The sequence below is a fragment of the Megascapheus bottae genome, chromosome 2 (genome assembly GCF_031878675.1).
Source record: "Megascapheus bottae isolate mThoBot1 chromosome 2, mThoBot2.hap1, whole genome shotgun sequence".
Classification (NCBI taxonomy): Eukaryota; Metazoa; Chordata; class Mammalia; order Rodentia; family Geomyidae; genus Megascapheus; species Megascapheus bottae.
In genome coordinates, this window is record NC_143510.1 from 18513325 (window position 1) to 18574272 (window position 60948).

Below are 60948 nucleotides of genomic sequence, written 5' to 3' on the forward strand. Positions count from 1 at the left end.
CATCAAAGGAAGATATCCTTTGATGGCCATTCCTTGTCCCACTGAACTTGGCCTTGGAAAGATGCTCTTAGAGGCTCTTTTTCATGCATTCTGTCACTCACCCTGTGGCTTATTATATAAACATGGTCGGGCTTTGTCTAGTACATGCTGAGTACATTAGCCAAATCATCACGAGTTCCCATTTCCTTCCATCTCTCTCTCCTTCATCATTATTTGATCATTTCTATTACCTTCCCTGCAATGCCTACTTTCCTTTGCCTGTATTATCAAGTGTCTGAACTAGCCTCAGCACTTGGCAACTTGTTTGAAATGTAAAGTCTTGAGCTCTACCCCCATCTACTTCATCTTTTAGATGAAAGACTCCGGCAGCCCTGCCATCTGTGCTTTAATAAGCCTGTCAGGTGAGTGTGATGCAAACCAGGGCTTGATACCCACTAGCCTAAGTTTTTCCAGACCAACAGCCCCTCAAGTTGCAGATCACCACGTTCAACTAAAGATGTGTTTTATAGAAACTCATGCCAGAGGCTGAAGTCACAGATGGATCTTACCCAAGCCCTGGTGCCACATAGTTGAAAGGTGATGACAGCTCAAAGTTGAAGAATCTAACTGTACAGGGTCTCAGTTGCCCCCATTGCTTTTAGGGCTGAGCTAATCTCTAAAGAGGATAGCACACACACACACACACACACACACACACACACACACACACACACCCCTTTATGCTGGTTCTCGGGCTTGAACTCAGGGCTTGGGCACTGCCTTTAAGCATTTTTGCTCAAGGCTGGTGTCCTAGCTCTACTTCTAGATTTTGGGTGTTTAGTTGGAGATAAGCATTTTGTGGACTTTCCTGTAGGGATGAGTTTGAACCTCAATCATCAGATCTCAACCTCTGGAGTAGCTAGTTACAGGTGTGAGCCACCAGAGCCCAGCTTAAAACAGTGCCTAGGCCATTTTCTCATGCTTGGAGCCAGGCTGGTGCAGCTTCTTGAATACTTGGATCATCAGGTTAAGGTTAAATTATTCCAAATAGCAGTGCTGAAGATTTTGGGCTGGGGGTGTGCGTGTATGTATGCATTAGTTTACTGAGGTTGCAGTAATAAAATACCACAGGTCAGTGGCTAAAACAATTGGATTTTATGTCATCATTCTGACTGGCTCCATTGTTTGGGGGCTATAGTAAGACAAGACATCCTGGCAGAAAGATGTGGTGGAGCAGAGCAGTTTGCCACATAGCAGCCAGTTAGTGGCAGGGGGCAGTAGTGTGGTCCTGTGCTTCCTCCTTCCACTTTTCCATATTAGCCTATCGGATGGTAGCATCCACGCTCCCGATGGGTCATTCCCTATCAGTTGCAGTCCTCCATTTCAGTTTTCTCTGGAAACACTCCCAAAGACATACCCAGAAGTGTGCTTTACTACTCTCTGAGGTGTTTTGCAGCCTAATCAAGTTGACCATCAAAGCCAACCCAAGAAGAAGACATTCAGAGAATCGGAAGGCCATAATATCTGGGTCTAAGTGGGCAAATTTGTCAAGTGGAGGCCAGTGGAACAGAGAAGGCAAGCACATTCTGATCCTTGAGGGTAAAATTAGAGACCCCTCTCATCCCTCCGCTAGAATCTGAATAATGTCTAGCCAAGGTCTCCTTTTGCAGTAAGAGTGCAAGTACTGGGTCCAGCCTGGATTGAGAAGGGCTGTAGCATCTCTCCTGTGGCTTCTTCTACCTGTGATATTTCCTTTAACTCATCTGCACACCAATCAATGGCAATTATGCTTGCAGACTGCTCATATATTTTAACTTTCATTGTCTGCAATGGCAAATACAATAAATCTACAACAGTGATAACTAAATATTGACTCTTCTGCAGAAATATTGGCACTTCAAGTCACAAAGCTGAGGATGTAAGGAGGTTTGCTTAGATCTGCTAGTGCAAACCAGGGATGGATGGGAAACTTAAGTTAGAGTTCCCACCTATGTGTGGTGGCCATAGAGAAACTCCAACCATGGTGGGTGGAAAACAGGAATAAGGTAGATAGTATTGGGTGGAAAGTTTTAGAATACATGCTTGAGGAAACAATTTTTTTTATCAACCTTTGGCTTTCCTGCAGTATTTCCAGGCCTGGGATGGAGTAACTCCATCTAGTTCACCACACTTGCCAGGAAGATGCTCTACCAGTTAAACCTTGCCCCTGGCCCTCAGAATTGCTCTGAGATCTCAGAATCCTCTACATTGACAACAGTTGATGGCTTTGGTCAGAAAAAAAAACATTGATCTGATTCTTCATGCCTTCCATCCAGATTATGGGCTGACTTAAGCGCCCCTCCCCTAGAAATCCATAGTTTGAAGTTCTAACCCCAGCACTTCTGAATAAATGTCTTTAAAGAGGTAATTAAAGGTAGTAAACTCCAATCCAATTTAACTAGTATCTTTGACACAGATATAGAGGAAGTGAAGACAGAGAGAAAACAGCCTTCAAAGTGAAAGGGAGAGATCTCATGAGAAAACCAATATGAGCACATTGCTGTCGTATGGGCCACCTTGTCTGCAATACTTTGTTGTGGGAATTCTAGATGATTAACAGGGGCCCACTAAAAACTAATCTCATCCCCTTTTCCATGAAACACCTAACCATATGTGCTAGGACACCCATCATAGCAGGCTGCTCTATTCTCTCTCCCACCCTGAGACTTTTGTCTCTTCTCTCACCAAAGCAGCCACGTAGGAGAGAAGCAGGACTTTTCATTTGCTCTGTGCAAGTTTTTCTTCCCCACCCCCCAAGACAATAATTACATCAGACATCCTGACCTTGACTGGTATTGTTGATAACAGACCTGATCTTACTGATTTTATTTTTCCAGAACATTCATATTTTAGCTCTTACAAATAAATAATAGTCAAATGTGATTCATTCTATTTTTGCCCAGAAAAGTTCACTAGGGTGGATTTATGTAAGTGTCTCCAAATAAAAAGAATTTTCCTTCTTCTGTTTGTGATTTGTGTGATGATCTCACTTTAGCAGGATGTTGCTTTTTCCTTCAAGAGCTGTGTATCAGTCAATATCTACTACAGTGGGCTATGTAACCAACTAAATATGTGTGTGTATACTTACATGCTATGCATTGAATCCAGGGATTCAGGCATGCTTAATAAGCACATGCTTTACCACTGAGCTATACCTCAGGCTTTAAACTGATCTTAATGCCTGGATTGCCCAAGGGAATTCTGTTTCAATATGGGGCAACCAAGTTCCTATCTGCTTCACATGTCTCATTCTAGACTTGAGTTCAGGGGCAGTGGTGAACTGGGCCTAGTCCTTTCACACTGGGGGCTAGAATTTTCCAAAGGTACAGGCAGAAATAAGATGCTTCTTTAGGCTCCAACTTGAATGAGCCCCTGTTTCCATCCAAGTAACTTGTCTGATGTGTGTTTAGTTGTGGTACAGCAGCTAAACACCGATGTGTGTGTGTGTGGAGGGGTGGGGTTGTTAACCTTCTTCCAGGGAGGCAGGGATGAGGGAAGAAGCATTTGTTCAACAGTAACCTTGTCCACAACAGGATTCCTGGGGATGGAGAACACTACACAGGGAGGATTTCATCCTGCTGGGGTGGAGACTCCGAGGAAGTGGATGGGAGCGGCCGGACACTGAGAACCAGGCAGTCTCTGAGCTTGGAGGAGGTACAGTGTCAGAGCCAGAGAATTCCACACAAGCGGTGAAGCCTAAAAAACCAATGGTGTAACCAAGATCAGGAGCCAGAAGAAAGATGCACAGATGCCCCCAGGAGCGTATCTGAGTGCTCTGGAAGGCGCATTCTACCTGGTGAGAGGGTGATGACCTGTTGGTATGTCCCAGGATGGAAAATGGTACAAAAAAAAAATACTCCCAAGATTCTTTCCTATCTCTCTTCCCATTGTAGCCCTTCCTCATTCTTGCTTTTTGTCCTTTTACCCTGGAACCACTCTCTCTCCCTCTTTGCCAGTTCTGCTTTTAGACCACATCACTTCTGTTACCTACCTTTCTCTTGAAAAGGCCCACAAGGTCTTCCTCAGTGATACATGGGCTTCCTTTGAAGACATTAGCCACTTGCAATTTGTGTGAGTGAAATAATGTGGCTGGATGATGTGTGACTCTATCTTGACTTGGCAGCTAAGGATACACAGTCCCCCTAAGGATCTAACTTGCAGCCGGCCCCAGAACCCCTGATGTCCACACAGGACTAACATGATTGACTTGGGGTCCATTCATGGTATTATTGAGCAACACATCATTTTTAAGCTCACTAGCTAGAAACAAGATATATTGCTGCTTATGGTATGAGTGCCATAAGCTGAGCATGAGTGAGCTAAACAGACAGGTACAGAGCCAGCCCAGCTTATTACACTGATCTCCAACATGACACTGGACACATTAGAGGATAAGATGACAGCTTCTAGGACAAGGGTAGAAAGGGATCGGAGGCTACTATTAACAAAAGACTCCATAGAGTTAGTCTCTAGTGGCTCGCACCTTTAATCCTAGCTACTCAGGAAGCTGAGATCTGAGTATTGCAGCTTAAAGCCAGCCCCCAGCAGTAAAATCCATTAATCAGCAAAAGGCTGGAAATGGACTGTGGCTCAGGTGGTAGAACACCAGCCTTAGTGAAAAAACTAAGGGAGAATATCTAGGCTCAGAGTTCAAACTCCAGTACAGAAAAGAAGGAGGAGAGAAAAAAGGAAGGAAGGGAGGGAGGGGGGGGTGGGAGGGAGGGAAGGAAGGAAAGAAGGAAGGAAGGAAGAAAGGAAGGAAGGAAGGAAGGGAAGGAGGGAGGAAGGGAGGAAGGAAGGAAAGGGAAGAGTAGGAGGAAGAGGAGGAGGATGAAGGTCTCAAAGACAGGGACAGAAAGAGAGACCAAGGCATCAATAGACAGGCATTCAAATAATGTGTGTGACAAAATGGCTTCCAACTAATTAAACATGGACAAACATCTTTTAGGAAAGACTATCCTATTGGATCAACTTGTGAGATTTTTTTTTCAGCCTCTTGGAGTTTCAGTTAAAAGCACTTTTAGCAGATGGTGAATTCTGAGTCAAAAACAGACTCTGGCAACCATATGTGCTTCTGGTTTCCTGGGGATCCTGACTCCATATGGCCCTGGAAGAGGTGTGAAGAGGTGTAAGGGCTCTTCCCCAGCACATGCTGGAGTGGTCCTGGCCCATCTGAGCACTCCCACCACACCTGAGCATACCCACACCCCCGAACACTCCCACTACACCGGAGGACTCCCATAACAAGCATTTCCAGATGACCATTGAGGTGACTGACAGGAGGAACTTCTAGGAAATTCAAAAGTTCAGGGGCCTTGACATCATAATGTAAGAGAGAACTTGAATGTCATCTTTTTATGGAAGGGGGAAACAGGCTCAGGGGATGCTTTGTATCTGTCTAAAGTTGCCTAGCAAGGGAGAAGCAGAATCAGGACAGACATTATGGAGGCATTTCTTGGCTTACTTCAGAGATTTAATTTATTGCCTGTTTCTATTCTTACTTTCATTGAGTCCTTAAGAGCTGTTCTACCAAAGACCTGACATAGCAGCCAGCAGAAGGCCTTGGAAGGGCACTTGTCTACATCCTGCTTCATTACAGGACAAAACCAGGACTCTGAATCCACTCTGCTCTTGAGCCTTTTACTAATATTGAAGTCATAGCTTCCCTTGGAGGAGCAATAAAGCCAGCCACTAAGGGTTAGAAAACATATTAAGTGAGTACTACTGTAATAGAGGAGAAATCGGAGGACCTCTGAGGTCTCCTCTGTTGAGATACAAGGTAAAAGAGGCAAGCTAAATGAAAATACTGAGAAACGTGGAGGGGACTATTGATATTGTGGTTGCCAACTGAAGCTGACTGAAGTTGGGCTCCTCATCTTCCTTGCAGACAAGGAGGCAGGAAGCTGAGCTTCTGGATGTGTACATTTCAAACTGATGGCTCCTAGGTCCTTGAGAAAGCCATTTCTCAGTTATAGACGATACATCAGAAAGGAACACAGAACAGATTTATAATTGCAATGCTATTTTATAGTTGTTGCTTTTTTTTTAAGTCAGTGCTTTTAAGCAGAAGGTCAAGGTCCCGTAGTCACAGTTTAGAACAAACAGTGAATTCTTTGGGCAGAAATCTGAAAAGCCCATGAGAGGCTAAGGGTTGCCATCAATAGGAATGTAGCCTTGAGCTGTTAAAAGCTGTGCTAGGGCCTGGGAATGTGGCTTAGTGGTAAAGTGCTTGCCTAGCAGGCAGGAAACGCTGGGTTTGACTTCTCAGTACTACGTAAACAGAAAAGGCTGGAAGTAGTGCTGCTGCAGCTCTAGTGACAGACTGCTAGCTTTGAGCACACAGAGGGCTGGGACCCAGCCCAGGCCCTGAGTCCATGTCTCAGAACCTGAACAACAACAAAAAAAGCTGTGCTAGTGTTAGTTCAAGGCTCTTGGTGTAGTGGGTGTGTGCTCAGAGGCTGCAATCTCAGTGATCAAGGTGGAGGCATAGTTGAAGGGAGGGCTCAAAGAAGCCAGACTCAAATTTGAGGAAGGGCAGTTGTTGTCAGCGCTGATGAGATGTCCAGAGCCCTGACCATTAGGAAGTGGATTCAAACATGTTCCTGTGTTTGTTCACAACAGTTTCAAAGCTTGTTTCTTCCCCTTATTTGCTGTGGCTGGAAGCTGGTTCATACTTGTTATAGCTCTCCATATACTTAGAATCAACATTTCCCAAACTGGATTTTAAGTTGTTGAAGGCCACACGTTGATTGCATCCTAACAAAACCCCAAATCTTCCATGGTACTTCAACAAATAGACAACTTGCTGATCAGTTGTTGACCAGAACTCCAGATTACATTCTGTTGCCAATTCAATTTTCCATGTCCTTGACTGGCAGAGTAGCTCAAGTGGTGGAGTGCCTGACTAGCAAGCATAAGGCCCTAATTCCATTTCCAGTGCTGCCAAAAAAGAAAACCCAACAACACTAATGTTCCATATCCTGTTTTTGTAGCCAACTCTGTGGCAGCTTCCTGAACCCTCTTCCAACACAAGAGGCCAAGATAATACTCATTCACCCTTCCCTGTATTTTATGAACATGCTCTTTTTTTTCCCCAAAGAGATCCCCAAAAATTCACTTCATCAGACTTTTTACAAAGCAAAACTTCTAGGTCCTGAGGTTACTGGTGGGGGGGGAGGAGAGCAATAGGCTAGAGTTCCTGTTCTTGTATAAACTAGTCAGGAAGGCCCCTCCTCCCCCTCCCTCGCCCTGTTTCTCCTTCTCCTCACTCTCCTTCTTCAGGAGAATCTCTATGATAGAGGCATGAACACTGAAGAGGGGCTCTAATTTAGTTTAGGTAGGAAATGGCCAGAGAAAGTCCCCAGAGATGGTATTGGCTTGGTTCCCTTCAAGCAAAATGAATGAGAAGAAATTGGGTATGAGTGACTTATCAAGAGGAGAATTCTCAGGTGAAACCAAAGAAGAAATGAGGCTGACAAGATATACAAGAAGAGAAGCTAGACGAATATGTGGGTTCAGCATCTGATCCCCAAGGGAACTATGGAATGAGAACTGTCTTGTGCAGTCAAGGTGGCCAGGTTTTGTTGCCAGCCACTGGCTGTAGACTGCCCCAGGGGTGATGCCTGTCTCCTACAGATTTCAGTGAGAGGAGGCCTCTCTGGGCTGAGGGTGGATCTCTGGAGAAGAATAGAGCTTGGAGCCCTTAGAAATGCAGCAGCTGAGGGTGTACCTGCCCAGCTAACAGAGCTCTCCAATGGGCACCATCAGCCTCTGCTACAAAGCCAAAGATGACACATGATATATGAGAGGGGGACCAGGGCCTTCTATGGTTCATGGGGAAGAGAGATTGTGGCTCATTCTAAAAGGGCATTGACTTGATGTAAGAGGCATACATAAAATACTTGGTGTAAGGGCCGGGAATTTGGCCTAGTGATAGAGTGCTTACCTAGCATGCACGAAGACCCAGAAGTGGTGCTGTGGCTTGAGTGGTAGAGCTCTAGCCTTGAGAAACCCCAAGGACAAAGCTCATGCCCTGAGCCCAAGTCCAGGACTGGCAAAAAAAAAAAAATACTTGGTGTAAGAAGGCACTGGAAGCTCACACCTGGAATCCCAGCTACTCAGGAGATTGAGATTGCAGTTTGAAGCCAGCCTGGGTAGGGAAGTCTTTGGGACTCTGACCTCCAATTAACCAGCAAAAAGCCAAAAGTAGAGCTATGGCTCAAGTGGCAGAGCTCTAGCTTAGAGCAAAGAAAGAAAGAAAGAAAGAAAGAAAGAAAGAAAGAAAGAAAGAAAGAAAGAAAAGGAAAGATCTAAGGGATATGTTCAGGCCCTGCAATCAAGCCCTAGAAGTACCAGAAACAAATACCCAATAACAACAAACCCCCAAAACAAAAATTCTCCAAAATTTGGTGTATGTGAACACCCATACATGTGCATTTGCATGCAATTATCAGTAGGTACCCCTCCCCCATACTGGATGATTAATGTTTACCCCCTCCCTCCCCACCACCAACTACCTGTTTGGGAGACTGATCCTAGAGTCACTAGAGAAACTGAATCAAGGATGGTAAAGAGCTATAATGGGAACATGTGGAGGTTCTATAATGTTATAGAGGTTCCAGTTCTCAAGTGTGTTAGGTCTCCTTCCAGTAGCCATAGGCATGTGTCGCATCTCAATCCCATTACTCCAAAAGGGTATTTGATTTGCTCACCTGCAACCAAACAGCCCCAAAGCCTCAATATAGCCATTTATTGTTCTGTAATTGTTTGCAGAGCCTGTCTCTCTTTCCAGAGGCCATTAGCTGGTCCTGGCCCCTGAATCAGTCCTCTCCTAGCCAAACTAGTTGCTCAGGACCTCAAGATCTATCTGGCATTCACCAAGTAAAACATTGGTATTCTGTTTTCTGTTTTTCTCTTATTTTGAGAAGTTTTCTTTGAAAAGATGGACACTGTGGTAACCTTTGCCCCCTCTGGGACCTCACTCTTTCACATGATCTCAAAAATAAAAGCAGAGTGTTTTGTAATAACTTCTGTCAGCTCCTTAAGTCTCTTCCTTTGGTGCTGTAAATATATTCAATCTCAAACAACTTTCTTTCTGGGGTTTGACACCCACCCTCCCACGGTGGAAGTTGATGGTTGTTTTGATATCTGATTATAGCTCAATTTTTTTTCCTGTGTGTATGCGTGCCAGACCCGGGGCTCGAGCTCAGGGCCTGCGTCCTGTCCCTTAGCTTTTTCACTCAAGGTTGGCTCTCCACCACTTGAACCCCCAGCTCTACTCTGGTGGTTGGTTGAAGATAAAAGTCTCACAGACTTTCCTGCCCATGCTGACTTTGAACCTCAATACTCAGATCTTAGCTTCCTGATTAAGCTAGGATTATAAGTGGTAGTCCCCCAAATCGCAGCAGGTTCTTTTCTAAATGCATTAAAGATGCGTGGACCATAAATCTTTTGGAATTCAGCTCCTCAGGTGTCAAAATATCTTAAGGGGCTTTTGTTCATATAGTGTTAGTGTGTGCCCAAAAGCAGTTTGGAGTCACCAAGCTAGCATGTGGAAGTCACCAACTATAAATAAAAGGTTGATGAATGCAAACCAAATTTAGGGCACCACCCCAACTCCACAGATGTCTTCCATAAATGGCATATCCTTTCTCATTTTCTAAAGAGAAAAATAACTTTTTATACCCTCAGAAACCATTCTGTGTTTTATCTTCACTTTGGGGGAATTCTCGCCAAAATTGTATGCATTTATTTATTCATTCATGCATTCTAGAAATGTAATCTAAAGCTCTTCCTGTGCTCCAGCCATGGCCATACAAAATAGGAAAGCACTCCCAGTCCTGGCTGTCATAGAGCTCACAGACACGGAGGAAATCATTTAAATAATGTTTCAATAATCACAGGCTGAAAAAACTTAAGAAACAAAAAAAAATTAGGAAGTAGAGGGTCAAGTGATAAAGCACCAGCTGTGAGTGAAAACAAAAATGAGAACGAGAGACCCTGAATTCAAGCCAAAGCAATGGCACCAATAAAAAAATACAGAGGAGAGGAAAGGAAGAGGAGGGAAAAGGAGGGGAGGGGAGAGGGCAGGAAGGGGAGGGGAAGGAATGGAAGGGAGTGGAGAGGGTAGAGGAAGGGAAGGGGTGGGGATGGAAGGAGAGGGAAGGAGAAGGGAGGGGACAAGGGAGGAGGAGGGGAGAGGAAGGGGAGGGAGGAGGGGAGGAATGGAAAGAGAGGAGAAGGGGGAGGGGAAGAGAATGGGAAAAGAAAGAAATGAAAAAATAGTACAGGTGTCACTTGTATCCACAGGTTCCATATATGTGAATTCAACCAAAGGTTAAAAACACTCTAGAAGTTGTGGCCACACTCAGTAAGTACACATCAGTTTGCACAGCTGCTATGTCTTCTTAGTTTATTTAAGGTAATCTGGAGACGCCTTTAAGTTAATCTAGGAGGATGCAGGATATGTGTGTCGGGGGGCGCATAATACAGAAACACAACACCAGCTTACACAAAGGACTGGAGCACCCAGGGGTTTGATATCCACGGAAGATTCCAGAACCAGTCCCCACTGATGCTGAGGACTGTTGTTCTGATCTTCTGTTCCTCTGTAGCAATTTACCCCCGAAACAGTCTTAAAACAATTCAATAGGAGGGTGTGATAATAATAAGTACTCATCAACAAGAACAGCTTCCCATGCCCCACGTGGCACTGGCCAGCGTGGCAGCACGCTAGGCACTGCAGTCATTTGAAGGAAAACACATTTACCTGTCTGCAGCTGGTGATGGCTGTCTGAGGGACCCCAGCTGGAGCTGTAGGTAAGACACAGACCAGACACGTGACCACTCTACCTGCCTGAATTCCCACAGTGTGGTCGTTAAGTTCCCAGGATGTGGGTACTGAGAAGCAAGGGGTAGAAGCCCAAGCCACAGAGGCACTTCTGTCCACCGTCATACAACAAGAAAACGGACTCCACCCCTTTCTTTTTTTATTTATTTTTATTAAAAAACATCTTTCTTTTAACTGACAATACAAAAATTGTATGTATAATATAGATCTGTATAAGTATATATTCACATAACTGCTCATCCACACACATATATCCACAAAACTTATCAGAATCAAACTATATTATCCTAAATTTTAAAAAAGGAAAGGATACTTAAGTTTTCCTAACATTGAAATTTCTGTGCATAAAGCTGTCAGATACTCTGGAAAACTGAAGACAGTAGAGACACTGCTCTACTAAGCAAAAAAACGCAAAATACAAAAAACAAAAACACAGTTTGCCTTGGCAGAAGGAGAACACATTGGGCAAAGTCAAGGAACAGAGTTGCTACCATTAAGCCAGGGAGCAGAGCGGACAGAGCAGGCTGCTGAAACCAACTAGGAAGCACAGCTACATAGAGAGTGTGACCTAGATTAATTCTGAGAAACAAATCATCTCAGAATAAACAAAATATGTGGTAATGTGGAGGAGGGGTCCAAAGGATAAGGCACAAGGATTAGAGATGATGCACTAATTAAGTTCTTTTTTTCCATATTTTTATTGTAATTAATAGAAGGGTTACATGATATTTGCCAGGTAGATGGTGCATTAATTCACATACATTGATACCCTTCCACCTGTCTTGGTCCCCATTTTCCCTCCCCCCACCCCCACCCCTAATCTTGTTTTCCCCCCTTCCCTATCCAATTTCAAATAACCAAATGCAAATATATCCGATATATCAGGTAACAATGTGAGATAACCAAGGGACAACAAAAGAGATAAGAGATAACATAGTACATTAAGGACAACATTCATTATATAGCTTTTGTTTCTATATCCTAGAGGTCCTTTCATTTAGCGTCATACTATATGGCCTTATGTATCAAGGTTTTGCTCTATTGCAAATCTCTGCTAGGAGAGCCCAAGGTTTCTACTGATTATGACAAATGAGGGAAACCATTGAGCCTAAGTTCCTTTGAGTCTGGCTTACTTCACTTAATATGATTTTTTCTGTCTTTCCATGTCCTAACAAATGGAGCGATGTCGTTCTTTCTGACAGCAGCATAGAATTCCATTGTGTACAAATACCACAACTTGTTGATCCACTCATCAACTGAGGGACATCTGGGTTGGTTCCATATCTTTGCTATGGTAAATAGTGCTGCAGTGAACATTGTTGTGCTAGTGGATTTAGTATGTCCTTGTTTCTGGATGATTACTAATTAAGTTCTAATGCCTGGGAAAGCCTCAGTGAGAGAAGGACAATGGGACCACAGAAGCAGGTCCACCCCTTTCTTATTTCTCCCTCTCCCTCTTTCTTCTCTCTCTCTCTCTCTCTCTCTCTCTCTCTCTCTCTCTCTCTCTCTCTCTCTCTCTCTCTCTCTCTCTCTCTCTCTCTTTCTTTCTTTTCTATTTCCTGCTGGTCCCTGGGGTTTGAACTCAGGGACTGGGCACTATCCATTATTTAGCCTTTTCCCTCAAGGCTCTCCCACTTAAATCACACTTTCTCTTCTGGATTTTTGCTGTTTATTTGGAGATAAGAATCCCATGCAGTCCTTTTGGCCAGAACCGTCATCTTCCAGTAATTTGCCAAAATGACGAACACAAAGGGAAAGAGGAGAGGTACCCAGTACATGTTCTCTAGGCCCTTCAGAAAGCATGGAGTTGTTCCTTTGGCCACATACACGAAAATCTACAAGAAGGGTGATATTGTAGACATCAAGGGAATGAGTACAGTTGAAAAAGGAATGCCCCATAAATGTTATCATGGCAAAACTGGAAGGGTCTACAGTGTTACCCAGCATGCTATTGGCATTGTTTTGAACAAAGAAGTTAAGGGCAAGATATTTGCCAAGAGGATTAATGTGCATATTGAGCATATTAAGCACTCTAAGAGCCGAGATAGCTTCCTGAAACGGGTGAAGGAAAATGACCAGAAAAAGAAGGAAGCCAAAGAGAAAGGAACCTGGGTTCAACTGAAGGGCCAGCCTGCTCCACCCAGAGAAGCACACTGTGAGAACCAATGGGAAGGAACCTGAGCTATTGGAACCTATCCCCTATGAATTCATGGCCTAAGAGATGTAAAAAAAAAATAAAGAGGGGCCGGGAGTTTGGCCTAGTGGTTAAAGTGCTTGCCTAGCATGCATAAAGACCCAGGTTTGATTCCTCGGTACCACATACATAGAAAAAAGCCAGAAGTGGTGCTGAGGCTCAAGTGGCAGAGCTCTAGACTTGAGAAAGTCCAAGGACAGTGCTCAGGCCCTGAGCTCAAGCCAAGGACTGGCAAAAAAATAAATAAAAATAAAGACCTCTGGAATATATATATATATATGTATGTATGTATGTATATATGTATATATAAGAGTCCCATGCACTTTTCTGCCCCAGTTAGCTTTGAACCATGATCCTCAGATCTCAACCTCCTGGGTAGCTAGGACTATAGGTATAAGCCACCATCCTCTTGACAAGAAAATGGTGAGGTTTGGGAGTAGCATATAGAATCAAGAGAATGCTTGCAGTAATTTTTAGAAGATATAGTCTCTTACAGAGTCTATGAGACTACTAAGACCTTTTTCAAAGGAATTGAAAGCTAATTTTCAAGCCAGAACCTGGAAAATGAGTGAGAGCCAGATAAAGGGGGAAAGTATTTTAAGGGAAAGGAACAATCCAGACAGTGGGTCCAGGGTCAGGAGCAGCTATGAAACAGTGACTTGGTGGCTCATACCTATACTACTACCTACTGAAGGGGCTGAGATCTGAAGATCTCAGTGTATAAGGCAGTCAGGCAGGAGAGTTCCTTAGACTTTTATCTCTAATTAACCAGAAGAGCTGGGATGGAGCTGTGTCTCAAGTAATAGATTACCAGCCTTGAGTGAAAAAGCTCAGGGACAGTGCCCAGGCTCTGAATTGGAGCCCCAGTGTCCCACTCCTCATACACACAAAAAGAGTGCCAATGGGTCCCTTTACATGCCATTGGCCTATGATGTCTAATTTCTACTCAGCCTCTTGTTATCGATGGCTGTCAAAGATTCGCTCAAGCTGGCTGGCATATAAGAGCACCACCACATGTAATTATTTTCTCTCTCTGTTCTAAGGCATGACTGCTTAGCTGGCAGTCTTCACTTGGGTCCCTTTTGGGGCTACAGTCAGATAGTGGCTGCAGCTGGCATCACCTCAGAGCCTGCTTCTCTCACATATTCGGAATTCAGGCTGTGGCATCTCCCATTTCTGTGGTTTGAACTCAGGGCCTTGTGCTTGCTAGGCAGGTACTCTTCCACTTGAGATATGCCCCTACCCCCCTCCTTTTTTTTTTTTTTTTTTTTTTTTGCTTTAGCCATTTTTCTAACAGATTCTTGAATTTATTTCCAGGCCAATCTACACTGAAATCTTCTTATGTATTCTTCTGGAATAGCTGCAATAATGGATGTTCACCACTGTACCCAGTTTATGGTTGAGAGAAAGGTCTTTTCAAGTTTTTGCCTAGTAGGGCCTCAAACTATCATCCTCCTTCTATCTCTGCCTCTGGAGGTTCTGGAATTAAAAAAAAAAAAGATCACGAATGTTATATTGAGGTTGCGTTGTCATAATGATTCTTGTCTCAAAATATGTCCTGTGAACTCAGACAGTAGCAGGCTTTGTGGATGTCGTGGCTACTTTGCCTCCTCCCTCAAGCCAAGAAATGGACGAATCTGCCTCAAGAAATTCTTTCTTAAATCTTTTTGGTTAAGTGGTTAAGAAACACAGTGATGACTCATCCGTTGAAATCAAATCCTTCGTCCTTAAAAAAAACGTTTTTATAAGAAAAAAGTGGGGGTGTTTTTTCTTGCCCCCCCAAAGACAGCCTGCAGAATATTTGGTACATGTCTTTTCTGAGTAATATATTCCATCTCGGTGGAAAGTAACAGTTTCAGACTTGAGCCAGTCTCATTTTAATTTAGAGACATGCACAGGGCTTCCTTCTCCAAGGATTCACAGCCTCTCTTTTCCCTATCCCCTCGGTTGGTTATCCATGTGTTTTCTGCAGACCCCACCTCTGAGGGAATGCCTGGAGAGACATTTGAAATGCATCCAGGAAGAAAGAAGCATGGCAGGTTTAGCAGCCTTCAACAACCCAACTTTTCTCTTGTCATCCTGGTTCTCCAGGCATGTGTGAATCCTTGTTCTCACCACCTCAAAACATTTCCATTCTGTTGTCCCCTGCCCCCACCAAGATTCTATAATTCTGAAAGAAAGTGTTGTGATTCATTTCAGACCCATGAAAGCAAACATCCCATTCTGCTCCATTTGTCTCCTGGAAGCTTCAACAGATATCTTCTTCTTCTTCTTTTTTTTTTTTTTTGCCAGTCCTGGGCTTGAGCTCAGGGCCTGAGCACTGTCCTTGGACTTTCTCGAGGCTAGAGCTCTACCACTTGAGCCTCAGCACCACTTCCAGCTTTTTTCTATGTATGTGGCATCAAGGAATCGAACCCAGGTCTTCGTGCATGCTAGGCAAGCACTTTAACCACTAAGCCAAACTCCCGGCCCAACAAATATCTTTTTGATAGAAGATAAACATGCTAAAATTCTGCTCATTTTTGTGACAGATGGAAACACAGTGGGAAAAAAAATTAAAATGAAGACAGGGAACATAATGACATAACCAGAAGCATGGCCTAGTGGTAGATGCTTGCCTAGTATACATGAAGCCCTGGGTTCGATTCCTCAGTACCACATATAAGGAAAGAGCCAGAAGTGGTTGCTGTGGCTCAAATGGCAGAGCACTAACCTTGAGGAAGCCCAAGGACAGTGCTCGAGCCCTGAGTTCATGCCCCAGAACTGGCAAAAAGGAGGAGGAGGAGGAGGAAGAGGAGGAGGAGAAGGAGGAGGAGGAGGAGGAGGAGGGGGAATGGAAATGGCTCTGAACAGTGGCACAGGATAAAAGCAGGTTGGATTTAGTGACCAGTTGCTAAATGGCACTGGCCTAGTGTACATTGTCAATTATAGCAAAATGTGGTTACAAAGTGGTCCTGCAGTAAAGAATATGGTACTCTTTACAGCTGTAAAGAGTGATTGCAAAGACTATGCAAAATGCTCACGCTAAAATAAAAGCAACCATCTACTAGGACCTAGGAACCTATCTGGAAGGAGGGACTAGTAAGAAGCTTACATGTTTAATGTGTTTTTACCTTTTCAATGAAAACTCTGTGAAACAAAGTTTACAACACGGGGAAGCAGGCTTGAAGACAATGTGGCATTGATATTTCAATCAACATGGTCCTGAGGCATTGCTTGGGAGCTTTCACTGGAAAACTTCTCACATCTCCCATTGTCCCCTCCACTCTGAAAACATGGACGGCCCAAGGTCACCTCCTGCTCACTCACACTGTATAGACACCTGTAAAAAGGACCAATTCCTTGTGACATTGGACACTAAGTTGGGGTGGGGCCGAGGGTCTTGCTGGGGGTACAGGCTTTTGAAGGTTTGTAAGAACATGATAACCCCAAGTCTCAAGCCCAGGGCCAGGATATTAGAAGCTCTTCCTATGACACCTGGGCAGGCTCTCAGGTTCCCTAGGGGGTAGGGGGACTGTCAATTTCCAACCTAGCATCCCTGACCTTTTTGGCATTGTTTTTGTTTTCAGAGCCAAGTGTTCTACCTATTTAGCAAAATCCACCTTGGGCTGGACACTGGTAGCTTATGCCTACAATCCTAGCAACTCAGGAGACTGAGATCTGAGGACTGAGGTTTGAAAGGAATCTACAATTAAGTAGAAAATAGAAGTAGAGATAAAGCTCATGTCGTAGAGTGGTAACCTTGAGCAAAACCACTTAAAGACAGCACCAGGCCCTAATTCAAGCTCCAGGAATGGCACCAAAAAGGAACAACAACAACAAAAAATGGATCTTGGGCTGTATATAGAGGTACCAGATCCCAAGCTAGGACCCAGGCCCTGCCCCTTTGCTCACTCTGCCTTCTCTCCATCTGGGACTCCCCTGCTTGGCTTTAGAGAGACCTGCCAGCCATGAGTTTGGTGTGTAGATGTCCTGAGGACAGACTTTCCCTTCCCGGTCTTCTTGGAGAAAACCACAAAAACAAAGCAAGAGCCAGCTTTGCTCCGAGGGGAGTGTTTTTGCCTTGTTCCCAAGGTGAGGAGTTCCTTGGCCCAGAACCCAAACAATGAAATATTTGCAAGGCTTCCGGGAGGTGCCAGGCAGCAGACCATCCTGGAACTTGCCAGCCCTGACCTCACTGGGGCCTCTTTCCTTTGTCTGGCAGCTGATTTTTCAAGCCAGCTCATCTTCTAAGTGTGAGTGTTTACCAACAGCCCTTACCCTGAAAAGCTTCCCAAACTCCGTCCCTGCTCAGTGAATCATCTTTTGTTTTGTATATGACACCTTCTTAGCTGTTTTCCAAGCACAGGACCAGGCACATGTTCCAGTGAGCAGGGATCTAGTTTACATTTCTTTCTAGCCAGCATTAAACATAGAATAGATGGCTTTGGGGGCAAACCAAAAACAACCCAAATGTTCAGCCAGAGAAGAAGGTATAAACAAATGCTAGTTTATTTGTGCAACACTGCTTTTTAATGAAAAGGGGAAAGCCACTGACATAATATATGTGTAACAATAGGATGAATCTCAAAATATTACAAAGAACTAGAGGAACTGAGACCAAAGAACGTATGCTGCATAATTCTGCTTACAGGAAGTTCTAGAACCAACAACACTCTTTTTTTTTACTGCCAGAGGACTGCAGTGAATTTTGTGTTCCCCACAAAATTCTAATGTTGAAATCCTATCCCCAAACCTCAAGGTCTGGAGACAAAACCTTCAAGGGGCACTCAGGATTAAATGAGATAATTGAGACCCTAATAATCAGGATTAAATAAGATTATATAAGTGGGTTATTATGAGAAATACCTGAGAGCTCAAGCTTTCTGCTAATGCACTGAGGAAAGAGGACAAAGGGAGAAGACATTGTCTTCAAGCCAGGAAGGATCTTGAACTTTAGCCTTAGGGACTGTGATGTTTTTGACAAAATAAGCAGAGTGAGACAAAGTTGAGTACTAGTGTTTTAGTTGGTTTAGGTTGCTATGGCAAAAAACCGCAGACTGAATGTCTTAATAAATATTCCTTGTGCTTCTGGAGGTTGATAGCAATTTTCTTGTATCTTCAGATGGGGAGGGGTAGAAAGAGCAGGAAGGAGATAGAGGAAGGGGGGGCCTCTGGTCTCTTCTGCCTCCTCCTCCTCCTCTTCCTCCTTCTTTTTGCCAGTTCCTAGGCTTGAGCTTGAGGCTGATACTCCACCACTTCAGCCCCAGCTCCATTTCTGGCTTTTTGGTAGTAATTGGAGATAAGAAGCCTGGGCTGGCTTTGAACAATTCATTTCAGATCTCATCCTCCTGAGCAGCTAGGATTACAGGTGTGAGCACTCAGCCTCTTCCTCCTCTTATGAAAACATGAATCCTTACAATAGTGCCTCCTCCAAATACCACTGCACTGGGGAGTGGGGTGTCAATCCATGAATTTTGTAGGGACACAGAAGGGAGATGCTGAGACCTGAAAGGGAACTTCTAGAGTGAAGGATATGTTTTAGGTCTTGTTAAGGTGATGGTTCCATGGGTTTTTACATTAGAAGTGTTGAGCTGCACACTGAAGATGTGTGCATTTTATGCTATGTCAATGATACCTCAATAAAGAACTGAAAAAAAAATGTCCATAGATGGAATGATCTTTTCCTTTCAAGTCTCATCCAATTCTAATCAATTGACTTGGGCAGATTTATGAAGCAATCCCTGTGTGTGTTTCTTGCATCACAGATATTCCCACATACCTGGGTCTAAAAGAGGCTTTCTCAGCTCCAAAATTTCTCAAGTCATAACCACTGAGCCAGACTGCAGCAAATGCTCGTTAAGAGACTTTTGGAGGGGCCAGGAGTTTGGCCTAGTGGTTAAAGTGCTTGCCTAGCATGCATGAAGACCCGGGTTCGATTCCTCGGTACCACATACATAGAAAAAAAGCCGGATGTGGGGCTGAGGTTCAAGTGGTAGAGCTCTAGCCTTGAGAAGATCCAAGGACAATGCTCAGGCCCTGAGCTCAAGCCCAGGACTGGCAAAAAAAAAAAAAAAAAGAGAGAGACTTTTGGACACTTGGGAAGCGATATTAACTCCTCCCTTCGTGTTTGCACCAAGGCAGCTGTTGCCTGGTTTCTTTTGAGAACCAGTCAGCCCCCAGATCTGCTCAGCTGCCAGCAAATGCTACCAGGAAAAATGAAAAGGAACTGTGAAAGCCAGGGCAAAAGGTCTTGTTGATATTTCAAACTGAGCGACTCTGACCTTAATGATAAACTACTTACCCCTGTATTTCAGCAGATGACTTTTCTGTACTGTGTGGGATTTGTGGAGTTGAGAACACCTTGGGATAAAAATAAGGACTTTTTTGTAGGTGGCTCCTGCTCTTTTTTCCCCAGGATTGTTGGCAATGCTGATGAGAGGCAGTCAGACACCCAAGTTCCTTCCCAGGGAGAAATGTGCCATTCTCTGTGAGGATGCCAAGCTGTTTGCCATGGAAAAACTCAAGGCTGTTGTCATAAAAGCAGACATTCTAGAAAAGGTAAAATATGGGATACTTGTCTCTGATCTCTTCTCCTGTGTCCTTTTCAGACATTGTTAATTGATCACAGCACTTAGCTTGGTTTCAGACTCATTGGTGGACTGGAACTTGCTCATAAAAGGCAATTGCATATTTCTTTTAGTCCGCTGTTAAACTCATTCGTATTAAAAACCAAATGATAAGCCCAATGCTGGTAACTCCACCTGTTATACTAGCTACTCAGGAGGCTGAGATCCTAAGATCCACAATGAGAAGCCAACTTGGGCAGGAAAGTCTGTAAGACTCTTAATCTCCATTTAACTACCCAAAAAAGCCAGAACTAGATTTGAGCAAAAAAAGAAATAAGGAAGGAAGGGAGGAAAGAAGGAAGGAAGAAAGCAAGGAAGGAAGGAAGGAAGGAAGGAAGGGAGAAGAAAGGAAAGAAGGAGAGAAGGAGGAAGGACAACAATAAAAAATCTTTCAGGGACAGAGCCCAGCCCCTGGGTCCAAGCCCCAGGACCAGCCCCAAAATAAAAGTCAAATCATACAAGATTATACTTAATATTTTTATCAAAAGCAAAGGTATTACATCCTCAAAATTCATTTCTCTCACTAGGCACTGGTGACATGCCTTTAATCCTGGCTACTCAGGAAGCTGAGACCTTGACGATCATGGTTCAAAGCCAGAAACTCCTATCTTGAACTAACCACCAAAATCCTGTAAGTGGATCTTCAGTGATAAAGGTAAGGGTCGTGCCTCAGGCCCCAAGTTAAAGCCAGAACACACACACACACACACACACACACACACACACATACACACACACACACACACACACACACACACACACGTGTGTGCGCACGCGCGCGCACAATTGCTCCTTTGTTATTTTATAATTTTAAAATGATCTCTGGTGCTGATGTTATGTATATAGATGGTATCTGGAAAGTATGTGAAATGGTATGCTATTATGCCCACCTCTTTGTTCTGTGCTGGCACAGCAGGAAATAGGTCACAATGCTAGAGAAAAATTGCCAAATGCTGCAACCTAGGACATCCCTTTCCTCTCCCCCACAAGCTCCAGTTATGAAATATTTGCAGCACATTGTTGCATGTGATAAGAGATGCCAGAGAAAGCAAAACCTGCTAGCCAGAATCCTGCTGCTGGTGATACAGGTGAAGGTTTGGATTACCATGCCTTCCCTGGTATGGAGAGATGCAACTCTGAGCACTGGATTCAGCTATGCCTGAAGCCAGTGTTGCTGTACTTTTTGCCAATGTGACACTTACAGTATTTTCTTTTTTTGCTAGTCCTGGGCTTACGCTCAGGGCCTGAGCACTGTCCTTGGATTTTTCTCAAGGCTAGAGCTCTACCACTTGAGCCTCAGCACCACTTCTGGCTTTTTCTAAGTTTGTGGTACCAAGGAATCAAACCCAGGTCTTCATGCATGCTAGGCAAGCACTCTACCACTAGGCCAAACTACTGGCCCTACAGTATCATTTTCTAACTCTCCCAAAGACACTACTAAATGAACTTAACAGTCAGGTCTCAGAGCACACAGTTCTGGTTTTCTCCAGGTGTTCTAGAAGATTCCTGAGAAAGCCAGTCAAGAACACTGGGCCAAAGGCAGTTGAAATCAGAAGCAAACATAGAGGACTTAAAGCAGGAGGGACTGAAGAGGAAGTGGGCACTGGAGAGGCCATTGGCCCTAAGAGGAAGGTGGGCAGAATGGAAGACCCCAGAGCCCATGTGGGCTCTTCCCCAGCAGCGTGGCCTGGCAATCAGGAGGAGAAGGTTCAAACACCCCAATTCCAGGAACTGTAGACAAGTTACTTTCTTCTCACTTTTTTTGTTTGTTAGTCTTAGGGCTTAAAGTTGGAGCCTTGATGCTGTCTCTGAGCAATTTTTGCTCAAGGCTCATAGAGCTCTCACACTTTGAGCCACACCTATACTTCCAGGTTTCTAGTGGTTCATTGGAGATGAGATCCTCATGGACTTTCCTACTGGGCTGGCTTTGCACCTTGATTCCCCCAGCTTCCTGAGTAGGTAAGATTTCAGTTGTGAGTCACCAGTGCCCAGCTCTTTTCTCTCACTTTCTAGTTGGGAAGGACAACTTGGAAGCATTCTCTCCATCCTGTGCCAAACAGGGGAGGTATGAGCAGAACACAGTGGCTTTAAGGTCTACCACCAAATTGGTCCTACTTCTCAAGTTCTCCCTCTCTCCCTCTTCTCTCTTTCCCTCTCCTCTTCCTCTCCTCCCTTTCTCTCTCTCTCTCCCTCCCTCCCTATCCTTCCTTCCTTCTATTTTCTTTTTTCTTTTCCTCTGACTTAAAATCAACTTCAGCTTTGAAATGCTGGCACTTATTGCTATGTATCAGACCCATCCCTGCCCCTAGAATCTGTTCAACAGTACATGTTTGGGGCCACGTGCCTTGGACATTTAATTGAGAGGCTCCACAACTGAGCCTGGTCTGTGGTTCAGTCCCTAAGGTGAAATCTGCACATTTTGTTATCCTTCCAGGAGGCTGCTTTTCTGGGATAGAAGGAAGGCTGAAAGGCCACGCCACCTGAGGAACTGGGTTGGCATGACAGTTTTGAGACGAGGGCTGGGTAGTGCAAAATGAAAATGTGGGCCCTGGTTGGAATGCAGCAAAGGATTTCAAGACAGTGTCAGAGTGTGGAATGCAGCCTGGGCCCCAGGACACCCGTGTGACCACAGTCAGAGTGCAGGAGGCTGGCCTGGGGCAGGCTGCTGCTGCCACTGGGGTTTTGCATCGCCACTGAATATTTTCAACCTGGCTCCCACCCTCCTGATATTCAGGGACTGTGAATCCAAGCAGATGGCATGGAGTGTTGGCAGGCCCTGGCCCTACTTTGAAGAACAGATTCAGTCCTGCAGGGCCCTACCCAGGGCACATCTGAGTATGACCAAGTCCCTGAGCCCCAAGGATTCACAGCACTGTCTCCACCCCCTCCACTGCCTTGGGGACATAAGTGCAGGGAGAGGGTGACAGCTGAGCTGCAGGACAACAAGCAGGCCCCTAGAGGCCTATAACCTGGTGTCTCACAACAACCCATCTGAGGTACCTCAGGCCTGACAAAGCTACTTTGTTCTACCCGCTGATGCTGGCCTGAGAAGAAACTGACCAGATAGTGTGACCAACTCATGCCCTTCCACCTGTCATCAGGTAAAACTAGAAAACCAGGATGCTGGCTTCCCTACAAGCAGTCATGGCACATGTCCATAGGGGGCCCCATTCTGAAAGGGCTCAAGTCATTCCTGTGAGTGATGTCCCCAGGATGTCTCAGCTAAGATCTAATTGCCATGTCATTCAAACCACCCTACTAACTGTGGTCGTGGCCAGTGGTGGAAGCAGCTGCTTTGCGTTTTCCTTTTAAATCCTCCTCCCCCATACCCTGGGCAGTGGTCCTTATCCAGGGCTGCACATTCAAGTCCCCTGGCGGTGGGGGTCAGCTCTATTGTGGTTCAAAACATCTAGATCATTCTGAGCACACCCAGGATGAGGCCCCCCACTCTAGGGCATCGAACATAGGTACTTAATTACCTCTGTCTGAAGTAGTGACCCTGACCAGGGTCCCAGCAGCACTGAGCAGCAGGGGAGAGTGACAAAGACACACATATGGATCCTCCCTCATTGAAGCAACTTTGTTTAAAGCCAAAATGCCACTGGGTGCCAGGGGCTCATGTCTGTAATCCTAGCTGGGAATTGAGAACTGTCATCTGAAGCCAGCCCAAGCAGGAAAGCCTGTGTGACTCCTATCTTCAAATAACCAGTAATAAGCTGGAAGTGGAGCTGTGGCTCAAGTGGTAGAGTGCTAGCTTTGAGAAAAAAAAAATCTAGAACTCAGAGACAGCACCCAGGCCTCAATTTCAAGCCCCAGGATCAAGCGCGCGCGCGCGCACACACACACACACACACACACACACACACACACACACACACACAGAGCCATCCATTTTTTTTTGATTGTCACAGATTTTGGCACTGTCCTGCTAATCTATTCCATATTTTTTCTATTTGAAGACAAAAGCTCTGATAACTCCAGGTTTTTTTAACAGTGGCCCAGAGGATCTATTACTGTGTGTTTGGAGAGGTCCCATTCAGAGCCCTGATAACTAGTCACACTCCTTTCTTTGTATTGACTGCTAGGAGGCTCAGAGTCGATTCATAGAAAATATAGCAACTGCACAGGCTTGATGATATGTGTGTATGTGTGTGTGTGTGTGTGTGTACACACACACATATATATTCTATGTGCTTGGTGTTCCTCTTGCTTTCTCACCTTACTTTCTACCTATGTTTCTTAATGATTTATGTCATTTTGTTGAATTGACCATACATACAAGCCGCCACAAATTTTTTTCAGAACTGAAGTCAAAAGATATTGCTACTCCTAGCTATAATCCTAGCTACTCAGAAGATTGAGATCTGAGAATTTCAGCTCAAAGTCAGTCCAGACAGACAAATTCAAGAGACTCTTATCTCCAATAAATCAACAAAAGAACTAGAAGTAGAGATGTGCCCTCAGGTAGTAGAAACTCAACTTAGAGTAAAAAGCGAAACAAGAGCACAAAGCCATGAGTTCAAGCCCCAACAGTGGTACACACACACACACACACACACACACACACACACACAGATATGAGCAAACAGAATGCAGATGGTAATTGTTATGACACATAAAAGAAGAAAACAAAATATGAAGCATACTCTGAAAGCAGATCACCCAAACATTATGATGCATGGCTTCCCATTCGTGTATGTATGCCAGTGCTGGGGCTTGAACTCAGGCCCTGAGTGCTGTCTCTTAGTTTTTTCACTCAAGGCTGAAGCTCTACCACTTGAACCACACCTCTGCTTCCTACATTTTTGCTAGTTAATTGGAGATAAGGATCTCTAGAATTTATCTGCCCTGGCTGGCTTCAAAGCAAGATCCTCAGGTCTCAGTTTCTTGGGTAGCTAGGATTATGAGTCATGAGGTCCCAGCTAAGATACATAAAAGAATAGGCTTCTGGGGCCGGGAGTTTGGCCTAGTGGTAGAATGCTTACCTAGCATGCACTAAGACCTGGGTTCGATTCCTCAGTATCACATATATAGAAAAAAAACCTAGAAGTGGTGCTGTGGCTCAAGTGGTAGAGCTCTAGCCTTGAGAAAGCCCAAGGACAGTGCTCAGGCCCTGAGTTCAAGGCCCAGGATTGGAAAAAAATATAGGCTTCCAATTTTGGGTGTGCAGCTACCACACCAGGAGGCAATAGTTGTCTCCCAGAAAAAAATGCTAATGCTTCATTTCCCAGCCCTGAGGGGATCTTCAGTTTCCCACCTGGGCTGCCTTATGGTCTCCACAGAGTTGAGGGACAGACAACTGCTTCCAGAAGCAAGCTCTCTTCCCAATCAAGGCCCCAATTATCCTGACTGCCTTACAAGCTCAATCCCAAGCTCCTGGAGAGAGATCACCCAGTGCTTGGAGTACCGCCACTGTTAGTTGCCCTAATTAATTAATTTGATTTATATGCAGGGCTAGGAGAGAGGTTTTTCAAATCAATATGCAAATGTAATTTAAAATTTAAATTGCTATTTGGGGGCCTGAGGTGTTTTGGGTTTTTTTTTGCCAGTACTGAGGCTTAAACTCAGGTCCTAGGCACTGCCCCTGTGTCTTTTCCCTCAAGCCACAGCTCCACTTCCAATTGTAGTGATTAATTTCCTGCAGTGCTGGCTTCGAATTTCAATCCTCAAATCTCAGTCTCCTGAAGTATTAGGGTTACAGGTGTAAGCTACTGGCACCCAGCTCAGCCTGGACATTTTTTTTTTTATTGTAATTAGTAAAAGGGTTACATGATATTTGCCAGATAGAAGGTGCATTAATTCACATACATTGATACCCTTTCACATGTCTTGGTACCCATTACCCTCCCCCCCACACCTGGGCATTTTTTTTTAAAATGGAGATGTGTGAAGGCTCCAAGACCTGATATCATGGCTCTCTGTAGACCCCTGAACTCTTGTCCCGCAAGCAGGCTGCCCAAGGCCCCTCCCCTGTTTCCAGCTTCAGGACTGTCTGCAGGGGTCCTGTACAAACATTCAGACAAAAAGCCCCACATGCAAGCAACATTTACAGCTCATCCTGCGTCCATATTCACTATGGAATCAGGGATGCCAAATGTCTAGGCAAGCCTCTAATGCAGCCCCTCATTTTGTGAATAAGAAGGGTGAAGGTGCTTGCTCAGGATCACACAGAGAAATGGCAGAAGTTGAACTGGGATCCAATCCCCATGGCAACTCTGACCAAGCTAGAATGGTTATAGAATCCTCTCCTCTTGCCTCCTAAGTCAACTTCTTAAAGACTTCCTCCAGCCCAGCTAGACTTCCAAGTTATTGATATGTTCAAGAAGCTAAGCACTGGGGGCTTAAGTCTATAATCCAAGCTACTCAGGAGGCTGAGATCTGAGGATCACAGTCCAAAGCCAATCCAGGCACAAAGTCTATGAAACTCATCTCCAATTAACTGCCAAAAAAAAAGCCAGAAGTGGAGCTGTGGCTCAAGTGGTAAAGTACTAGTCCTGAATGAAAAAGCTAAAGGACAGACCCAGGCCCTGAGTTCAAGCCCTGGTATCTAGTAGTACCTAGTATAATATATAAACATATATTATATATATATATATATATATGGTACCTAGTAGTACCTAGTATACTATATATATGTGTGTATATTATATATATTTACATTATATGTGCATATATGTATCTTTACATATATGTATATGCTTAAGATATGCCACGATGCCTTAAACATTGGGTCTACCTGGAGGCTCCCATAAGCAAGAGAGTTTTCTATATGGGAATCTGGTGCTGCCTCTTTTTATAAATTAAAGGCCTCCAGATGCCTTCTCTGCTCCTTGCTTATTAGTAAGCCACTAAGAATCATGTGCTAATTTGGCCTAGTGGTAGAGTGCTTGCCTAGCATGCATGAAGACCTGGGTTCCACATACATGGAAAAAAGCTGGAAGTGGTGCTGAGGCTCAAGTGGTAGAGCTCTAGCCTTGAGAAAGTCCAAGGACAGTACTCAGGCCCTGAGCTCAAGCCCATGATTGATTAAAAAAAAAGAATGGACTGGAAGTTTGGTCTAGTGGTAGAGTGCTTGCCTAGCATGCATGAAGACCCAGGTTCGATTCCTCGGTACCACATACATAGAAAAAAGCCAGAAGTGGTGCTGAGGCTCAGGTGGTAGAGCTCTAGCTTTGAGAAAGTCCAAGGACAGTGCTCAGGCCCTGAGCTCAAGCCCAGGACTGGCAAAAAAAAAAAATCTAATAAATAATCATGTCCTGCCTTGTACGCTGTTCCTCAGGGATCAGCTCATGATTTCAAGGTGATTGCACAAGGTTTTCAAAATCCTCCTTTAGGGACCGTCTCACTGTTGTGAATGGCGTAACAGTATAAAGAACACCCACGGACCAACGCCCAGCCCAGACTCATCTACAGGCTGGCTGTCCTGTCTACCAAAGCCCCCCTTTCATCACCTTCCCCTTCCAGGTGGGAACATGTGTACAGGAAGCCAAATGTTGATCCTATCAGCTCTCCAAATGACTGACTACATGTGCTTTCTAGAATTTCCCAAGGCTAGTATCTGAGTGTTCACAACCTCATGCCTGTCCACACATCCTGGGATTTTATGCCCGGGGTCTCTCCATCTCCAATGGCAGCTGAAAGTCATGAGCAGTGAGCTGGGACCCATTGTTTGGGTGTTCAGGATTCTAGTAATCCTGGCTGGACTTCCTTTCACACATCCACCCTGCTGTCCTGGGCTCTGATCCAGCCTACAGAAGGGAGGCAGAAGCTTTTCAAAAATGATGGTAAACAATGAGGTCACAGCCCAGAGCAGCCCAGTCCCCCAGGATGCAGCCAAGAGAAAATAATCTCAGTGGTTACAACAGCCCTGAGGGGGCCATCCCTAGTCGAGGAGGCTAGAGAGGCGAGGCCCACCACCCACCAGGCTGGGATTCTCAGATTAGCAGAGAACTTAAAAGCAATGGTTTAAACTTGGGGGAGAGGAGGGAGTGTCTCATAGCTATAATTGTAGCTACTCAGGAGGCTGAGATCTGAGGATGGAGATTTGAAACCAGCCTGGTCAGGAAGCTCCATAAGGCCCTTAACTACACAATTCAGCAAAAAGTGGGACTGTGGCTCAAGTGATAGAACACCAGCCCTGAGCATTAAAAACGAAGGGGCAGAGCCCAAGCCCTGAGTTCAAGCCTCTGACTGGCACACATACACACACGTACAAGCACATACATGCACATATACATGCATACACATACAACACACAAATTTATATAAATGATCTCACTGTCTTTTACAACTTTTTACTCAACATTTTGCTTTAGAAATGTGTATTGGTTCACATAGATTTATTTGTTCTAATTGCTGAGCCTGTTGTACATTGTTATATGGTCATTTTGTTTATTTCCAATTTTTACTATTAATTGCTCTCATGCACCAAAGCTTCTCCTACAAGAGGAAGTGCCACGCGATAGCATGGCATACAATAGTAAGGGGTGCTGTTAAAATTGTTCCTCAAAGAACAAAGGTTACATTCATCACAACAGGAAATGAGAAGTTCCTTTTGCTCATATTTCAGACTGCATTGGTATTATCAGACTTTGAAATACTGTAGTCCATGTGCATCTCAACTCTACGCTATTATTTTTTCCTTATATGTATCAATACTATATACTGCTTCAGTTATTGAAGTTTGAAGGGTCTAGGTGCACTGGTTTTTTTTTTTTTTTTTTTTTTTTTTTTTTTTTTTGCCAGTCCTGGGCTTGAGCTCAGGGCCTGAGCACTGTCCTTGGACTTTCTCAAGGCTAGAGCTCTACCACTTGAGCCTCAGCACCACTTCCGGCTTTTTTCTATATATGGTACCGAGGAATCGAACCCGGGTCTTCATGCATGCTAGGCAAGCACTTTAACCACTAGGCCAAACTCCCAGCCCTAGGTGCACTGGTTTGAATTGTAAATATCTCCTAATAGCCTATGTGTTAAAAGCTGGGACTCTCTCTCTCTCTCCCTCTCTCCCTCTCTCTCTCTCTCTCTCTCTCTCTCTCTCTCTCTCTCTCTCTCTGCTTGCTCTCTCACTTCCCACTTTGGGGAAGTGGTAGAAATGGTTTAGAGATAAGGCCTATTGGGAGATTAGGACCGGAGGATGAGCCCCACCCTAGAAGCAGATGTGCCAAGCTCTTTCTCTCTTCAAGCCCTGGCTGGGGGGTGGTGGCTTTTCTCAGCCAAATGCTCCTCACCAGGAGGTGCTGCCCCACCACAGGCCCAAAACTAACAAGGCCAAATGGTCAAGGCGTTAACGCTCTGAAATTACCCTTTTCTTTTATAAATGGGTTGTCTCAGGTGTTTGATACAGTAACAGGCAGCTGACTAACCCTAGGTGTCTGGTGAGAGGGATTTATCTTTTTCTTTCTCTTCATAATTACCTCATCTTTTCTTAGTCCTTTGTTCTATTGTAAGACTAGTAGAAGAACTTACCAGAATCTATGGGAAAGTTGGGTGCCCGAGGCTCATACCAGTAATCCTAGCTATTCAAGAGGCTACAATGTGAGGATCGCAATTTGAAGTCATTCTGGGCAGGAAAGTCCATGGGACTTTTATCTGCAATTAATCACCAAAAAATGGAGCTGTGGAAAAGTGGAAGTGGAGCTGTGGCTCAAGTGGTACAGTGTCAGCATTGAGCAAAACAAGATCAAGGACAGCATCCAGGCTCCAAGTTCTATGGAAAAATGAGCTCAAATGTAATGGAAGTGATTTTATCAGTTAACTTAAGGAAGATTGAGTCTTTCCATCCATCTAGAATTAAATCTTGCTATAGCTCTCCGGGTTTACTTTTATTCCTTTAATAAAACTGTGTGCTTCCTATGCATTCTATAAAATGTATTTCCAGGTACCTGAATGTTTTTGTTGCTGAGTTACCATTTTTCACCTAGTAGATTGGCAAAGATTAAAAAGGTTAATGACACTTTCTATTGGTAAGATTATAGGGCAATTGGCACTATAAATTAATGGAAACTCTTTGAAGTAAATTTACCAAAGCTCCATTTTGTTAATGTGCATCTGATTTAATTCAAAAATTCAATTTATAAGAAATATTTGCGGGCTGGAATGTGGCTTAGTGGTTGAGTGCTTGCCTAACATGCATAAAGCCCTGGGTTTCATTCCTTGGTACCACAGAAACAGAGAAAGCCAGAAGTGGTACTGTGTGGCTCAAGTGACAGAGTGCTAGCCTTGAGCAAGAGAAGCTCAAGGACAGTGTCCAAGCCTTAAATCCAAGCCTCAGGACTGGCAAATAAATATTTGTAACTATATGCATACATGTAAAATTGTGTGTAATGTGAAGATATTTCAGGAAATATTATTATGGGGCTGGGAACTACTAGTAGAGTGTTTGCCTAGCATGTATGAAGCCCTGGGCTCCATTCCTCAGTGCCACATACACAGAAAAAGGCAGATGTGGTGTTGTGGCTCAAGTGGTAGAGCACTAGCCTTGAGAAAGCCCAAGTACAGTGCCTAGGCCCTGAGTTTAAGGCCCAGTACTGGTAAAAAAAAAATATATTACTATAAAATTGGCAACAGTCCAAATGTGCATTAGTAGAGTACTGGTTAAATCAGTCATGGGCTACTTCATTCAGTCAATGATGCAGTATACAGCGACTAAATAGAATGAAAGGTTCTAAGTACTTATATGGAAAATGTGCAAGATTTAAACTTTTTTCTTCTTATTTGTCTTAGCTTTAGTTTTCTTTTCTTTTCTTTTTGGTTGGTCATGGGGCTTGAACTTTTTTTTTTTTTTTTGCTGTTGGTTATGGGGCCTGGGCACTGACTCCGAGCTCTTTTGTTCGAGTACTGCTCCATCACTTGAGCCACAGCCTCACTTCTGATTTTCTGGTGGTTAATTGGAGATAAGAGTCCCATGTTAGCTGGGCGTTCCGTGATTCATGCCTGTAATCCTAGCTACTCTAGAGGCTGAGATCTAAGGATCAAAGGTTCAAAGCCAGCCTAGGCACAAAAAGATCTGAGACTCTTATCTCCAATTAACCTCTAGAATATGGGAAGTGGGGTTTTGCTCAAGGGCAGGGCAGTAGCCTTGAGCTGAAGAGCTCAGGGACAGTGTCCAGGCCAAGTTCAAGCTCCATGACCCACACACAAAATAAAGTCTCATGGACTTTCCTGCCCAGGCTGGCTTCAAACTGCAATCCTCAAATCTCAGCCTCCTGAGTAGTTTAGGATTACAGGAGTGAGCCACCAGTGCCCAGCTTCAGCTTTTTTTTTTTTTCCAGTATCTTAAGGTGGTAGCTTAGGTTGTTAATTAGAACTGTGCATTCTTTTAAAAAAATATGTGTATAGCTTTGAAGTAGCTTCTCATTAGATTTCCTAGGCTGACCTCTGCCTCATTCTCCCAAATGCTAGAATTAGAGGCATGTGCCATGTTTGTTTGAGAGTTTGAGGTTAGAGCCTTGTACTTGCAAGGCAGATCTCTACCTGATATTTATTTCAAAGTATTGCTAAATCTTTTTTTTCCTCTGACACTAGGGTTAATTTAGGGTCTTAGGCTCGACTGGCTCACTGCTGGTGCTTTACCATTTGAATCATTCCTCTAGTTCCAATATTGCTATATTCTGGTATGATTTCTCCTTTAATTGACATATATATATATGCTATTTAATTCTCACATATTTGTAACATTTTTATTATTTTTTTCTGTCATTGGTTTCCACTTTATTTCAGTTGGTCAAAAGAACCTACTTGGTGTGATTTCAATCCCTTTAAATTTATTGTACATAGTAGGAGCTTATTACCTATGCAAGGGTGGGATGGACTTAAGACCAAAGGAGCAGGCCACATCCTTTCCAGAGTGACTCTGATTGGTTAGCACACAGTAGGGATTCAGGTGCTCTTGAATCCAGTTGCTACCAGGAGCATCCTCCAGCCCCTCACTTTCATACAAGCCAGAGCAGTGGTCCCGTCTGGGTGGAGACTCTAAGCCAGCTTGGCAGGTCCCCCAAGGCAAGGACACGGATAGACAGCTGGCTCCAGGCACCTGTGTCTTATGTACAGCTTGTCTAAATCCGGAGGGGATAGGCTTTCCTCTCCCGGGGGATTTCTCCTACAAACAAGATTCCCGTCAGAACTCCTGGGATGTTCTTGTTTTGATCTGGCTCTAGCCTGATGCCCTGGGGTTGTGCAAAAGCTCTGGAACAGTGAGGGCATTAGGTTCAGGGGGGAGGCGTACACTTGGCTCAGCCTGTGTCTGGCATGGAGCTCCGGGCTGAGCAGAGCTATGTGTGAAAGGAAATCAGGCTCTGCGTGCAACTTCACATCTGTTGATCTGACCTGACTTGAAGCCATCCAGAGAAGGACGGCTGTCAGCGCAGCTTGACTGAGACCCCACCAGCTGGCCCTGCCATCTCATTACAGCCCAGCCACTTAGACAGAGGGAGAGAAACACGTGGGACCAAACACCTGAGAGCAATGGACTCCTTACTTTTTTTCTCAAGGAGAAAATCAGGGAGACAGGGCGCCGATGATTCAGTCTGAAGTCCTTGGGAATGGGCTTGCAGAAGGCAATTAAAGAAATTGACTCAGAGAGGACCCAAGGTGATACCCAGGTCCTGTGGCTTTCTGATCATGAGTGGAAGCAGGTCTTAACACACGTGGCTGGCATATGTCAGGATGGAAAGGAGCTGGTTAAGCCACTAGCCAGACAAATTGCAGGTGAACTGAGCAAGCCAGGTTGTACCGGGAGGAACGTGGAACGGAGTAAGAAAAACAAACTGGAATACAACCTGTTGCATCTGGCAGCTGTAGCAGCATGCTCCTAAGGAAGCGACAGCGGCCGTGCAGACTTCCCTTGCGGCTGCTGATTGTGATGCTGGGATGTATCCTGATGCTGGTCATCGTGCTGCAGCCATCCCCACCTACCCTGCGCCAGGCTGCCACAACCCGCACCAGCAAGCGCAGCTCTGATGCTGGCTACCGCTTGGATTTTGGAGACTCCCAAGAATGGGTCCTGGAATCTGAGGAGGGCGAGGACTACAGCTTCATAGACGCCGTGCCGCCCTTCGTCTCACTGCGGGAAGATCAGCTGCTGATGGCTGTGGCATCACCCAGAGCCAGGAGGAATCAGAGCCAGAGCAAGAGAGGGGGTGGTTATCGGTTCATCAGAGAGCTAAGCAGCAAGCAGGAGGAGGAAGCTTCAGAGAGAGACTGGGGGGCTGAGGAGGAGGAGGATGGGGAGGTAGCAGAAGAAAAGGTACCCACTCTGCACAGCCTGGACCCACAAGGCAAGGGGCACAGTTCCCGCCTCCCCCTACAGAGGGCCCTGCCTGAGGCTCGGCATCCACTGTAAGTAAGACTTCTGCTTCTTCCCTTTGCTGATCTGCAACCCCCACCCCCACCCCACTCCCAGCCCTGTCTCCAGTCAGGTGGCAGCAAAGTGGAGATGCAAAGTGTGCTAGACCTCTTCCCTGCCCTGGACTCTAGTTCTGACCTGAAAGGCCAGGCAGGACAGCTGTGTATAGTAGCAGGCCGGCGGGGTGGTGGGGGTGGGGGTGGTGGTGGTGGTGGTGGTGGTGGTGGTGGTGGTGGTGGTGGTGGTGGGGGTGGTGGTGGTGGTGGTGGGGGTGGTGGTGGTGGTGGTGGTGGTGGTGTGTGCTGCTCAGCTTTCTCAAGACACCTTCTCCCATTCACTCCAAGCCAGTGTTGATATTCTGCCTGCTTCCTTCTTAGGGTTTGGTTTTTTATGTTGGGTCAACACAGCGATTGCATGCACGTTTAGGCAGCTCTTGCCATGTGCCTGGTTTTAATCTAAGAGCTTTCCATGTACAACTCATTAAGTCAGATGAAGTCCTTGCAGCTCTGTGAATGGGTGTAACTATTCGCTTCATCCTGTTTTGTAGGCATGAACAATAAGGCACAGAGGCCAAGTGGCTCTCCCGAGTCACACACAGCTAGCCAGTGCCAACGCAGGAATTCAGATTCAGGCATTTAAGCCCCCGCCTGCCTGAATCACAGCACTGATCACCATCCTTAGTCTGCTAGAGTAGTTTCGGTGCCTGACAGCTGGAATACTGTCTTCACTAAAGCTTTGCCTGGCAATGGCTCCAACTACAGGAGCTTAGCTGGTTGGTGTACACAAAGGCAGATTGGTGTCCAGGGAGATGGTGGGCTCTCCCTCCTCATCCCCTCCATCTTTGCCATGGCTGGCCATGCTTCTCCAGAAGCACAGGACCTGGTTAGTGTGGATGATCACAGACCCATCCCAGGAAGTTCTGGTTCCTCCAAGTCCAGATGTTTCCTGGAAAGCAAATGTATCCTTTACCCCTCAAGGCAAGGGACGTGGAAAAGCTCCTGAGATGCCTGATTTGGGCTGGGACTGGAGTCCTTTCCACTGACTTCAAAGCCTTGCCATAAAAAGCTCTTCACAGGAAGCTTCCACCCCAGGCTAGCTTTGAGCTTTCTCTGGACTCCAGGCACTTACTACAACTGAAGCTAAAAGGCCCTTGATGCATTGACTTGCTCAGTGTTGCTCCCCCTCCTTGCTGAGCCCACAGGTCAGGACTGCATGAGGACTGTGCAGCCAGTGCCCAGCACACAGAAGCAATGCGTGCAGATGCAAGAATGCTTTCAAATCCCTTTGATATGGTTTTCCCTTGCACCAGAGCAAGAATGATTGTCATCATTTTGTGAATAAGAAGAATGACCAGAAACAAGTCTTTGCATTCCAAAAGGGGTGTGTGTGTGTGTGTGTGTGTGTGTGTGTGTGTGTGTGTGTGACTATGACTGTGTGAGTCCTCAATTTTGTGCCTGTGAGTTGTGCATATTACACATTGTACCATATCTCACACAATATAGAATTGTATATTGCACATTGCACTGTGTGGTGCCTGTGTATGTTGTATATGTGGTGCGATGTTATCTATGTGGTGGGGGCCATGGTGTCATATTCATGTTCATGTTGTGAATGTGTCTGTGCATGGTATACACATGTATTGTATATGCTAGGCATTGGGGTGTTACGTGCATGCATGTGTACATGGGTGCACATGTGTCATGATATTGTATCTTGTGTATGCTTATGTAGCTCAAATGTGCCATGTGTGTTGTGATATATTGTTTGTGTCTGATGTGCTTTTGCACATATTGTGTCTGTGTGTATTTGATGTGTATTGCACATGTATTGTGTGTGAGAGGTAAATTTGTGCATATACAAATGTATTTATGTTAGCTCATGTGTGTGTGGTATGAGTGAGTAAATTCTGTAGCATGTTTGTTGTACCCAGGTATGCATATACTAGGTGAGGTGTACAGGAGTGCAATGTGCATCTATAATGAATGTTGTAATTTGGTGTGGTGTGCGTGTGTATGCTGCATGTTACAGGTGTGTTGTGGATCATATAAGTGGGAGTGTGCGTATGTTCAAGCATGTTTCGTGTGTTGTGTGTGATGTACTTATATGCATGTGTGTGCTGAAGGCAGGTGTATTTTGTGTTAGGTGTGTTTAATGTAAATATGTGTGTGTATGCATGTGTATGTGCACATGCTTCTTCACACCAGCTTAACCAACTTGCCTCAGTTTGCCTGGAATTTCACCCCTTTTAGCACTAAAAACTTCTGCCACTCAGGAAACCCTTAACCCCAGGTGAAGGCAGTTGGACTGTCCATCCAGCTTGCCAGACTTCTCATGACTGCCAGCTCTGTGCAGAGGTGGGATGCGCCCTCTGCTGGACTCCACCAGTGGGTGCAGCCTGTGGCTGCAGACTTATCTGTAGGTCAGGTTCTGGACACTGGATATATAAGTGTTCCCGTGAAGCCTGGCATAACTCCACCCTCCCTCCAAGATGACAGTGCTTTCCTCCTCATCCTTGAAACTAGGTTGAAATACAAGACATGAAAGAAAAAGCCAGCTATTAAGGACTAGATGTGGGCTTGCATTATAGCTTTCCGGCCAGGGCTGGAAATACAAGACTTCCAGGGCCATGTACCCCATACTTCCTCCTGCCCCCAGGTTTCCTGCAAGCCCACCTTTAACCCTAGTTCAGACAAGCTCCAGCCACAATCTTCCCCCCTCCCCCAGTTGCCCTGACCTTTGTTTGCTCCTCTTGCTCAGACCCTGGGTTTTGTCTGAACACTATTATGTCCATTTGTTTAATTTGCATAGCAGAATTAGTAAGTGGGTTTTATTTTTATGGATGTGAAGTGAAGGTTCAGAAAGGTGGATGGATTTGTGCCATGTCATCTGTCCACATGTCCAACACCAAAGTCACCCTAGGGTTTGAATTCAGGGTCTCTTGCTTGCTAGGCAGGTGTTATACTTCCAGCCACTTTTTTGGTTATTTTCATGATGGAAATCTCATTCTTTTTTTGTCAGGCGTGGAACTTGAACTGTGGGCGCAGGTGCTGTCTCTGAGTTCTTCAGCTCAAGGCTAGCACTCCACCACTTGAGCCAGAGCATCACTTTGGGTTTTTGGGTGGTTAATTGGAGATGAGTCTCACAGACTTTAGTACCCAGGCTGGTTTTGAACTGTAAGCCTTGGATCTCAGCCTCCTGAGTAAGTAGGATTACAGGCATGAGCCACTGGCTAGAAATCTCACTTTTTTCCAGGTGGGCTTGAGCTGAGATTTTCTTACTTAGGCTTCCCCTGTAACTGAGAGAGCAGGCATGTGGCAATACGCCTATCCATTGATTGTGATAGAGTCTTTCTTACAAACTTTTTTACACAGTCTGCTCTTGAACCACAGTCCCCTAATACCTGCCTCCCAAGTAGCTAGGATTACAGGCTTGCGCCATCATGCCATCTTAAAGTCATGCTCTTAACCATCATGTTAGACTTTCTAAGTCTGCCACTTCCTAGGCCAGACAATGGGCAAGTCACATGGGTTGGGTATATTTCAGGCTTTTCTTTTCAGGGGTGTTGGAGTGAGGGTGTAGTCTATATCCCCAATCCCTTTTGCTTTAGTAATTTTTCTGGTAGGGTCTTGAAGAATTTTGTTGTTTTATTTTGTGTTACTGGGATTTGAATTCATAGTCTCATGTTTGCTAGGCAGACATTCTACCACCTAAGCCAAAGGCCCAGGTCCCAGGCTTTGCCTCTGCAGATCAGGTTCTAGGCACTGGGTATATGAGTTCCTGTGAATCCCCTCTCCTACCAGGGTTTCAGGGTCTTTGCCCCAGGCTGGCTGCAGACCCAGATCCTCCTACCTGATTTTCACCCAGCCTGATTTTCCCTTCTTAATCAGGAAGCATACACGGTCTATAGGGAGACAATAGAAGATGTTCACTATGGAATTCTCAGGGGTACTGGGAGTAGAAGCCGCCTGGTGTCACATCCCAGCAGAGAGGAGCTGGGTGTGCCCCATGTAATGCTCAGTGGGAGCTAGGAGTCTGAGACTCTCAGCATCTGCTCAACAAGGAAGCAAGACCTTGAGGATCCTTTCTGAGAAGAAGTGAGACAGAAAGGCCTAAGGCTAGTTCCTTCCTGGCTACGGAAGCCAGACACGCCATCAGTCTGTTCCTCACAGGACAGCTCAAAGGCATTAGGATGCTGGTACTATGAACCACATAGCAGCTTATGTGTGGTCCTGGGAAAGCCACGAACCAAAACATAGGATTGATTCAGCTCTGCAAAGCTCCTGTCAAGGAAGGAAGTGGGAGGTGGGGGTGGGGATACTCTTTCCCATCCATTACCCCCACTGTAGCACTAACAGCCTCAAAGCTTGGATGAATCCACTCTCATCTCTCCTTGACCATTCAGGCATCAGGTATAAAGCAGTAGGATCTAAGAGGCTCTGGTGAGCTAGTGCTTTAGTTCTCCAAGTCTAGCGGTTTGCATTTTGGAGTGACATCAGAGCCTCCAGGTAGCTGGTTAAATAGAATCCTGATCCAGGTGCTAGTGGATCATGCCTATAATCGTAGCTACTAGGGAAGCTGAGATCTGAGGATCCCAGTCCAAAGCTAACGAGAAGAAAAGTCTGAGACTCTTTATCTCCAAAAAACTACCAGAAAGCTGGAAGTGAAACGATGGCTCAAGTGGTAGAATACCAGCCTTGAACAACAAAAACAAAAGCTAAGGGACAGCACCTCGACCCTGAATTCAAGCCTCAGAATGAACACCAAAGAAAACAGATTCCTGCCTTCTTGTTGCCCTTCTCGGCCTCACCCCACCCTATAGCTTCCTACTCAGCAGAGATAGGCTGTCTCTGCAGCATTGGTAGCTACAGTTTGCCAGCTTCTACTGCCCTGCAGAGACCCAAGGATCCTGCTCTCATTCACACTGCTGCCTGTGTGCCAGCCAGTCTGGCCAGAGCAGGGTATCTCAGTCTCCCTGTGTTGTGGGCCAACCACAGAGGCAGCTTGTGAACATGCAAAGCCTTTCAGAAGGTCCATAGTATAGCCTAAGATGCTATGTTTCCAAGATACTAGCACTGCTTTTTGTAGCTCCAAGATGCCAGCATGGTTTTTGCACAGTAAAGGGCTACCCTACAGGATCTCCAAGTCTGTGCATATGTAATTGCTATTGCTACACACACACACACACACACACACACACACACACACACACACACACACACACACACACACACACACTGGAGGCTCCATAGTTCCAAATCAGAGCTCAGTCACCTACATCTTGAAAAGCAGAGTGAGGGAGGAAAAGTAGGAGAGCTCAGGTTCTTCCTGAAAGGAAATGGAACCAGATTTTTAGACCCCAGGTTCAACGTCCAGGAGTCCCAAGTTCAGTCAAGGCACTCACTCCCATATGCCAATTATAGAGACGTGGGGAAGGTAGAGAAAAGAGCTTCTTTACATGACAGCCATGGGAAGCCAGCTCTCAGAACATCCTCAGCCATTCTCAGAGTTCCAGCATGGCCTTCAGGTTGCCTAGGGAGCACTGGGGACTGGGAGTGAGAACGGTGGGCAGAGTTACACAGCCCCAGCTCACAGCTGCAGCCTGGTGACCATTAGCACAGTTTCTTTCATTTTTTTCCTCTTGGAGGAGTTTAGAAGTTATTTTATTACAGGAACAAGATAGTCTCCTGTTCTGGGCTGTTTGCTGTAAGGTAATAAGGAGATTGCTTGTGGGCAGGGCCGTTTGTCTGCCATACAAGCTGGTTATCTGAATTCTACAAAGGAAGCATTGAGGTAGGAAGGGACACAACAGAGAATCGCTCAGATCAAAGTGCATAGTTACTGAGTTGGGGAGCTTTTAGTGAATCTGTAGGATCCAGCAAGAATATTTAAGTTGCCTTTTACAGTAGTCCTAGAACTAGGAGATAAAGAAGGCAGAGGCTCGCAGTCTCCCTGTTACCTGCAGGGCTTGAGCTTGAATCTAAGTGTTAGCTCAGCTCCAACTTCACTAAACCATGTCCTGACTTAGGTATGCACAAGTATACTCATGTACTCACAGATCCATACACGCGGGGTCAAATCAAGGCACCATCTCTCACTGTGTGACCTTGGACAATCTGCTCAACTTCTCTGAGCCTCAGTGTCCTCAACTGTAAGATGGGGTGAGAGTAACATTTTTATAGAGGATGATAGAGAAAATGAGACAAAGTGTGTGATGGTTTTGCCCAGGATTAAAGTCCAAAGCGATGCTGATTTGTTGTGTTCTTCAGCAAAGAGGCTAGAGTGAGTCAGACAGGAGGAAAGATGTAGAGTAGATGGAGCGTTCCTACTCTGGGGGAGGGAGGAATGAGGGAGAGGAGAGAGCGGGAAGAGAGGGGGAGGGGAGAGGATCTGAAGTGAGGCCAGGTCATGGAGAGTTGTATGCACCTGCATGTGGTCCTAGATGCAGAATAGGCCCCAGAGCCAGGGCTGTAGTGGCCCCACAGCTAGTAGGGGAGTAGCAAAAGAATCTCTTCTGCTTGCTTTCCCCCCCCCACCCTGGGACCACCTGGGCATGGCAGGAAACATGGAGTGGCTGGGACAGGGAAGGGCAGAGTGGGTTATTGGGCTATCACTGTGTTGTCAAGCAGAACGTGGTGTTGCAAACAATCAGAGAGTCCTTCAATTCTTTGTAGTCTCTGTCTGGCTGGGCAGTGAGTCACCAGGATGACTCCTGGCCTGAGACAGAGAGGACAGAGTGGACTGGTGAATGGTGCGTCAATGAATCTAAGCGGCTTGGCCAGCTGTGTGAGAAGGTGGATCTCATCTCAGCACCCCCCTCCATTCCACTCCACCCCTTCTGCTAATAACAAGTCAACATGGTCATTTCAGCTGACTGGCCATGTCGTGAAGGGACACACCAACATCACACTTTTGGCCTTGGAGGGTGAAGAGCTTTCTGCCTCTTCCCCCAGATATTGTAGAGGGAATCAGGATGAAAATAACCTGAGGATGTAATGCTAGCTGGCTCTGAGCTTCCTGTTCACACCTAGGTGGCCTTGGTCATCAGATTAGAGGTGGCTAACCTGTACCTGCCCTTCCCCCATCTCTCACTCTGTATGAGTCTCTGTGTCTCGTCTCTGTCTGTTTCTTTTTAGTGCTGATACTAGGACTTGAACTCAGGGCCTATGCTCCCCTTTGGCTTCTTCACTTAAGGCTGGTGCTCTACTATCCGATCTCAACCTCTTGAGTAGCTAGGATTACAGGTGTGAGCCACCATTGTCTGGCTATATAATCTTTGTCTTTTATAATCTCCCGCTGCCCCCACTCAAGGGAAGGGATATCGGTGGGCACTACCACTCACAGAGTGGGCACACTTTTCAGAGGAGGATCTGGAAGTTTCATCTGGCCACTCTGAAGGGGAGGCTGGCTTTGGCACTGCTGCTTCAAGACACTCCATAGGCCCCTGGTCAGTGTTCAAACCTGCAACTCCCAGTCAGTGTCCACCCCTTGTCCAGGGTTAGAGGGCCAGGATCAGAGCAAGTCAGGGATGTCCTGGAGCCCCTCAGAAGGGAATTATGGGATACTGGAGGACCATCACAAAGAGAGGGAGACTATATACCTTTTGTTTCCTGTGTCCCCTAATAGAGAATGACAGCCTGGCAGAATCAGCCTTCACTGAAGACTCTAAGGTTTTCATGCTCTGTTTCATAAGCAAGCACCCTTATCCATTCCTTGAAGGGTTTTTTTTTCCCAGCTGTGCTCCAGCCATAGTAAAAATTATTGTCCAGCTGTACTTAACAGTTAAATATCCCCAGGCAAAGTGCTTTAGCTCACACTGGTAATCCTAGCTGTTTCAGAGGTGGAGACTGGGTGGCTCACATACAACTGGAGGCCAGCTAAGCAAAAAGTTAGTGAGGTCCCATCTCAACAAACATCCTAGGCATGGGGGTACACCTGTAATCCCAACTACCTAGGAGGTATAGGTAGGAATATCACTATCAGATCAGCCCAGGTGAAAATGAGAGAGTTTATTGACAAACAAACAAAAACCGTGGTGAAGTGCTAAAGTACCTGCCTAGCGAGCATGGGGCCCTGAATTCAAATCTCAGTTCTACTCATCAAAGAGGATGAGGAGGAAGGGGAGGAGGCGGGAGGAAGAAGGAAGGAGGAGGGGGAAGCTAGTAGAAACTTTTCTATTGTGGTCAGCCAAGAAGGCTGTTGGTTCATGTGTGACAGCCAGGCCATCTGGTACAACACTATGACTCATTGTCTTTGAAATCCTCATCCAAATGCATTTTCTAAATTCCTAGGAGATCCTGGGGCAGCAGACGAGAGGGCGGGCTAGAGAGCAGAGAGGGTGCTCGTATGTGTATGCTTCAGACTCCTCTTCTCCCTTCGGATGCTGGCTACCACCCTGGGTGAGGGAAGGTGTCAGCCAATTGGCCAGTTAGGAATGTAAATAGCAAAGCCAGGATTCCAGCTTGGGTTGGCTCAGTTCCACAGCCCTTGGTCTTTCCTCTTCCTCCTGCTCTGCTCAAATTCAAGGTGAACAAATGAGGCTAAGGGTGGGCTTTTGGACCTTTGCACATTATATAAACAGACAGTAGAGTCTTCTCCAGCAAAAGCAGCCCCATTATTCAATGGCAATGCCATGCATTTCTTTGGTAACCCTCTACTTGAGCAGCTGGTCACCTTTGCTTACAAAATCCCAATGACGACGTTGCTACGCACAACCTCACTGATTTGCTGGGCTTTGCTCTGGCTAGGATGGGGCCTCAGGATGGCTGACAGCCCACTCAACAAGTAGAATCAGAGGCTGGTGCTCTGAGTGATTACTTACACAAGGCCTCTTGCATGGCCCGCCAACCTGTTGCTCATGTCTCTAAAGGATTTGAAGAAAAATTACAAAATTGCCATTCACATTTTGTTAAGAAAAGGTAAAGGGGAATATATTTGTTAAATTAATTTATTCTTTTGTGCTAGTCCTGGGGCCTGAGTGCTGTCCCTGAACTTTATTTCCCCTCAAAGATAAGTTCATAGCTCCACTTCAATCCTTTTGGTAGCTCTTTGGAGATAAGAGTCTCATGGACTTTCCTGTCTGGGTTGGCTTTGAGCCTCCATCCTCAGATCGCAACCTCCTGATTAGCTAGGATTATGGGCATGAGCCACTGGCACCTGGCTGAAAAGGTATTTTAGAATGTCTTTCTGATGCATGAGACATGAGTATCGTGTATTCTTGTTCTCCAACTATCTAGATATAAATATCAGGGACTAGGAAGGACAATTTTAAAGAGTTTATTTAGTAAAAAAGTGAAGGCCACTCAGAAGAATGAATTATGGGGCTGGAAGCTAGTTGATCCTTCATGGTCCTGAGCTATTGCTTTTATGTTGCCTGTATCCTCCCTCCTCCCTCCCCCGCAACCCTCTCTTTCCTCCCTTCAGGCAATCTGCCAGGTTATGACTTGTATGTTTGAAGTAGGCCAGACCTTTTCCAGAGCTGTGGCCACAGGATGTCGAATTGGCCTGGGCTCCTGATTGGTTTGTTTGAGATAGGCCAGACCTTTACTGGGTGGTGGTCCTAGGAAGGTGGGTTTGGCCTGAGACATGGCAAAAACCAATGCCCTCTCCTGGGTGGATGCTTGTAGACCCTCCCTTCTCTGGTGGGAGAGGGGCAAGCTGGCCGAAACTGTTTGCTGGTGTCCATTTCCTGCAGTTTGTGGCACATGTGGAGCCATTCCCCCTCTCTGAGCCATTCCCCTCTCTCTTTGCAGAGGCCATGGCATCTACAGGAAGGACATGGCCTATCTGCCTACTCTCTCGATTGTCTGATCCAGCATTCTGGTCCTGGCTTTCATGTCACACCCCACATCCTGAAAGTTTCCCTGTTGAGTAGTGATTGCTAACTGCATGATAACGTGTGAGTTCCATTATTCTACACGCATGTGTTATATCCAACTCTCACCTTCTGTGGATTGACATAAAGAAAGGGACCAGCCCCTTGGATGCACATGGTGGTACTGTGCCCTGAAAACAGGCATGACAGACCCCTGTCCCTATGCATCTGCCCCCAAAAGACTCCCCCAATCCAGTCTCTTCACCCCCTAGTCTCCATTCCTATCTTAGGAAACAGTCAGCCTCTCAGAAATATGCTCAGCTTGCAGCCTAGGGATCCTCATATTTCCTCTCCCCACCCCCACTGTGAATCAGGCAGGTATGGAACTGTGGCTCAAGTGAGAGAATGTTAGCTCTGGACAGATGTAGCTAAAGTAGAGCATGAGGTTCTCAGTTCTAGCCTCACTACTGGCACAAAATACACACACACACACACACACACACACACACACACACACACACACACACACACACAGTGCTACCAATAAATGAGTTTGCATTTCTTGTGTGCTAGATGCTGTGCTAGGATGCAGGGATATAGCTAGAAATAAAAGAGAGAGGTGTGCAGGCCTTGAGTGGATGGCAGGCCATATTCACAGAATATTCAAGGATGGGCACCAACCCACTTTAGCTCACAACAGCCTCAGGACCTTGGTAATGCTGCCATTCACTTTCATTGTCCAGAGGCTGGGCTCATCTGTTGAGAATTGTCCCAATCCCCCTGACTGCAATGACAGGGTGCAGACTGATGGAGCAAAGGGATTTGGGGGCCCGGAGCGGGAACTAATGGGAGGCACTCCTATCCCTTACCATATGGCAGTTTCCAACAAAGCCAGGCAGCACTATGGGGCTGGGAAGAGCATATAACCAGTGATCCAGACAGGCCTTCGCCTTCGGGGACTTAGAGCAGGACTCCAGTGCTTTCTGCAGCTACCTGGCTCTCTTTCCCTCAGGTGTCTGCAGCAGCAGCCCGAGGACAACCTGCCCACAGCCAGTGTGATCCTGTGTTTCCATAATGAGGCCTGGTCCACGCTGCTGAGAACGGTGCACAGCGTCCTGGACACGGTGCCCAGGGCCTTGCTGCAGGAGGTCATCCTGGTGGACGACTTCAGCCAGCAAGGTAGCTGGAGTTGGCCTTGGGCCCCAAAGGGGATGGGGATCCCATGAAAAAGTTAAGCAAGGGCCACCAGATGTAGTGCTCCAACTGAGGACTCAGAGCATGAATGAAGGCCCCAAGGGAGATCAGTGTGAGAAGGGAGACAGAAGAGGAAGATGCCAAGCAAATGGAAATCCCAGAGTCTGATTCCATGAGCTCTCTCCCATGACTCTGTAATCACAGAGGGCAGCCATTGCGGGGTTGAGGGGAATGGGGGAGGAGGCAGGGTACTGCCTGCTAGACCCAGGCAAAGCCCCTTATATCTATCCCTATTTACACTATCGCTGGCCTAAAGTGGAAAATGAGAGCTTGCCAGAGCTGAGTCAGACCAAAAGGGGCAGCATGGGGGCGGTCCAGAGCCCAGCCTGCAGAGAACCACCTCAAAGGAAGATGGAGACTACACCGCCCTGCCTGACTTCCAAGTCTGCTGCGATCAAACCATAGCTGAATGTGAATGAATGTAGTGGATTTCTTTAAACACCACAGGATGGGGGTGGGGGCTCAAACGGGCTCAAGAATCTCCATTTGTAACGAGCTGACTGGTGGTACTGGGGAACCCCAGGTTAAGGACTACCCTGACTCAAGTCCTCTATTTCTGACTTCACTAAATGATTGACAGAGTCCACTCTGGCTTCAAGAGAAGATGAGGTTACATGAAAAGTCAAGCATGGTGCTACATTCCTAAGGGAGACAGCAGGCAATGCAACCAAGTGGTCAGGCATGTTGTTGATGTCTGAGGTCTCCTTGTTGGAAGTCTTTCCAACCTGGCCAGGGCAGAAACTTGGCCAGTCTGGGCTGGATTGGCTAGTAAAAACTGCCCAGATTCTTCAACCACCAGCAGCGACAGAATCCTCCTGAGGTTATGCCAGTGGACCCTATCAGCCAGTGATCAGGGTCCTATCAGTTCCCCAAGGAGTATAGGAACTGAAGGGTTTGACTTAGATACATGTGCCCTTCTCTACATGGGGAATGCATGTGAACACACACACACACACACACACACCCCTGAGAAGAAACTTTTTCTAGTTTAAGCACAAGCCCTAACAAGCATGTCTCATTCTCCTCCTCAGGGGTCTCTGTCTCCCTTTCGTGTAGGACTAGTCTTCCAAAGGCACCATGCAGGCCTCCAAAGAGAGTTGCTGACAATAACCTTAACCAGGCTCGCTTCAGTCCCCTGGGCCATGGTGTCTGTGACCCTGTTGGCCCCTGTCATTCTAGAACAACTCAAGTCTGCCCTCAGTGACTATGTCGCCAAACTGGAAGACGTGAAGCTGCTGAGGAGCAACAAGAGGCTGGGTACCATCAAGGCCCGGATGCTGGGGGCTACCCGGGCCACAGGAGACGTGCTGGTGTTCATGGATGCGCACTGTGAATGCCACTCGGGCTGGCTGGAGCCCCTCCTCAGCAGAATAGCAGGTGACAGGTAATTCACTCCCACCCCTGAGTCTGCCCAGCAGCACACCCGTCCCTCCCTGAGAAAATGCTGAGTCTCCACCATTATGGAGAACTCAGGTCCTTGGAGGGTTCCCAGGTGGTCGAGGCTTGAAGGAAGTTAGAGTTGGAGGTGGGGCTAGAGGTTATCCAGGTCCTGAGGCTGGCCTCTGTGAAGTGCTGAATACTCAAAATCCTATTAAGGTGAACAGGAAGGGAACATGACCCTGCTCTCTGTACACGTGTGTGTGTGTGTGTGTGTGTGAATGCGTGCAAGCGCACACTCATAGTAGGGCTTGAACTCAGAGCTCTTTGAGCCACATTCTCACTTCCCAGATTTTTTCCTGGAAGAGATAAAAGTCCAATGGATTCATCTACCCAGGCTGGCTTTGAACTGGAGCCAGATTTCAGAAGACATCCATGCCCCCCTCCCTCCACACACAGCAGTACTGAGGTTTGAACTCAAAGCCCTGCAAATATTAGGCAGGCACTCTACCACTCAAACCACGTACTCATCCCCCCCTCTCTTTTTTTTTTCTTTTTGCTTCAGTTAGTCTCCCAGTAGTGTCCTATGGTTTTGTTTAGTTCAATCTGAACTTTGAAACTTCTGTTTTTGTTTTCCTCGTGGCTGGGGTGACAGGCTCACACCATTATGCCCCATTTGTTGGTTGAGATGGGGATCTCACTAACTTTTTGCTCCAGCTGGCCTCGAACCACAACCCTTGTGGTTTCTTTCTGCCAAGTAGTTGAGATTGTAGACATGAGCCACCATGCCAAGCCCTGCAAAGTAATTTTTAATGGCGGGGGGCGGGTGGGGAGGGACAGCTAGGTATGTCAGGCAGGAGGCTGAGATCTGAGGATCATGCATTAAAGCCAGGCAAGAAAATCCATGAGACTTACTTCCAGTTATCTACCACCACAAAAGGAAAAAAGAAAGAAAGAAAGAAAGCGTAAAAGAAGGAAGGAAGGAAAGAAGTGGTCAGTGGCTGGTTCTTTGGCAGTGGTTATATAGATCTTGTTTCCATTCCCAGAGGATGAACTGCCTGTCCCCCCTCATTGCCCCCTCGTCCCCCAGGAGCCGTGTGGTGTCCCCACTCATAGACGTGATTGACTGGAAGACTTTCCAATATCATCCAGCCCAGGAGCTGCAGCGTGGGGTGCTGGACTGGAAGCTGGATTTGCACTGGGAACCCTTATCAGAGTCAGAGAAGGGGGCTCAACCATCTCCCATCAGCCCAATCAGGTGAGGCCTGTGACCCAGAAATGAAGTCAGCTCAACTGTGCCCAGCATATTTTCAGGGTTGCTCTGGGGTGAGTGTGGAAGAAGCCGACACATCCACCCAGCCCTCTCATATGAGAGCATTGGAGGTTCCTAGGTCCCAAGTCCAGCTAAGAATGGGTCACTCAGGTGAATATGACAGCATTGAGTCTCAAAGTCCACCTCCATTTCCCATCACCTCTCCTGGGTGTGGCTTTGGACAACCATTCTAGTTCAGTGTCTGATCTAGGTTTGTCCTGCTATGTAACAAACTGTCTCAAATAGAACAATGTAAATCAGCCATGTTCCTAAGGTCCCAGTTCTGTCCGGGAGGATTCTGAAAGGGCACATTGGGGTGAGTAGTCTCAGTTCTCACCTTTCCTGGACACACACAGGAAATAATTTTCCCAGCATCATCAAGCTAGTGGCAAGCAGATTCAGAGTTAGGACGTAGCCAGGTACTGTACTGAGGCCATCTACTTTGCCTCTGGCTGTGCTAAGTGGCAAATCTGAGCCCACAGTTGCTTGTTCATAACTGTGAAAGCTCAAGACTTCTAAACCCAAGCTTTTATTATGATGCACTGGACACAGGCTGCCCTGGCAGACACAGGTGTCTGCATAGGCCTGGTTTCTGCCTCTTACACTGGAGACTCTCTAGAGTGCTGGGCCAGACATACACTACAGTGTCCAATAAAGTCCATGCCATGTCTTAATTTTTTGCACATTGACACTGAGACTGAGGCCTGTTATCCTAGCTATTCCGAAAGCCGAGACCTGAAGGACCATGGTTTGAAGCTAACCCTGGTAAAATGACATTTACAATGAACCAGCACAAAGCCAAGTTGGAGGTGTAGTTCAAATGATACAGCTCCAGCCAAACAAGCAAGCAGAGCAAGAAGGGGAGGCCCAAGTCCCAGTACTGGCAAAATCGAACTAACAAGGGACAAAAATAAAACACACACACATACACACACCCTTACATATTACATGTCTTTTTAATTCCCATTAAACACAGTTATGACACATTATTTTATTCCTACTTGGAAGTGAGAAAACTAAACTCAGAAAGCTTACATATCTACAAATCTGCAAATTGTGCCCAAAAAATCTTACAATCTTAGTTTCTTAGTATTCTGGCATGAGAACATTTTTAATATTAATATTTTTAACATCTGGTGACTTTGTTAAAATAATACTGTCTCCTTGGCAATGAAAAAAATCTAAAGTTTTATTTACATCTTGTGACATATCCAAAGTTTGGCTGCATCCAAATTTGTTTCTGAGAGAAGAGAGCTGTGTTAGAAGGCTTCCGGCTACATCTTTTGCTGGGGAGAAGCCCATAAGATATTATTGTATGTTTGTAAGTCATATGTAATTCTCCTGGTGCAAATGGCACTGGCTTTAAACTGCGATCCTCTGATCTCAGCCTCCTGAGCAGCCAGGACTGCAGGTGTGAGCCACCAGCATCCGGCTCCATATGCAGTGTAAGCATCTTATTTTAGCCAAGGCTTTGGTCCCAAACATCTTTCCACAGTGGCTATAGGCAGCAGATCTGGGAGTCTGGAGTGTAGTACCTGGGTCTTTAATGTAGGAGCAGACCTGAGGACAGACAACCTTAGTCCTCTTTACAAAATACTGCTTTCACAGTCCCTGGAGCTCCCTTGGGGAAGCCCTCAGCCCAGCTTTGCCTGTGGAGCTCTGGATTCAGAGCTGCTGTCGATTACTGCCCATCTTCTCTGCTCAGGAGCCCTGTGGTAGTCGGGGAAGTGGTGGCCATGGATAGACATTACTTCCAAAACACTGGAGCGTATGACCCACTCATGGCACTGCAGGGTGGAGAAAATCTTGAACTCTCCCTTAAGGTAAGTCCTACACCAATATAAGACACAGGTGGGGTTTCTGGCATGGTAATGGTAGCGGTGATAGTTAGAGCATGGCAGAAGCCAGACTAGGAGTTATCTAGGGGGAAAAGTACAAATTCATTATGAATAGGTCTGCTAAATCTCCCCATTCTTCCCCCCTTCCCATCTGTCTTGTGCCCCACCTTGATTTTACTTAGTTTCCCACATGAACTTGACCTTTAAAACCTGGAACTAGCAGTCACTCACACCCTAGCATAAACCTGAAATTCTCTGCTTGCGGCACACTTAGCATCTTTACACACCACCCACAGGCCCCAAATCTGTTCACTGAGTAGCCTAGTCCAAATCGCGTGTATTGTTTTGTCCTAAGAATTTAGCACCTGCTAGGCACTGCCCGACTTCCAAACTTTGGGATCCCATGCTTCACATCGACTTTATCCTGATACTTTTAGCATGACACACAGATAGGCATCCTCTAAAGCACAGAGAGCTAATATCCAAGTTATCAATCACCTCAGACCTGTAGTTTGCATCATTTCCAACAGATGTCACTGTTTCTCACAAAAGGTAAAAATAGCCCCTAGAGGTCTGGGAAGCCCCTGGGACACATGGTTTGGGAAGCCATCTTGGTGATTTTAGTCCATGGGTTACCTATCCCAGAACTGTGGCATTGTAACTTCTGCTCCTCCAGGCTGGATGGAACTTTCAAATGAACTTTAGACACTTGGGGATGGGAGGGTGCAGGAGAACCTTCTGGAAGAAGTGAAGACTGGAGGAAGGGTTTCTTTCATCCCTGTCCCTCAAGCCACTGGCACCTATAAAGGAGATCTCACAAGCTTTTAGATGCCCCTGGCCAGTTGGGGGCATCTTTTTCTTTGTCTTGTGTCTGCTGGGGAGGGAGAGGGTTGCCATCCCTGGGCTGCATCTGTCACCAAGGGCTGGATCTGCACATACCTTCCCCTCCACATCTGGCCTCTTGGCCACTTTGTGCTCATGACCTCTGGTGTGTTTTTACAGAGATCCCCATTCTTGGAAGGGGAGGGGGAGAGTTGCTCACTTTCTCCCTTCATGGCAGGCCTGGCTCTGTGGTGGCTCGGTGGAAGTCATCCCCTGCTCTCGAGTGGGACACCTGTACCCAAGTCAGGATACCCGCACCTCCCTGGACAAGAAGGCTATCCTGATGAATAAGGTCCGCATTGCTGAGATCTGGCTGGACTCATTCAAAGAAACCTTCTACAGACACAGCCCAGAGGCCTTCACTCTGAGTAAGGTGAGGAGAGGACAGGGAGGGGGGCTCTGAGACACACTCACACCCCTGGGGAGCAGGCTGAGTGGAGGAGTTCCATGCCCCGCCCATCCTTGATCTAGGGAGGGACAGTGTACACAAAAATGAGAGGTATGTCCTAGAGAGGCCCAGAGTGGCTCCTCAGGAGACGTTGTGGTTGAACCGTGGCTGAGTGGATTCACTTCTGACACCCAGAGAAGTGCTTAGTGAATATTCTGGCCCCTGAGGGTTGGGCTAGAATTTAGACTCACCGGGTGCTGGAGGCTCATGCCTGTAACCCTAGCTACTCAGGAAACTGAGATCTGAGAATCCAGATTTGAGGTCATCCAGGGCAGGGAAGTCTAGGAGGCTCTTATCTCTAATTAGCCAGGGAAAAAAGCCAGAGATTTGCCTCAAGAGGTAGAGCACCAGCCTGGAGTTTTTTTTGCTCCAGGCAATTATAGAAATGGGGACCCGTCATGATGGTAATTTCCTTTATAGCTGACTGTTCTGTTTTTGAAAAAAAAAAAAAAGAAATTGTTTATCTAGTTGGTGATTGGGAAGTTTTGAAGTCCTTGGTGTGTTCATTCAGCCAAGCTCTTCATTTTATAAAATAGAAAGCTGAAGCCTCATGGAATAGTAAAGGAGTTAAAGGCTAAAGAAAAGCAGGGAGGGAGCCAGGAGTAGAGAGAGAAGTCTAATGGACCCAGAAGTAGACCAGACCAGCCTCACAGTAGTTTGTCTTCTGCCTCTCAGCTTCCTCATGTCTAGTTATAGTAATCCTCACATATAGACACCATCCCTCTTGGACAAGCTGGAATCCTGTAAAGTATCTCCCCTGGATTTCTCCGAGTTTGTGGGAGAGGTAGGAGGCATTCATTTTCACGGTGGGACCTCCAGCCCACAAGCATAGTAAGTGTGCCATAAATCTTCATTGATGGAATAAATGGACCATGTAAAGATTGTTAAACTGAAGCCAAGGTCCAACTCTGGCTTTTTAGAAGCTATTGAGTCTGGGAAAGTCATTTTAACACCAAGAGTAACTGTGACAGTACAACAGAAATATGAAGCCAGGCACCAGTGGCTTATGCTTGTGACCCTAGCTACTCAGGAGGCTGAGATCTACGGATTTGTGTTCAAAGCCAGCCCAGACAGGATAGTCTGTGAGACTCTGATAGCTACTGAAACTATCAAAAAGGCAAAAAGTAGAGCTATTCTTCAAATGGTAGGGTGCTAGCCTTTAGCAAAAAGAAGCTCAGGGACAGCACCCAGGCCCTGAGTTCAAGCCCCAGACCAGCACCAAATAAAAGAGAGAAACAGAGATGGGGTGGGGAGAAGGAGGGATAGGAGAGAGGAAGGAAGAAAAAGAAGGATGAAAAGTGCTGTGGAAAATTCCAAATACCAACTAGATATTAGGCTTACTGTAAGCCCATAGGCCATCATTCTTCTCTTATCTGCTCTTGTCTCTGAGGAACACTAATGAAGGACACACATGTCCTCTGTTCATCTGATGACTTTTGCAAGGAGAATGGCACCCTTACTGGTCAGTGAGAAGACACTGCACGGAGGATTCCTATTTATCTACCTACCTATCATCCATCCTTCATCTATCTAGCATCTATCTATAATCTATCTATCCATCCACCCATCTATCCATTCTCCATCTTCTATCTTTTATCCATCCTTACCATCTATTACCCATCCATCTATCCTTTATCATCTATTATCTATCCATTATCTATTTTGTATACACCTGTATGTACACAGTCCCTTTAATTCATGTTTTAGAAATGTTGTTATCACTTAGTTTGATTCCACTGATGTCCCTGAACGTATTTAATAGCATATACTTATTTTAAATGTAAACAGCTTTTGCTTGAAAATTCCTAGTCCTAAGCCTCGCCACTGGGGGACTGGATGTGGCCTTGTTTCTTCCTTTCTTCAGTGGTGTTGTACAGAAGGGGAAGATCCAAGTCAGTGTGTCCCTGGTTTGAGGTCATGCAAAGTTGAATGGATTTGTCAGGTTGTCTCTTCACTATCTTAGTGATGGAATGCCTGTGAGAAAATGTCTTTGCTTTGGTAACAAAGTCTGCACTGTGGAGAGGTTAGAGACATCTCAAATAAAGATTAGTGATGTAAATAAGCCATTAAAAATTTGTTTCAATTTCCTTACAGGAAAAAGCAATAGATCTCTTTGGTTTAATGGTAGGTAAAGATGCTGGGAATGCAAGAAATCCTGAGTTAGGAAGGTTAATGGTGGGGTTCTTGATAGCTTATCCCCAAAGTCCCAAACTTTAATTTATACCAACATTAAAAATTTGTGTAGCTACCCATCCACATACAATTACATAATGATTGTGTCACCTAATGGAATGACTCATTAATAGAGTGACTCAGCAGCCTCACCTGGTCCCTAATCCTACAGTTTCCCAACTGATCTCATCTCAGCTGCCTCTGGGCCAGTTCCTAGGCGTGTGTCTAGGCACACAGCCCTCTGGTTCACCAATTCCCACCGATAGTCTCAAAGCCCCAACACCAAGATTTGATTCCCTGGTCTTTATAGAGTGAAGATCTGGTAAGTGACCAGAGGGAGTGCTGTCATTTCCAGTTGTGCTGTTTCCACGCTGTAGGGTAGATCCACACTGCATGGTCCCTTCTCCCAACACAAGTTTTCCCCATTGACCACAGGGCTGGGAGCTGGGTTCTTGGGCACCTCTCTCTGTCCCAGTCCTTCCTCTTCTCCCAGCTGCCTCCTATGTGAACTATCCCGCAACTCCTCTATGAACTCTGGCATGACACAAACTTTCCTCATGTGGGTACTGGTGTCTTTCTTTTCCCCCAGGCTGTGACCCTAGACTTCAGGGAGCGTATGAGGCTGCAAAGGAGGCTTGATTGTCGGACCTTCCACTGGTTTCTGGCCAACATCTACCCTGAGTTGTACCCAGCAGAGCGCAGACCAAGGTTCACTGGAAAGGCAAGGCATGGATCTGGGGAGATGGGGAGGGAGGAAGGGAAGTTTCCCAGGACAAGAGCTACTGTTCAAATGCTTTTCTATTATCTTAGTCAAGCAGTGGTGAGCTGAGCAAGGCCTCAGGGGTTTTCTGTCCAACCTGCCTCTAGGCCAGCCAGCCTGAAGAAAGTAGCTAGGTTGCCATTAACTGTACCCCAGATCTCCTGACCAGCCTTCTCCCTCAGGATCTGTGATTTTCACTTGACTCCATTCCTTATGAGTAGAGTTGAGGAATGGGACCTGGCTCAGGGCCTGCTATGGACGTTGGGGTTCACTTGTTTGTGGGTGTCCACTTGCAGCTCCACAACACGGGACTTGGACTCTGTGCAGACTGCCAGGCAGAAGGAGACACTCTGGGCTGTCCAGTGGTGCTGGCACCTTGCAGTGACAGGCGACAGCAGCAGGTAGGTGCTCAACTTTCTCAGGACAGGTAGCAGCGCAAAGAAGTTTCTTGCTCTACTTCCTTTCCTATAGTCCAATATCCCCTGAGGGCCCCTTTCCCTGACTGTGACTATTTGTCATAGCTCTGCCCACTTCAACCCCAGCTTATGCCAAGGAAGTTTGTCCATCACCTCGGGGGCTTGAAGTAGGAAAAATACCCTTCCCCAAGTATGGTCCCCAGGCTTGCCTCTAACATGTGGTTAGGGTTCATATATAAATTGCATATGTGGTTTGGCATATTTCACTTGCAGAGTACCATGTAAAACAAAAGTGTGGCATCTCTAATTAAACAAGTGTTAAGGATTTCAAGATGGAGAAGCCGTGTGCTAAATTTAAGTTTATTAAACCAAGCACATGTATACGAGTTGTATTGCTCAAATCCAGCCAGTCCTGTCTTAGAGCCACAAAATTAATATAAAAATTCATTTGGGCTGTGTCTGGCAGGAAAAACAAAAAAAATAGGTTTGTCAGGATGTGCCTTCGTTAGAATTCATAGGCTTCTCCACTAAAGGCCCTCCCTCCCGAAGGACATTGGCATCCCAGTGCTGTGGCAAATGTGACGATCGTGAGCCAGAGTCAGCGGCAGATGCCACAAACAGCAAGAGAGTCCATCCAGAGAGCTGATGAGGACATCAGCTACTCCACAGTACACACAGACTTCTTTCTAGATTAATCCATGTGGTAGTTAATAGGACAATGGAGGAACATGCCAGAATAACATGAGACACCTAAAATATAAGGACTTCAGGGACAAGACTGGTGTCACAGTACATTTATGGACTTTAACCATGAGATACAGTCTTGCTGACCTGCAGAACAATCCCCGACCCACTGTTCCCTCTGCCCAGCAACTGGAACACACCGGCAGAAAGGAAATCCGAGTTAGAGGACAGCCACATCTGTGCTTCGATGTCAGGCAAGAGCAGGTAATTCTGCAAGACTGCATCCAGGAAGGGCCAGCCATCCATTCGCAGCTCTGGGACTTCCAGAAGGTGAGGACTCATCTCTTGATGAGTAGGACTGCAGATCAGATGGGATTTATGGGTAGCATTGAAGTCCAGGTTTTCCCAAGAGGTCAGGTGTTACCAGAGACCTGTATTTCCAGGGTTGGACTTAGTTCCTGCGTGTCCACCCTCAGAGAGAGGGAAGGAAACCCCACGGGGAGGCTGGGCCACCAGCATAAGGACAGGTACTAATCTGCTTTGCCTCGTCAGTGTTTAGGTGAATGGATATATAGATGCCACCTCCTTCCTTCTAATGCAGATTCCACTGTAATCACTTCATGGTGTTTGTACAGTGTGGAAGCATGCATTCTTGGGGAAGAGGAGCTCTCACTCCTTCCTGGAGGTTTTGTATCAGTGGAGAGAAATTCAGGTATTGCAAGCACTGAGAGTGTCACAGACACAGGACTGGGAGAGGAAGATAGATGCTATCCACAATGAGTTTTCTTCTATGTCTTCCAAGTTGAGTTAGGGTATTACCACAAAAACAAATACACACTTTTCCTTTTTTTTTTTTACCAGTCATGGAGCTTCAATTCAGGATCTGGGTACTGTCTCTGAGCTTTTCTGCTCAAGGGTAGCACTCTAGCACTTTGAGCCACAGCACCACTTCCAGTTTTCTGGTGTTTAATTGGAGACAAAAGTCTCATGGACTTTCCTGACTCAGCTGGCTTCAAACCGTGATTCTCAGGTCTTAGCCTCCTAAGTAGCTAGGATTACAGATGTGAGTTACCAACACCCAGTTTATACTTTCCTCAACAATATTGGGATTTGAACCCAAAGCCTTACACTTGCTATGCTAGTACTATTCCGCAGAACTGTACCTCCAACTCTGTTTTTCCCTTTCTTTTTTTGCCAGTCTGGGCTTAAGCTCAGGGCCTGAGCACTGTCCTTGGATTTTCTCAAGGCTAGATCTCTACCACTTGAGTCTCAGCACCACTTTCAGCTTTTTTCTATGTATGTGGTACCGAGGAATCAAACCTGGGTCTTTGTGCATGCTAGGCAAGCACTCTACCACTAGGTCAAACTCTCAGCCCTTCCCTGGTTATTTTTGAGATAGGGTCCCACTTCCTGAATGGGGCTGGACACAAGTGACTATCCACCTGCTTTATACTTCCATCATCTGTGCATTCTCAGATACAACACTGTATCCAGCTTCCTTTCATGGAGATAGGCACAGAGTCTCTTAGACTTGGACTTTACTGTTCAAGTTGGTCTGGAAATTCAATCCTCTAATCCTGAACTCCCCAAGTAGCTAGAAAGATAAGTCTGACCACTAGCACCCAGCTGAAATATACACATTTTTTATACACATTTTTAAAAAGTCTTCTTCAACTTCTGCTTGGGAGTAAAGATGGCAAAATAACTAAGCAGAACTCTGTCACTGGTGTCCGTAAAGCTGGCTCTGGGGGGACAATTCACATTTTGGAAAGCTTCATGAGAACTCAAAATAAGCAGCGGGGACAAGGACCCTGAGGCTTTGATGACAAGTAGACCCAGAACTCAGGACCCACAAATACAAGAAGTCTTAGCAACCAAGTTAAAATCTTTCATGAGTGCTCACAAAAGATCATCCTAAGCAAGTACTGTGAAGAAGACACATTTTAGATCATATTTTGGCACAAATAGAAAAATTATCAAGAATTACCCAGATATTTCAGATATTAGGAAATGACACTGGGCAGATTGGCTAGCACTTACAATCCTAGTTTTCCAGTTGAGAGGTTGGGAAAATTGTGGTTTGAATCTAACCTAGGCAAAAATTTACTAAGACTGCCATCTTAACAAATAAGCCAAACAGTGGTGGCCATAGGTAGCAGACTCAGGTCTGAGGCTGCTACTGCACAAAAATAAAATGCAAGACTATATCAGAAAAATACTGAAGCCTGAAAGGGCTGAGAGTGTAGCTAGTGGTAGAGTGCCTTCCTAGGAAGTTTAAGACCTTGAGTCCAAACAGTACTGCCAGAGAGGCAGAATAGGAATGAGAGTGGGGAAAAGAACTTAAAAAGTAATTATTATTCATTTAGAAAAAAAAGAAAGAAAACTGTTGACAGTGGCACTACTTAATAACAGCCAAGCATCTATGGATGAAAAGATACACATTTATCTTAAGTTTATCTTCAGATAGAGATTACTTGCCTCCTAAAATAGTTTCTTGTCATAGAATGCTATTCAGCCTTGAAATGGAAGAGAATAGTGTCCCTTGCTACAACATGCATGGGCCTTAAGGAAAAGAGGATGTTCGATTTAATAGTAAACCTGCTAGGTTTTGAACAGAATACCCATAGTCTGCTAAATGTGGCTTGTTGGGGATTTCAGTAGTCTTGGAGCTTTTCTCTCTATTGCTACCTGTAAGATAAACAGAAGGTGTAGTTCATGAAATCCTTTTGAAAACAGAAATTCCTGAACACAATGTAACAGTAAATGGCCAAAACATAGCAGAAACCTGGACGTGCTCTATTTCCTGAAATCACTCTCACCATAAGTGTTTGAGAGAGAACACAGTTATAATAAATATAATGGCACAAATCACCCCAAGCCTTTGAATAACATCATAGGACTATCTTAGCTAACATTTTATTTTAACCAAAAAATACTACCATTCCTTTCCAGGGTGATTCAAAGTATATCCGTTGCTTAATCATCGGTCCAAATGTTTAAAATTATCCTTTTGGCTGACTTTGTGGGGAACTGGTTTTCTTTCTCTTTTCTATTTGCAGAATGGGATGATCATCCACACATTTTCTGGGAAGTGCATGCAGGCTATGGTTGAGCAAGGCCGCATGGATTTGTTTCTGCATCAGTGTGAGGGTAAAGCCAATCAGCTATGGCGGTTCGACCGAGTCTACCCTGTGGTTGAGCGCTGAACACAAGGGTAGAGAGGAAAAAACTTGACCATTGCAATTCTGCTGAAAGAGCAAGCAGATGTCATGAGTCAGACCTTTTATGTGTGCGCTTCTGGTAGTAGGCAGAAGTTCTGTGAAAGAATGTAGAGTTTCTCCTTGTACCTTATCTTCTTGCCTGCTGATGATGTAACACACACAAGAGCCAGGCACCAGTGACTCCTACCTGTAAACCTAGCTATTCAGGAAACTGAGCTCTAGAGGATCATGACTCAAGGCCAGTTCAGGCAGAAAAAAAATCTATATGATTCTATAGCTAAAATAATCAGCAGAAGTCAGTGCTGTGGAGGCATGGTTCGAGTGGAGGAACACCAAGTAAGAGGTGTCCAGTTCAAATCTAGTACCTACCAAGAAATTGATTCATTTTCACATTGCCTTTATCAATAGAGATGTCAGCACATAGTACAGAAGAGTCTTCTTTTCCTTACTGAGTGCTTCACAACCACTTTTATTTCTGACTAGGGAAAGAAGCCTGGGCATTTTCTGGTAACCTCTCTAGGAAGCCGGACCTAGACCACTGGTCTAGGTTCTCTGTCTTCAAGTAGCCTTAACTTGGATTGCCTGTGCCATGATAATTCATCAGTACAGAGAGTTTAATAACCTGATAGTTGGACAACTTTAGGTCCATTAACTCAGGTTTCATGTTCATTGATTGTGCCCAAACTCAGGAAGGCACTGAGAGGAGCAGGGTAGGATGGAGGGAAGATGGAAGAGAGCTTTGGTTCGGCCCAGCCTGCTGAAATATCAACAGATCTGGGTAAGATGTTTTCATCTAGATAAGAATTTTCTTGGACCTGTCTACCTCCATTCAATCACCCCATCCCTTTTCCAGATCAGCTAACTCTAGCCAAAATCCCTTGCATTTCAAAGACCAACACAGACCAGACACCTTCATTCACAAAGGTGTTTACAGCTGAGAAACTCTCCTGATGCCCTGTATGGGATTTGCATTGGCCTGACAAGAAATAATCATTGAGAAGGGACATCGCCCATTGAAAGGGAGATGCCAGCGTCTGAACCAGTTTCTTTCTCAAGAAAGCAGAGTTGAGTGTTAATGTGTGTAAGATCTGACTAGGCCATCACTGAGCCCATAGTGAGGGCGTGCAAATGGAATGGCTGCAGGTTGAAAGCTCACACATTTGGAAGAACAGATTTCAGCTAGGGCAGAGCCAGGACTGACAAGAGTGGGAAAGCTCTCCTTCTTGAGGCCTGGTCTATGTAGTATGGCCAAGAGTTGCTGAGTGGGTTGGTTCTGCCATTGGGAGAACACCATTTATAGCCAGTTGTCTCCTAGATGGAGTCTGCTCTCTATATGGTAAGTATAGAAACTTCCCCTTCAAGATGCGCTCTCCTTTTGGCTGTCTTTAAGCACAGGGTTTCTTTTGTTTCCTTTTCTTTTCTCTTATCAGTTGTGAGACTTGAACTCAGGCCTAGGCACTGTCCCTGAGCCTTTTTGAGCTCAAGGCTAATACTCTACCATTTGAGCCACAGCATCATTTCTTATTTTTGAGTGGTTAATTGGAGATGAGAGTGTCTTGAGGGCTTTTCTGCCCAGGCTGGCCTTGAACCTCCATCCTGCGATCACAGCCTTCCAAGTACTTGGCATTGTAGGTGTGAGTCACCGCACCCATCTGAGTGCAAAGTTTCTGATAGGGAAAACTAGGTAGGAAGTATGTTTCTAAATACCCATTATTCTTACATGCATGTTCTCTACCCATCCCATCTACAAGCCCATCCGCATCTCTCTATTCTTAGACTGTACACTAGATCTGATCCATCTAATATGGCAATCACTAACCACTGGATGGAGTATCATACAAGCCTGAGCTCTATAGCCACATGTGGTTAATGGTTACTCTATCAGAGATATAGATATCCAGTTTTTCATCACCAAGAGTAGTTCTATTGGGCTTGAGATCACATTGGCATCCTATCTAGAGGAGATATTTTAGCCACTGGCTTATTGCTTCAGACCTGTGTGTACTGAAAACAAATTCACCTCTCATATCTGGAGGCTGAAATGGAGCTAAAAGTTCTGCCAGGCACTGGTGGCTTATACCTGTAATCCTAGCCTTTTCTCAGAAGGCTGAGATCTGATGATTGTAATTTGAAGCCATCTCAGGCAAGAAAGTAAGAAACTCATATCTAATTAACCTTAGAGGTTAATTAAGACTTGGAGGTGTGGCTTCAAGTGGTAGAGTGCCAGCCTTGAGTGAAAAACCAATCAAGAGCTGGAGGCTCTTAATTCAAACTCCAGTACTGGCATAAAAGATAGGGTACTCATGGTTGAAGAATAAAAACTTAACAAGGCCTCTTTTTATAAAATAAAATGTATTATCTACATTGTAGGTATGTGAAGATAAATTAATATAATTAAATAAAAGGCTGAATTTAATCATGTAAGTTGTATTTGGAGAGAATTAGCAGAAGGGCTCATGTGGTTGATGGTACAATTTGTTGAACAAGCAGAATTCTGGTGTTTTCCTGCTTCCTTACTCATAAGTTATTGCTTATTACCAAGATGGCTGTCAGTGCAGCTCCTGGCTGATTCTTATAGACTTAAACAACACAGCTGCTTCCATTTAGGTTTAAAGGAACCCTCTCCTTCCACTTAACCAGTGTTCAAATTCCCCTCTTCTCTACTGGCTCAATGTGCATTTTACCCCCACAACAGATTCAAAAGTAGAGGAGTTTGACCAACTTGATTCCTGTTTGAATGCATCCTGGAAAGGGCTCTGATTGATTTCTTCTTTTGCTTCAATGTCACAGATTCTACTGGCAAACTCAATGGAGTTCCCTGATTCACTCCAGAAGGTCCCTAGGCCTTTCACAATGATGTCACTCTACAGACTTAGACATTTTACAGGGCATGTAGCCTTCATGCCTTAAAGAGGGTTCCATTTTCTGCTGACACATCATAGGACAGCAAGTTGGCCAGTCACCGAATCAGAACATACAAGTACAAACAAGTTACATTCCCCCCCAAATTCTGAAAGAAGCTTAGTTTGCACAACAGTACAGTTGTGCTAACAGTGTGTGTGTGTGTGTGTGTGTGTGTGTGTGTGTGTGTGTGTGTGTGTGTGTGTGTGTACTGGTCCTGAGAATTGAACTCAGGGGCTGGGCACAGTCCTGGAGCTTTTGTGCTCAAGATCAGCACTCTGCCACTTGAGCCATAGCTCCACTTCCGGCTCCATAGGTGTTTTTCCTGGGCTGGTTTTGAACCTTAATCCTTAGATGAGCCACCAGCACCCAGCCAGTTGTGCTACTATTTATGTAAAACATCAATATGAGTTTCCTGGCAGGACATCACTCTACGTTTTTCTGCACCTTCATTTTTTTGGTGGTTGTTCCTTTAAAAAAATCTTTCAAGAGTTGAGAAGGATGCCAGTGGCTTATACCTGCAATCTTAGCTATTCAGGAGCATGAGATCTGAGGATCACAGTTCAAAGCCAGCCTGTGCATGCCTGTACATCCATGAGACTCTTATCTCCAATTAACCACCAGAAAACCAGCAGTGGAGAAGTGGTGTTTTGGCCCAAGTGGTAGGGTGGTAGCCTTGAGCTGAAGACCTCAGAGACAATGCCCAGAGTTTAAACCCCACAACTGACCAAAAAAAAAAAAGCCAGAGTCCTTTGGTCCCATTTCCTATGAGGGGAGCAGGAAATGTTTCTCGCACCCCACCCCCACTTCTCCCTGTGACATCCTAATATATGAAAAAAAATCCTTGCCAAAATGAAAATA

The 60948-nt window shown here is 45.6% G+C and overlaps 1 protein-coding gene and 1 pseudogene across 1 annotated transcript; both read left to right on the forward strand.

The window, feature by feature from the left end:
- Positions 1 to 12604: 12604 nt before the first annotated feature.
- On the forward strand, positions 12605 to 13085 carry LOC150066549 (large ribosomal subunit protein eL21 pseudogene; annotated as a pseudogene).
- An 18887-nt stretch (positions 13086 to 31972) lies between these two features.
- On the forward strand, positions 31973 to 58063 carry Galnt15 (polypeptide N-acetylgalactosaminyltransferase 15). Its single transcript, XM_090321847.1, has 10 exons — positions 31973 to 33004; positions 43835 to 44001; positions 45256 to 45460; positions 46544 to 46711; positions 48471 to 48588; positions 49664 to 49858; positions 52695 to 52826; positions 53162 to 53266; positions 54152 to 54295; positions 57025 to 58063. Exons 1-10 carry the CDS (start codon positions 32472 to 32474, stop codon positions 57169 to 57171), a joined length of 1914 nt encoding a protein of 637 aa, XP_090177973.1. The 5' UTR covers positions 31973 to 32471; the 3' UTR covers positions 57172 to 58063.
- The last annotated feature ends 2885 nt before the right edge of the window (positions 58064 to 60948 follow it).

Bases quoted from the DNA above. Each gene is read 5' to 3' on its own strand.
- Galnt15 (XM_090321847.1), top strand. From the start codon at position 32,472: ATGCTCCTAAGGAAGCGACAGCGGCCGTGCAGACTTCCCTTGCGGCTG. The intron at 48,589-49,663 runs GTAAGTCCTACA...CCTTCATGGCAG, and splicing joins ATCTTGAACTCTCCCTTAAG to GCCTGGCTCTGTGGTGGCTC. The intron at 53,267-54,151 runs GTAGGTGCTCAA...CCCTCTGCCCAG, and splicing joins GTGACAGGCGACAGCAGCAG to CAACTGGAACACACCGGCAG.